The sequence below is a fragment of the Lytechinus pictus genome, chromosome 5 (assembly GCF_037042905.1).
Source record: "Lytechinus pictus isolate F3 Inbred chromosome 5, Lp3.0, whole genome shotgun sequence".
NCBI classification, from domain to species: Eukaryota; Metazoa; Echinodermata; class Echinoidea; order Temnopleuroida; family Toxopneustidae; genus Lytechinus; species Lytechinus pictus.
Window position 1 is genome coordinate 46,922,187 of NC_087249.1, and position 72,089 is coordinate 46,994,275.

Below are 72,089 nucleotides of genomic sequence, written 5' to 3' on the forward strand. Positions count from 1 at the left end.
GGTCTTAGAAATTGTTTAGACTTTACATGGTCTCTATCAGTCTAGTCTCTCAGGTAAAAAATGCCGGTATGGCTGAACATGGACCTATTACGAATAGGTCCATGGGCTGAAAGACCCCTGAAATATAATGGAAAGACCAATAAAAGTCCATAGAAAGCTTGCCGAAAGATTTTGCTTCTAAATCTCTGAACATGCTGAAAGACCAATAATAGCTGTGTCCTAGCGTAAACAGGGACCGCGGAAGCGGGTGGGGGGCTGGGGAACTTCAGCCCCCACTTTTTTCCAAAACCGTGTATATACAAAAACGTAAAAATTACCATAATGATTGTGATTTTTTGCATGGTCAGCCCCCACTTTGAAAGCTGTTCCGCCGCCCCTGGTAAAGATTTGGGGGGCTTGGGGCACTCCCCCCTCCCAAGATAAAAAAAATAACGACCAAGAAATATAAAAAAAAAATAAAAAGAGACAAGGAAAGAGAGGAGAATGAAATATGAGATTATTTTCTGAACATTATGTCAAAAATCTATCACAAAATTTGATTTTTATCCTTTAAAAAATGTCGAAATTTTGGCTCGCAACCTTTCGTAAATTTGGCCGATATATGCCATATCTGGCCCACTCAAAATGTTTGACTCATTACGCCTCTGGGCCAATGAAATACTATCGAAAGACCACTGTTGGACTAGTCGAAGTTCAGCAAGACAATTAGGTATCAAATTCTTTCAGGGATTTTCGGAGTATATTCCACAATTAAAAAAAAAAAAAAAAAAAAAAAAATCCGTGATCTTGAAGACTGCTGAAAGGCCTAGCCGGTTTTCAGTTTTTCAGTGATGGAGAGGGGTTGGGGCTGCATGTCGCTGTTGTTTTCTTAAACAGGCCACCCAAGGTATAAATCAAAGGCAAGGCTTTATCGGCAAAGGAGAATAATTATTTGGGAATCATACTTTACAAATCAGAGCTGCACCAGCAGTATTTAGACTGCCTTATACCAGCTCCTTAAAATTTCACTTAAAAACTATAATAAAAAGAAATATTCATATTGAAGGGCTACACATTTAAAAATAGTACTTTTTTTTTTTTTATCTTTGGGACAATGACATACACTTCGGGAGCTCTTCGCGCTTGCATTATTTTGTTTAGTTGATGCAAAAAAGTACTCAGAATGCCCCATTTTCAGGTCTGAATAAAAAAGTATCTTGCGTTTCGGGTTGCATTTCTTGTGATACATGCTCCTAAATTTGAACTTTATAAAAAGAAAATGTTTCATGCATTCAGGTCAGTATCCAAATAATGGGAAAGACAAGTGAGCCGATCGGGCAACATGAATACGGATTATCCCCCATAGGCGGCGGAAGCGGGAGGGACGGAGGTCCTGCCCCCCCTAAATTTGAGGTGGGGGGGGGACAGACCCCACTAAAATTTATATTGATAACCTTTTTTTTGCTTGTCAATTATGTTTCCTGCGCCCCCCCCTAAATTCAGGTGGGTCCCCCCTAAAATTTCTGTTGATAACTTTTTTTTTGTTTTGCTTCTCCAATTTTTTACCTGTGTTCATTCCAAAATTTCAAGTGGACCCCCTATTTTTTTGGCTTCCACGCCAATGCCCCCTGGCTCTGTCCAAGAAGAAGAAGAAGGATAAGAAGAAGAAGAAGAAGAAGTGAAGAAGAAGAAGAAGAGAGGAAGAAGAAGACGAGAGGAAGAAAAAGAAGAAGAAGAAGAAAGAGAAGAAGATGATGAAGAAGAAGAACAAGAAGTGAAGAAGAAGAAGACGAGAGGAAGAAGAAGAAGAGAAAGAAGAAGAATAAGAAGCAGAAGAAGAAGCAGAAGAAGAATAAGAAAGGAAGAAATAACGATAGAACATTTTATAGGATTACAGAATTACTGTTTTCAGATATGAAGAACCTTGTCGCAGTATGTCAATATAGATGTCAATATTGATGCTGATAAGAAGTTCGCAAATTTAAATGAAAACATTCTGAGAAATGGAGGGCTTGCAAGAAAACACAAAAGATAAAACCACTGACACAAATGCCTATATGTTCTGAGGAGTGTGGTAAATGGTTATTGGTCCAATTAACCCCATCCGGCTAATTATTGCGCTCATGATCATGATGGTCTAATAGTTTCATTTGGTTAAATCAATGATTCTTTCAGCCTTTTTTTTTTATTGACCATTTTACCCAATAATCAATTTGTCCAAACACCACAAGAGGGAGTTATTGCTATTTGACTATGGCTATTCTTGTGAAAAATTGTATTAAAGTGGTACTCCAGGATGAAATTAATTATTTAAAAATACACAAAGTAAAATTCTCCGAGCAAAATGCTGGATATTTCATTAAAAAAAAAAAAGTTTTTGTCTTTTAAACCGTAGCTTTATTTTGTGAAAACAGTTATAAAGCATGTCGTCATGATGATATGTCCCCACCTTTCCCTTTATTTTTAAATTATATTACAACCATGAAATCATGATTATTTCATATTTTCATACAATTTTCCCGTATAATAATAAAATATGTTGCAGCAATGAATATGTGCTTTAAATCAATTGTCAATGTAATCTTTTTATTTCTTGGAGGAAAAATTTCAATAAACATAATTTCATATAATAATAATAAAAAAACAAGTGAGGTCGGGATATGACATCTTCAATATTCTCATTTAATATTCATGAAGACAATCATGACTGTACAAAAAATTTGTGTTTCACCCGGAAAAGGTCACCGAAAATGCAAATCTTTAAACTGGCATAATTTTGTTATACTTGTCCGATTTTGATCAAATTTCAGTGTTTTGTCTGTCTATTTTTTCCATCTGTTTAAGTATTTTCAGTCTGGAGTAGAATAGGCATACCCCTTTAATGGGCTTAAAGATGAGATAAATTTTGACGAAGGTTTATTGGCCTTTAAACGGCGGAGATGGGGAGATGTAAAACAAAAAAAGGGGGCAGCATGACCAAGAAAATATATAAGGAACAGAAAAAGAAAGAAAAAGAAAGGGAAAAGGGTAAACTATACTCCATCTTAAGATTTTCATTTCAAACAGGTCTAGACTTTAGCTTGATCGCTCTCAATTTTTTTTCAGACATTTTTGTCCCAGTATAGGCATACATACAACTTTCATACAATTATTGATTATGCCTACTCTTAATTACAGCATTATACCCATTTTGATTTTACATTAGTGTAACATTCTACAGTGCCATATTTTTTTAGATGAAATATATGATTTTTCAAGAGTTGCAGTAATGATAAGAGCTCTTTTCCCTTGGCTTCATCGACACTTGTTTTTAATTATTCATATTTCAAAAATAATTCGCATCCGCCTGAATTCTGTAATTACCGTATAGATTTTGCACACGGACCAACCTTTTTTTTCCAGCAAAGGCAATGAGTTAATGTGGACCAATTTGATTTCCATTTTGTTTGTATTTTTGGGGTTTTGTTTTGTTTGTTTTTTGCTTTTCAAATTTACATCAGCACCCCCATTAAAAAAAAGTTCCCATGATCCTGATGTGGATAAACAGTGAGGTACCCAAAGAAGGAAAGATACAGTTTAGAGGAATGTGTCTTTATCTACCCCAAATAAACACTGGCGAACAATGGACCCCGCCCCTCAAAAAAAAAAAAAAAAACGGAAAGGGAATTTAGGAGTGAAATATTCTCTGAATACCTACTCTATATAAGCTAGCTATCACTTAATCAGATTTTTGTATTTAAAAGGTCAACGATTTTGATAGCTCGCGGCTTTTTAGAATTTTCAACTCATAATATGCCATGTCTGGCCAGTGGCGTAGCTAGGATTTTTTTCCAGGGGGGGGGGGGGCACCGGGGGGTCCTTGCTTTTTCAGGGGGCACCATTTTTTTTCTGTGTGTGTGTATGTGTCACAAGGGTGGATCCGACTTTCGTCAATAGGGGATGGGGCCCGAAATTATCTTCACCTATATTTTCCCCGATCAGTCACTTCTTAGCTTTATTCTTATAAAATAACATAAATATGAAATAATCTCATAAGCCCTATATAAGAAGTGCAAGCGCGAAGCGCAAGCGAATTTTTTTCTTTTTTTTTTTGAACTTTCATATATGTATATATTTAGTCCTGAAAATGTAACATTCTGGGCACTGTTTGTGATCCTGAACAAGATGCGTATGTAATTAGATAATTACTGAGAATGCCAAGCACAAGCAGAATTTTTTAATAAGTGTTCTAGCATATGATCGAAAAGGGACCTGTTAAGGACTGTTTACATTTACCCACGAAGACGGTACATATTTCAATAATGGGAACGCGAAGCGCGAGCTAAATTTTTTTGACATTCCGACCTAAAAAAATGGTCATTCCAAGCACTTTTTGTAATCATAAATGGGATAGGTATGTAACTAAACAATTGATGTAAGCGCAAAGCGCGAGCGGAAGAAAAATTAGATTTTAGACCCAAAAGCGGGACACTCTATTCATATTTTGTAAATCATGGATAGGATATGGTTAATTGGATATCATTAATAATGCGAGCGTGAAGCACGAGCAGACAATTTTATTATTGACATTCTGATATGAAACTGGATAATTTAAGCACATGCATTTTAAATAAAGGATATGCAGGCTGTTTTAGATTTAGACTTCGACCTATATAGAATCTGGGCATTCTGAATACATTTTGTTTAGAAGATCAATAATGCAAGCTCGAGCTGAAAACATTTAATATTCTGATCTGAAAAAGGTCAATTTAAACACTATTTCAAGCACTTAATGAATGATGCGAGGGCGAAGCGCGAGCTGATATTTTTAAAAATTATTTTAACAAAGGACCGGTATATTCTAAGGACATTTTGTCATCATGAAAATGATGATTATCTTCTTATTATTCCTAAGCTTGTCGACATTCCATTCGAAAAGACCCAATTTAGTTATTAGGCCGAATTCACGAAAATGTTATTTTATTATTTGTTAATCTAATATGCGTAATGACAGCGTGAAAGTTGTTGTTTTTAAGGCTTGAAAACTGGAAATTTCAAGCATTTTGTAATTATGAATATGCATCACAATGGCTAGTACATTTTTAACAATTAATGCGAGCGCAAATCGCGGGCTGATTTTTTTTAATGCCAAATGTAATGAAAAGGGGAGCTTGATTGGTTATAGAATTGATATGTAGAGTACTCACCAATCAAAATGCGAGCGCGCAGCGCTAACTTATCATGCTTATAGGCCTATATGTTTGACTATCACATCTAAAAATTGATATTTCGAGAACTTTATGGAATACACGAAGACAATAGGGACTTAGCAAATCAAATAATGCGACCACGCAGCGTGAGCTTAAAATACTAATATGTAGACCATAAAACGGACATTTTAGTAGAGCACTTAAATTTGTAAATGAAAAAAAAAAAAAAAAAAAGCTCGATGTCCGAGCTGAAAAATGTTTTGTATATTGACTTCAAAACAAGATATGAATCTCATCAAACAGGCAATTCGCGCGCGAAGTGCAAGCGAAAATGTTTATACTAACATAAAAGATTTAGGATTTTTTTGCAAGTCTTCCCCTTATATTATTTTATTCACTCGTCTTCCTCCTCTTATTTTCCTCTTCTTTTTCCCTTCTGTCTTTCTCCTTTTTTTATTTTCTTCTTTCTCCTTTTTTTGCTCCTCCAATTTTTTCAGGGGGGGGGCACCTGGGGGGGGGGGGCACACCAAATCTCAGGGGGCACGTGCCCCCCAGGCCCCCCGTAGCTACGCCACTGTGTCTGGCCCACCTCCAAACTCTTGGCTCACAAAAAAAAGTATACGCCACTGCCAAAATATCCAAATACAATTTGGAAGGGAAGTCAAATTTATTGAATTGTGTAATAATTTCAAAGATAGAAAGAAAAATATAGCCACGAATTGATAATGTGATAAGAAAACAGGTTGGGAAAAGGGGCAGCACTAAATTGTGCTATCTGCAAAATGGGGATATTTTTTGTTGTTGACAAAATAAAATAAAATAATCATTTTATAAGTAACACATCATCCATCATGATAACGGTATGGAGGGGGATTATCTGTTGTGAGCGGGGGCTGAGTGCGTCTGTCTTTTCTTCTTATTCTTTATTTTCTTACCATTTCTTTCTGAAAGAAAATAGAAAAGAGCCAATTTAATAATGTTTTAATTTTATCGACTTAAAAACCTGTGATAATTCAAGGCCGGCCCTTAATAGGGCCATGTGATAATTGATATAGCGCCATCATCAAATTAGGATAATTTTATATATCGGTGGCCGGTAGCCGAATCTGATTGGTCATCGCTGCCGACGACCTTTGACCTGTAATCAAACCGCTAGATTTGATGTGATCTGAGTCTGAGAGGATGAAGGTTTTCCCAGTTTGAGATGTACAAAGCCTAAGCTATTCGTAAGTTTTTCCTCTTGACATGGATGAGCAATGTGTATTTCATACCTTAGATAATTTTGCTAGTTTAATTTAGTTTGTAACGCATGCTTGTTGATTTTGTGGACGTTAGATCTTCCGGTAAGGCGGTACCGTATTCTAACTGCAGTGCAGTGCAGCCACAGGCCATGGCCAGTCGGTCGGCCGGCCCGGCGCCCGCGTGATCGCCATCGAAATCTCGCTCAGCTCAGTCGCTGCCTAGAGCAACTGGGACTGGGGGCACTCGGCTCACACTAGTACGAGAACAGAGGTTAACCCAGAGCTTAGAGTGTTTTTTTTTTGTGTGTGTGTGCTTAACTTATTAAGTTCTAAGTTAACCCAGGGTCAGGGAACTCCCGCCCGCTGTGCGGGCGGGAGCCCAACCCAAGACTGGAGCTTACCGAATACCGTGTATTTGACCATACTCACGGGACTAGCGTGATTTATGGTCTAAATATTTCTCCAAATAAATTGTGAAAACAGAAATTATGCACTTACCACGATTATATGGATGAAGGTCTAACGGGTGGCAGTTTCCTGACAACGAGGCACAGACTGGAACTTCAAAAAAAACGAAAAGTTCTCTCCTTAAGGCTTAAGTTCTAGTTCTACCCCGGCCCAGTCTTGATCGGCCATTTTGTTACGATTCATAACAAAAATGGCCGATCGAGACGGGGGTAGAAGGAGAGAACTTTTCGTTTTTTGAAGTTCCAGTCTGTGCCTTGATAGTTTATAGTTCTCTATTTTATTGTTGTCTCTGCTTCGTCATCTGTTGGTTATTTGATGAAAATTCAGTTTTATTTTACAAAAAATTATGATCTTCAGTCCTTGACTTGAAAACCAAAAATGTTCTTCTTTGGAGAACGTAAGTCTCACTATCTCAGAGTCATGGAATTCTTCCAAAGAAATTGATAATTTCATGTTAAGAGCTTTGAATTAGGAACACCAATTATGTACAGTGTAGCATTAGCTGTACCAAGACAGTTCATCAACAAGGCCAGGATTGAACCAGTCAGTAGGAGCTCTCTATGCAGACACATCAGAAATTGTCAGCATCTTCATGACGTTCATATTTTCTATAAATTCTATTTTGACTTGATTTATTTATAAAATATATAGGATGATTTTAGTAGTGAAATGTATGATATTGATTTAATGTCAGTGTAAAGGATTATATATTTGGTGTTTGCACTTCGTTAAAAAAAAAAGGGGGGGAAAATATAAACAAAAAAATGCAATAAAATCTGATTTAAATTAAGAAAATCAGATTTTTACCAATTAAGTGCAATTTTGTTATCTAAAAAAAAAAAAAAAAAAAATTGCCAACCTTGGTGGAGAAAGATCAACGACAACATTCTAAAACATCAAACAAGTTGTGTTGAATTTGCAGTGCACCAAGGATATAGTGATTGTACTGTATACCAACTGACTTTGTATATTACACAACAAAAATAATTCCATGGCATAGACCTAGATGCTTAGTGCAGAACTTTGCAATTGCAACATCCTTCTAAGAAAGGGATTCGGCTAAGAAAGTGACCAAAATATTTCACATGCGATGTGAGGTGTAATCAGAAGCTGGCAACGTAAAATGAAGATGAAAAATTACATAGATGATTTTTTTTTGTATTTGTTGATTTATGGTGGAAGTCCAATAAATTTCAAGGAAGTATTGTGTTAAATTTCTGAAAAGTGTTCAGTCTCCATTCTCCAATACCATACATGTATATTGCGCACCAAGAATACGACAAGAAGACACATCACAACCCTCTCCAGGACAGCATTTACGCCTTCTGGGAGAGTTCTTCAATGTTCAATTTCAATTAAAACTTTATTTCAATGAAATAAAATTCTTTGTTCCTATCATGCCTGTAGAATTGCTCATCTGTTTACAATTTAGGTTCAGCTGCAGTACATCGCCATCAACAAAGATAGATATTGAAAAAAATAAATGCAATTTGTTACTTTTTCTTTTCGGTTTTTTCAGAAGAGAAAAATGGATCCAGGCAAAGTGAAGAGCTTGCTGAATTTTGTGAGTATAAAGACTTCCTTGGATGAGTTTTAGTTTGCTTTAATAATTATAATAATAATATTAATAATAATGAAATAACAATAATTACAATAAACTATCTATCTAGTGAAAAATTCTTAGGCGCAAATTATGAAAATGATTCAAGATACCCAAGTCTAATCTCCTTGGACCATGGATATCTGTACGACTATTAAAGGAGGATTTTTGACTGGAGATAAACAAAAATATATTTGCATTATAAGGGCCCCATATTTAAAACAGAGATTAGTGATTAATCATTTCTATGATTGATTGCATTGATTATTGTGTACATGTATGATCAGTCTTGAAAATTAGCCAGACGATGAGTCGCTAAGCTTTGTGTTTCAGTGCCCTGGACTGAAAAATTTCAACTTACTTGTATTTGTAGGCAATCATTTGATTTTATGTAAGGTCAACAAATATATGCAGACATGATAAATGTTTTCAATTATCAGCCAGCTGTGCAATGAGTTTCTATGACTTTGTATCCTTAGATCACTAATGACTACATTGGTACCAGTAGACTAATTGCATGCAAACATCCCTTTAAACATGGAACACCACAAAATAGTGCTTACCATGATAAGCCTTATTGATTCTTCTATTGAAAAATCGCTCTGACACTCATATTGTATGTTATTGGATGTTACTGTAGAAAACAGAATGCGATTTGAAGAACATGGAATTCTAGAAAGCGGAGACATCGGGCCTGTTGCACTGTTTGCAAAAAGAGTTGCATCTATATTATTTGATTGTCAACCATTCAAAAGGCGTATTTGGGACTTATGCTTGATTTTGTGCAACAGGCCCCGTGGACTTTGCATGGAGTACATGGTGTGTACTTGGTATGTATTTCACAAAGAGTTAAGGGTGACTTAGAGTCATCCTTAAACGCCAACATTCACATGTTTATTACATAATCTGATTGAATGATACACGGTTGTGGGCATCCCATGCACATGGTCTGACATATGCGGTTGTATGTATTGCTTGCACGCAGCTGAAAATTACGTTTAAATTAATCTAACACCCACCAGGTATCAACATTTCCATTGGTAATTCCCCATTGATTTATTTTTATGTTTTTGTTTTTGTTTTTTAGGTGAACTCACTCGGAGTAGGAGAGGTCATTGAATCATTACATCAGTTGAAAGATGGGAGGCATTTCATCTCCATGATTAAAATCCTGTAAGGATAAGTATTCAGTTCAAATTCAGCCACAGAAGGAAAGAATTTCATGAGAATTTACAAAATAATGTTGATTAAGCCCTGTCTCGTGTTTTGGTAAATCCCCCCAAAATGAGGCTTAAAGTGGCTATCGCTATTCCAATTATTTAGTAGATTATGTGGATGTGTTTGCCTTCAAACAATTGTGTTGTTGAGATCTCTATAAAATAATGTGTTTTAGAGGATGAATTTTGCTATTTTACATGAAAATTTATTTTGATTGGGTGCCAGAACAATAAAGATTATCTGTATGGTTTTTCTATTTTGTATAAAACCTATTCCAAAGCATGAACTTGACAGAAAATGTCAGGATAAAATCTGTCTGAACTGAAACTTCTAGATGTCCAATCCCTAAATTTGTAGATGAATGCTCAAACAGCCCTTTTAAAGGAAAATAAAAACATCGTCAAGGGAGAAGAGAATGGGTGTTAAATATGTCCGATTTGAATATATGATAATAATAATTATAATAATAATAATAATTTGATAATATGATTGAGAATTAGCAATTCAAAAAAAGATCAAACAGCTACAGCTAAGTACTACAAGTTTTTAAGATTGGAATGTCATATCATGCTGGAGTAGGATTCAAAATTTTGACCCTTTACTAAAACTATAGACAGGCTTTAATATGTAAAGGCCTGGTCCCACTGGCCGACGGACACAAAACATACTCATAACGGATACAGGGGACAAGGCAAATTACGGGGTGGCTCCATCCGTTTTCATCCGCTCCAGACAATGGACAAAATGGGCGAACGATGAAATCACAGACGGATGCTCGATGGACATAGAGCGTATGAAACACGTATACAAAGAGACCACTACGGATACATAACGTTTTCCAATGGATGGCAAGATTCTTTTCCGTTTTATATCCTCTCTGTAAGTGCAGTGGGACCAAGCCTTTATTATTTGATACATGTATGACAGTAATGAGTTGTGAGTGGTTAAAAGTAAAAACATGATATTACATTAATTGATATTATCAATTCTACATTAAAGATGTATGATTTGAGATCAATCTGAATTTAAGTTTAACTTGAATCAATTGCAACTCTTTGTATAAATGGCACTAGAATGTGAATTCAAGTGTGATTTTGTGTTTTAACCTTTGCAGTTCGGAAAAAGAAATCCCAGACTGTGATAATCCTATGCAATGCTATCGCTTCATTCTGAAGTATTTAGAAGGTAAGTTAAAAAAAAAATTGTTATTATTTGCAGAAGACATCAGGGCAGGTCATTGTTATTTAGGGGGCTATTTTCTCATTTTTTTGTTTTTGGCATGCTATTCCTGTTCCGCACCTACCCTTTCCAGCCCTTTTCCATGTTGTTTTTCCTCGGACATGCTGTTCATGTTTCAATGGAAGCAGTGTTCTAGCTAGACCCATTTTAGTGGTGGTCGCAATTTCACAGAATTACAACATTTTTTTTCAGGCTGAGTTAGCGGTCTTAACTTAAAAGCCAAAAGTGAACGAACATCAATGTAATTACCATCTGACCTTAGCAAATCTTTGAAAATAAACAAATATTTATCAAATATAAGAATATTTGATGTAAATTATGCAAATAGAACAAGTCTAAAGATGGGAATGAACGCAAGAGCAATTCCTCTTTTAAAAGGAGTTAGTTTTGAAACACTTTTCATTTGAAATCTTCTGTGCCGGATGGGCCCGACCACTGCAGTCCACTAGCTATAACACTGAATGGAAGTGATCACCTCTTGGGTAGCTCATTATTCCTTTGATCTTTCGCACACTTTTCATTTATAATATATTCTAAACAAAGAAGTCCACTATCAATGAGAATATCTCTGAGGGTTCAGGTGAATTATTCCCTAGGAGTAGGGGTAGCGTGCACTCGTTATGAACAAAAAAGTCAAGAAATACTACAATTGTAATCTTGATATCTAACGAGATACATGTAATCCTTTCACTTTCTGGTCTGTAAAGTTAAAATTAATTAAATTTCTGTGTAAGCATCACTTTTAAGAGCAGATTTCAGTCATTCACATGTTTAAATCCTTGTGAAGTACCACCTGGCTTATAACATGCTATATCAATGTACCCCATAGGGTAGGAAATAATTGTTTGTTTCATTTTTTATTTTTAGGGGCCTTTTTGTTTGCAACATTGGGGGCTTTTTCATTTCAAGAACAACTTTTGCTGAACAAGCAAAACATTGACCCTTGAAAGGTCTTGAGGCCTATTGTTAATCCCACCACTTTCTGTTATTTACTCTATTTATAATGTACCCTTTTGTATTCATGTTTGAATGTATTTTTGAAAAAAAAAATTGAATGTGTTTTTTTATGCTATTGTACCTGTATTTTTATCAGATTGTGAAAAAAAAGAAAAAAAAGCAATTACATGTATGCTAGAGAAGATAATCCCATTCTGTTGCATGTAGAATATTGTTTGTGGCAGATCTTGGGCAAATTTAGGAAAGATGGTCGCCCCAAAGCATTCCATTTTGCAAATTTTAGGGGTGATTTTGGTTGTTTTGAAGGCGAAATTGCTCGTCACTCTCGTGTATTTTCTACATGGACGTTTTTTTCCCTTTACTAGGGTTCTATCAATCATCCCTCAAGTTCCTGGTGGACTTCTCCCAGATCGTCAATGGCCCCAGCATCTCGGAAGTGGCAAAGGTCACCGCCCTGCTGCTTTGTGCTGCCATTCAGAGTGAGAAGGTCAAGATCTTTGTGGATGCCATCACCGAGCTTGACCTCTTGACCCAGAATGACCTGAAGGAAATCATCCAGTATATTGTGGTCCAAGAGAGTAGCCACAAACTCCGTACAGACTTTGCAGATATTCTTCATCGACGAGGTGAGGAAAGGCCTTTGGACCTAGGCAGATTTTTGTTTAATTTTACCAAATTTCTATACCGGCCGCACAGAAACATTGTTAGCGCTGAAAAGAGCGCTTACAGTAAACCCAGTCATATCTGTCTGATTGTGATGTCAAACGTTGATCCAAGATGTAAATAATGCATTGGTGTGACTTCAGGCATCGCTAATGATAATAATAATATGCATTTATATAGTGCAAAAACTATTTCTATATATTCTATTGCGCTGCAAGAGCTTCCTAGGTGCTGTACATACTATTAGAATTGATAGGTTTTTAATTTTAACTTGAAATTATGTAAACTTGTTGGCTGACATCAGAAATGACCTATCTCCTAGTGTTGCTTTAGTCTTGTGTGGGGGTACTTGCAGTGTGAGTGTATCTTGTGAGCTACGTAGGTGATGGTCATGAGATCGGGATTTCAATTTCAAGAGATCTGAGATATAACTTGGGGCCTGACCATTAAGACCTTTGAAGACTATCATTAGGATCTTAAATGTGATTCTTTGCCGGACAGGTAACCAGTGTAATTCTCTCAATAATGGGGTGACTGGAGAGAATTTGGGAAGACGACATATTAAACGTGCACATGTGTTTGCACTCTCTGCAGTTTGCTTATTTGAGAATCAGGTAATCCATAGAGAACACTAATCTAGTTTACTTGTGATGCAAGCATGAACAATAGTTTTCATGCTGCCTGATTAAAGAATTTACGAATACGTCTCAAGTTATAGATCATGAAATAAGCGGATCTACAAACATTGTTGATTGACTGGATTGTGATTCCATGGTTAAAGGGATGGTCCGGGCTGAAAGTATTTATAGCTTAATAAATAGAGTAGAATTCACTAAGCAAAATGCCGAAAATTTCATCAAAATCGGATAACAAATAACAAAGTTATTGAATTTTAAAGTTTAGCAATATTTTGTGAAAACAGTCGTCATGAATATTCATTAGGTGGGCTGATGATGTCACATCACCACTTGTTCTTTTGTATTTTATTATATGAAATTAGGTTTATTCAAATTTTTACCTCCAAGATCTAGAAAAATTGGATTGACAACTGATTTAGTGCATTAGATATTTATTGCTGCAACTTATTTCATTATAAGGGAGACATATTATTCACACAAGTATGAAATAATGAAAAAATTGTGATTTTATGTAATAACATAAGAAAACGGAAAGGGGAGATGTGACATCATCAACCCACCTAATGAATATTCATGACGACTGTTTTCACAAAATATTGCTAAACTTTAAACTTCAATAACTTTATTATTTGTAATCCGATTTTGATGAAATTTTCGGCATTTTGCTCAGTGAATTCTACTCTATGTATTAAGATATAAATATTTTCAGCCCGGACCATCCCTTTAAGTGTGTATCAAAGACTATACCAAGGTTTCTGGCATTATCTGATGGAGTTATAACTGAATCGCCAACAATTAAACTATAGTATAGCCCCCAAATTTTGAAACCTGACGTGGGGTACCAATGACCAACATTTCAGTTTTTCGATCATTCAACATTAACTTATTTTTGAGCATCAAGATTCTGATATATGCCACACAATCTTCTAATGATTTATCATCTCATGATGCATTTGGGTAGAAAGATAAATATAGTTGTGTGTCGTCTGCATAGCAGTGGGAAGTGATACTGGGAAACTCTCTTTTGATATCGGTAAGAAGTCTACTTGTGTACATAGTAAACAATATGGGGCCGAGACGTGACCCCTGCGGTACACCGAAAGGCACCTTGAATACATCTGACACAGTATTATCCATTTCGATTGACTGCCTTCTCTCTGAAAGATAGGATTTATTCCATTCGAGTGCATTGCCATTGATTGCAAAATTATTTTGAAGTGTTTCAACTATTAAGCGTGAGTGGTCTATCGTGTCTATCAAGTAGAAGCAGCAATGAGACCTTTTGATTGTCCATGGACATTAAGAGATCACTTTTAATTCTAAGGAGGACTGTTTCAGTACTATGGAATTTTCGATATGCAGACTGATTAACTGGCAGAAGTGACTGTCAAGAGATTCAAGGTGCCAAAGAATTTGATGGGTAGCAGCGCCTTCAGCTAGTTTAGAGATGTACTGAAGATAACTAACAGGTCTCAAATTACTAAATTCTGTTTCAAAACCAAGTGGTTTAACTAAAGCTAGCTTCCACTGAGCAGGAAACTGTCCTGTTGACAGAGACAGGTTAACCATAGATGTAATAACAGGTGTCAATACATCAAGACATTGCAATAACAACTTTGTAGGCAGTGGGTCCATTGGACAAGACTTCTTACTATCGCTGTGACATTACCAATTGTAACAGCAGCCCCTAATTAGCGCAATGTTAGCACTAACAACATTTCTGTGCGGCCGGTACTTTTACAATTCATGTACATGTACGTATGTAGATTGTTTTCTGGATCTTCTTTATATTAAGCATGTATATTTCAGTGTTTGCAATAATATTTCCAGAATCTTTTTTTTAAAGAAGAAAGGACTAAAACTTTAAATTGTGATACATTGAAACTCCTTTTGATTTTCAACATTGAGCTGCACGAAGCGAAAGAAAGAATGAAGTTTCTGAAATGCTTGGATTCTGAAATCAAGAGTGCAATAAGTTTTTTTTTTTGGGGGGAGGGAAATTTAGATGTACTTCATTCCCATGTTAACTAAAAAATCGGTTGAATATTCAAGATATGAAGCAAAAGAAATGCATTTCCATAACTTCGGTTTTCATTAGATTGATGGGCTTTCTGTGATTTGTGAGGCTCTACATTCTCTTGCGAATTATCTGTAGGCTATGAACTAAAGAGCAGCTTTCATGATGTACAATGTGTTTGTTATATTCTTCCTATTAGGTTGCCCGCCACTTACAAATATTGTTGAGTTTATTCCGACTGCAAATATCCAGACAGGTAGTGAGGCATTTACATGTGTAGCATGGGCTTATATCCGCATTGTCCCATACTACATGTAGCACTTTGCTCTAATCCATGATTCATCTAACCTTAATAGCCGGAACACAACAGGTTGAAGATAAATGAACGTTGAGGGACAGTTGGAAATAATCATTGTGGACAATAAGATCAATTAAAATATATAAGAACGATTGGACAAATAATGAATAAGTCATGAGCATAATTTGAATGTTGAAATCAACATTACAATGCTATGGAGATCCTCCCATTGGCAATGCGACCAAGAATTGTAATGTCACACAGGTAAAACTCTCCCATTTATACACTGAAATATACCCCAAAACATCTATTTTGGCTCATTCTGAAGATATTACAAGTACTTTGTCCATCTTATATTTTATGAGACCCCTCCTCACATACCCCCCCCCCTGATCTACATAGTATGGATGTAGAAAAGTTCTAGGGGAGTTGTACAAGTGTGACATCACACATGTTTGCCGCATTGCCAAAGGGAGGATTTCCTCATTAAAATAGTAATCTGAACACTCAAATGTTAATTTTTTTGTCAAACTTTCATTGATTTGTTGCTTTTATTTTTCTGTTTTCATCCAAGCTAACTTGTTTTCTGGGTTTCATTCTCTTTTAATTGGTGTCTATATCCTTTCATATCATTTCTATGGATATCATTTCCCACTCTACTAATCAGTTCTCACTCAAAATTTCAGGGAAAAAACATAGGCCTACAATGTGTATACCATTAATCCATCTGCATCCCCACCCACATACACAATTGCTGGCATCTCGTTCATGAATACATGCACTTCCAGAATGAAAACATAAATGTATGATAGATATCATAAAGGTATATAATTCACTGTATTTTTAATCTGTACTTATATTGGTGATTGTATCGGTTATCACAACAGTTTGTTCAGGAACTACCAATATGAAGAATTATAATTAATGATTTACATGTATATGGGTATTGGTGAACTAGAAAACCTTAATAAACTTCTGTAATATAGTAATATTATGCAGCATATAATTTTGCTGAGGATAATAATGATGAACAAAAAGAAACGCATATTTGAAAGAGAAAGAGAAGAGAGTGCGCATGTAATTATGATTTGTACATGTCATTATCATGGGCAGGTAGCCTGGTAATTATTAAGGTTGACTGTATCCCAATACAATTTTTTTTTGTAGGGGATAGTTCAGGTGACTCTTCCCGTGGTGTCCTAACCCCGATGGAGCCGGGCACTCCTGTCCCAAGAACGGTGTCCTCTTCGTCGGCGTTCTCCAACTCTCCCATGTCTCCAGTCCATAACCTGATCAACTCTCCCTATATGGTCAGCAAGGTAGGTCCGTTGTTTATATACTCACTTGATCTACAGTTGGTCGTCTTCTCAGAAAGTCTACTACCACATGGGTGAAACCATTTGACTTCATTCTTAACTTTGGATTGATTGAGTTGCATGCAAATTTCAAGGATATGAGAGTTCAGCTTTTCAGCTGAGTTTCGGTTATTTTTGCTTTTAATTTTCAGCTTTATTTCAACTTATTTTAGCTTTCCTCTGTACAAAAAGTATGGGGTCTCTTTCAATTGAATCGGCTTTTTTAAACACTCTTCAGCCCTTTCTTTTCCAGCTCATTTTATTTGTGATCACTCACCCCTGAAATTTCATCGTACTGTTTAATTTCAGCTGAATAATCGCAGGCTCCACGATCGAGTGCGTAGCCTGGAATCGAAGATAGCTTCTGAGACAGCTCTGAGGCAGGATCTTGAAGCCGAGATTGTGGAAAAAAACTCTGTCATCGGCAACAAAGGTAACTTGCTCACTTTTATCTCTGTAGGCTTGATCTGATTTAATTTCATGGAATGACAGAGCTCAAAGGTTGCAGAGGTCATTGTACACCTGAAAATATTTCATATTCGCAATAATGAAATACCGCAAAATATTCTACTGTCGTGATAGCTGATGAACCATTTGAGCATTTAACTTCAATCTCGGTTTATGCTTTCTTAACCCTAACTAGGCCGGGCTTTTTTGGCTGTTCTGTGGCCGGGGGGGGGTTGATTCAACCCCCCCCTGAGATCTCGGCCGCCGATCGCGCGAGCGCTGCAAAAATTTGCACGCTGGTAGTGTGCGATGTAATCTACAAGGCTGTATGGTAAAATTTTCCAAAATAATGAGATTTTATTTTATATGAATTAATTATGCTAATTTATGCATAAATCATACTTTTTGCTCTAATTCACTAAATAAAGCTCCTAGAATGCTAATTTTTGGTAAAAAATATTCTTTGTAGCATTCTTAACAATGGCAATTGAAAAAAACTTCGGTTTGGAAATCAATTTCTTATGTATTTTATTGTTTTATGAATTTCTTATGTATTTCATTGTTTTTCAACCTTTTGTTTTTCTTTGTTTTTTTTCACCAGATTTATTGCAAAAGCTTTTTTAAGCATAATTATGCTAAAATCAATTGCTTTCAGCTGTTTAAAGTAAAAATAATCATATCTTTATGAATAAGATGAGAAAACTCAATCTGCATTGACTTTGTACACAAAATCATGTTTTGGAACAATTTTTGGTCTGACACGCACTTACATAATGTTGCGTAATTTCGGAACCGCGTACCCGGGCGTCGTAAATTTGGTCTCAAAAGATGCGGAAGACTTAAAAGTATAAACTCTGCGAGTGGCGCGGTCAAAAAAATTCGCGCGGCGGAATGATCGCAGAAAATGTTGAGGGGGGGGGTTGATTCAACCCCCCCCCCGGCCATTTTAGGGTTAAGGGAGTAATGATGATATGATTAGATTTGGGGGATATGAGGTCAGAGATCAAAGCTCACAGAGTTAGAAAATTGTAGAAGTTCAGTTTGTAGAATATTCTTGATGTGTCAATGGCAGAGACTGTGTAGTTGAGAATCCATCCAGTTTTAAAAGATCACACAAATATCCGCGGCCAGTGAGAGGTCAGTCCGTAGGGTTTATTTCCAATTCATCCAATTGCCAACTCGTCTACTGTCATTTGGTCTACCATCGGTTCCTCCATTATCCACATGGTCTAATTGCCAATTCGTCCTCTCACCATTTCATCTAATAACCAGTTGGTCGAATAGCCATTCAGTCCATATACCATTTGGTCTAATTGGACTTAGTGTGAGTTGTGCAAAATGAATGAAAATGAAATGGATATGAGACCTTGTTTATAATTGATATGTGGTGTTACAGACAGCCAGCTGCGTGAGCTGAATCAGAAGGTCAAAGAACTGAATAAGCTGAAGGATGAGGTCGACGAACTCCAAGCGGTTCAAGCGGAACTGCAGAAGAGTACGAGAGAAAACACCAGGTAACGCCATGGTATCCAGGGCCCTGTAACACAAAGCTAAGCGATTGATCGTGGGCTGATTTCTAGGATTAATTGCATTGGTTATTGTGTATGATCAATCGTACAAATCAGCTCTAAGATCAATTGCTAAGATTTCTTTTACGGGGCTGCACTGACCAAAGCGATTGTGTTATTTTCCGATGACAAACCATTGGTCGGTTTGGAGTAGGTTTCATTGGTGTCTGTGTGACTGTAAAGGCCACCGCTCACCCTACGACCCGACTGGTCTACAACTGGTCTGCGACAGTGAAGGGAAATGTGACGTCACAGCTCTTGCCAGCTTCGAGTCGCAGACCGGTCAGAGACAAATCGCAAGGAAAATCGTAAGGATCGCAAGGTCATTCCAACTTCCAGCCAATCAGACTGCGGTGTTGAGGATTATGACTACCTCGCGATTCATCTCCCTTCAGTCAGTCGCAGATCAGTCGTACATCGGTCGGGTTGTAAGGTTTGCGGTGGCCTTTACACATGAGATCCAACCCTGAAAAGACTTGGAGGCAGAGGAAGCTAGGGGTGATGGGGGCATTAGGCTTAATAAGATCTCCACATTGGGCCGCTGTCAGCTGCTGAAAGTAGGCTTGCACATGGGTTGTAACGTCATTCACCACTTTCCGTATCAGAATTTTGTGAAATTGATTCCTTCTGTATTTAATTGTGGGAACATAAGTGTCAATTCATGTTGAAATTAAATATTGAATTTTACATGCAACTTTTTTATTAAAATCAGTAATTTTGCGATAATTTGTAAATGTTGGAGTAGCCTTTGTAGTATCCCCTGCACACAAGGAGAAAGGAAGGTGTTGTTTTTATTATGGCCCCCATTCCACAGACCTTTGAAAGGCCAAAAATTGGCAAGGTCTTACAGCAGTCTCCAAGATCTCTGAAATTTGTCATCTCTTTGGAATGGCTCCGAAAGACCCCTCATAGAACTCCGAAAAAGTGATCCTATAGATATCTTTCAACAGTCTTTCAGAGATCTTTTATGCAACAAGTGATCTTTCAGAATTCTTTCCATGGACTTTGCCAGGTCTTTCAATGATCTTTCAACGATTTCTCACGAGTCTTACAGTGATCTCCACAAAAATCTTGAGAGACAGATCGAAAGTTCATGGAAAGACCAACTTTGAAAGCTCATTGAAAGACCACTGAAAGACAATCAAAATACCATTTTCATGTAAACCGCTGAAAGACTGTTTTGAACCATTTCAAAAGGTTTTGGATATCATGGAGACCACTGAAAGATCCATCAGGAATCGTGAAGTGCTCAGAGATCTTTGCAATCTTTGTTGAAAGACCTTTTAAAAAAAGATCAAGCAAGTTTCATGGTCTTACAGCAGTCTTTCAGAGGTCTTGCTCTCTGTGGAATGGGATTAATACGAATGTGCAACATTGTTCCCAAAGTTTAAAAAAAAATTATTTCATTTTTTTTTCTTTGTGATTGATATCTGTAGATTGAGGAAGCTGTTGGAGCAGAAAGCCGAGCTGAAGACCGACAACGCACACCTAGAGAAAGAGAATAAGGAGTTGCATTCAGAGAGACAAGAACTCAAGCACATGGTGAGATTTCTCTCGATAGATATACCAATTTACCTACATCTACTACCATTTGTTTTTTGTGCCATACTTTTTTTTCTCACTATTGTATCACTTCACACGTAATGAAGAGCCTAGTGTGTCTACATGTATTCCTACTTCTTGTAATATAAAATGGAGAGCCGTATGAACCATCAAAATTAGACCAAGGTCAATTTCAAATTCAATAAACAATCTTTCAATATCTGGTAAATTCCTCATTGATTGATGGATGGATGGGTGGGTGGGTGGGCGTGTGGTTGATGGATGGATGGACGGGTGGGTGGGTGGGTGGTTGGATGGATGGATAGCAAACATTTCCTTCCAAGTACCTGGATGTGTTGTGAGGGGTACTTCCGGTGCGAATGGCTGATCGTTGTTTGTGAGCACTAGGAACACCTCGACTGTTCAAAATCCCTCTCAGTGATGATTTCTCAATTTGCTTGAGCAAGAGAAACCATGAAATTTGCACTTTCACAATCGGCTGACCTAGCTATCTGTAAATGGTCATGCTGGTTAGCTGCAGTGCAAACTGCATCCAGAAGTGCATATCCCAGCAAAAGTACCCTAGATGTTGATATATGTGATAAGAGGATTGCAATAACTTTTCCTGGAACCCCCTTATGACACACAGATGAAAGACCACAGCGCTATCAAGAACCAGTTCGAGGAGACGCGGGTCCGGCTGCGTCGTTCGGAACTCAATCTCGGCGAGCTCCACAGGGAGAACTGCCGCCTGACGGACGAGTTGGAGTGCGCCATGAAAGAGAGACAGGAACTGACTTACATGATGGACACCAGTCAGCAGATGTACAAGGAAAAGATTGCCCTGCTCGAGGAGCAGCTCATGCAAGGTGATGACAAAGCTGCCAATTTAGGGATTTGCAGTGATTTTCCGTTTACCGCTCAATCAAAATGGAGAATCCGTTTTGGTTCTATACTTTTAAAGTGAAAACAATTCATTGAATTTGCCTTTGCAAAATGGAATTCATGTTTTAGCTGTGTACATAACTATGACTTACCTTGGCTTTTTTACAAGCTTAAAGTCCGGGGGGGGGGGGGGGGCTTTAGGTCCCCCCCCCCCCCCCCCCCCCCCCCCCCCGTTGGGCAAGTGTTGAAAAAAAAAAATTTGTAGAGGCCTGCATTTATAAATTTAAGATGAAACAGATTTTGTATTGACTTTGTAAATGATATGTACGTTTTTGAGCAATTTTAGTATGACATGCACTTACACAATGTTGCCTTATTTCGTAACCGCGTGCCTGGGTATCACAAATTTGGTCTCAAAAGTTGCGTGAGACTTGAAGGTAAAAAGGAAATATTGCGTGAGTTGAGGGGAGGGGCCCCCCCCCCCCCCGGCCTAGATAGGGTTAAATTATTGATCTATCGATTCCAAGTGGCTTGCAACATCCCCCATCATAATGTTGATATATTTTCCCTTTCAGCCTCAACGAGCCCTGTTGAGGGAGAGTCTTTGGGTATCATCGCTGAGCAGCGTGTCTCTGAGCTGGAGCTAGAGCTAGAGAAGATCCGTATGACCTGGATCCGTCCCGAAGTCCACCAGAAGATGAAAAGCCTGTACGAAGAAGCTTGCCAAACTGCTCAGACATATGAGGTAAATAGAGTATGACTTGCGGGTTCTAAGTTTTTCGCAATTAAAAAATTGCTTTCAGCGAACCGTTTCCATGCTTTACATTTTTCTTTCAGTAAAAAAAAAAAGATTATTCATGTTATGTACTTATGAAAGCAAAATGTCTCCAACAGTTTTCAGTGAAAAGGCAAAATATGACAACATACAAATACTTTAAAAAAAACAGATATTGAATTAAATGCATTAAAAAAGGAATGCTTTCTGGTTTTGTTTCCAAGTTCAAGAACAAGACCCTTTTTAGATATATTGTTTTCATATTGTTTGCATATTACTTTCATGTTGTTTCTATATTGTTTGGGTATTGTTTGTACATTGCTTGCATATTGTCTTTGTATTGTTGTATGTTGTTTGTATATACTTTTGTATATTATCTTGATGTTATTAAGTATTGTTTGTATATAGTTTTGATATTGTATTTTTTTTTGTACAGACTAAACTGAAAGAGATCCAGAAGGAATACTCACTTGCTACTCATCGCATGTCTGAACTGGAGCAGGAAGTGAAGGTGTTGAGCGGAGCCAACGATCAAGTACTGCAGCTGAAGCAGGAGGCAGAGGCACAACTCCAGCATGCATTGGCATTGTATTCAGGTCTCCAGGAGGACATGCAGAAATTGGAGATGAAAATGAAAGAAGAAGGGCAGGAGAGAGAGGCCCAATACCAAAAAGTCCATGAACTGTCTGAAAAGCAGAATAACGAACTCAAGACCAAAATTGATGCTTTATTGAATGAGTTGGAGGAAAAGGGCAGACAAACATTGAATTTGGAAACCAAAATGAAAGAAGATCGAGAGAAGAAAGATGCTCAATTCTCTGAAGCTCGTGATCTCCTTGAGAAGCTCCAGTCTCAAAATGACTCTCTAAACATTGAGCTTGTAAAGAAAGAACAATACTTGATGAAAATGAAACAAGAAGGGGAGGAGAAAGAGGCCCAATACCAAAAAGTCCACGAACTGTCTGAAAAGCAGAATAAAGAACTTAAGACCAAAATTGATGCTTTATTGAATGAGTTGGAGGAAAAGGGCAGACAGACATTAAATTTGGATACCAAAATGAAAGAAGATCAAGAGAAGAAAGATGCCCAATTGTCTGAAGCTCGTGATCTTCTTGAGAAGCTTCAGTCTCAGAAAGACTCTCTAAACCTTGAGCTTGTAAATAGAGAACAATACTTGATGAAAATGAAACAAGAAGGGGAGGAGAAAGAGGCCCAATACCAAAAAGTCCACAAATTGTCTGAAAAGCAGAATAACGAACTCAAGACCAAAATTGATGCTTTATTGAATGAGTTAGAGGAAAAGGGCAGACAAACATTGAATTTGGAAACCAAGATGAAAGAAGATCGAGAGAAGAAAGATGCTCAATTCTCTGAAGCTCGTGATCTCCTTGAGAAGCTCCAGTCTCAAAATGACTCTCTAAACCTTGAGCTTGTAAAGAAAGAACAATACTTGATGAAAATGAAACAAGAAGGGGAGGAGAAAGAGGCCCAATACCAAAAAGTCCACGAACTGTCTGAAAAGCAGAATAAAGAACTCAAGTCCAAAATTGATGCTTTATTGAAAAAGTTGGAGGAAAACGGCGGCCAAACATTGAATTTGGAAACCAAAATGAAAGAAGATCAAGAGAAGAAAGATGCCCAATTCTCTGAAGCTCGTGATCTTCTTGAGAAGCTCCAGTCTCAAAATGACTCTCTAAACCTTGAGCTTGTAAAGAAAGAGCAAAACTTGATGAAAATGAAACAAGAAGGGGAGGAGAAAGAGGCCCAATACAAAAAAGTCCACGAACTGTCTGAAAAGCAGAATAAAGAACTCGAGACCAAAATTGATGCTTTATTGAAAGAGTTGGAGGAAAAGGGCGGCCAAACATTGAATTTGGAAACCAAAATGAAAGAAGATCGAGAGAAGAAAGATGCCCAATTCTCTGAAGCTCGTGATCTTCTTGAGAAGCTCCAGTCTCAAAATGACTCTCTAAACCTTGAGCTTGTAAAGAAAGAGCAAAACTTGATGCAAATGAAACAAGAAGGGGAGGAGAAAGAGGCCCAATACAAAAAATTCCACGAACTGTCTGAAAAGCAGAATAAAGATCTCAAGACCAAAATTGATGCTTTATTGAATGACTTGGAGGGAAAGGGCAGACACACATTAAATTTGGAAACCAAAATGAAAGAAGATCGAGAGAAGAAAGATGCCCAATTCTCTGAAGCTCGTGATCTTCTTGAGAAGCTCCAGTCTCAGAATGACTCTCTAAACCTTGAGCTTATAAAGAAAGAACAATACTTGCAAGACACTCAAAATGAGTTGCAGGCAGTGATCAAAGAGAGCGATTCCCTACTCCAGAAGGCTGATGCTCGCATCACAGACCTGGAATGCAAGAGCAGGAGGATGGAGCAGGATTTGGAAAGTGGCAGCGAAGTCCTGCGGGTGGCTGAAAAGAAGATCAAAGAAGACAACACTGAGAACGAACTCAAACTCAAGACCATGGGCACCCGGGTGTTGGATCTGCAAAGGCAAAATCACCTCCTGAAGCAAGATCTGGATAAGAAGCTGGAAGATTGGCTGGTCACGGAGGAGAAGATGAAGCAGGAGAAGGAGGCGATTACAACAGAGCTCGGTCAGGCTTCGGTCAAGATAGAGATGCTGGAGCAAAAGTACAGCTCCCTCAAGGAAGACCTGGACAAGGAAGACTCAGATCTACTCCTCCGCCTCAGGGACTTGGAGGTGCAGAAGCGAGAGGTGGATTCCCGTCTGGAGAAAACCGGCTCCGAGCTTAAGGATCTCCAAAAGAGCAACTGGGTCCTGAAGCAGAATGTGGAGAACAAAGAGGAGCACCTACGCCTTGTCGAGGAGAAGCTGAAGCGCGAAGGAGAGAGTCAAGTCCGGAAGGCCATGAAGCAGGTTGAAGAACTGCAGCAGCAGAACGGCCGCTTGAAACAGGACGTGCAGAACATGCACGACATCTTGGAGACAACTAGCGAGAACAAGAAGTTGTGGGAAGAGAAGATCAAGGTGCTTGAGGAGAAAAGTGAACAAGGTAAACAAAACAGTTTCATGACATTTGCTCCGGCGACAATTGCTCCGATGGAAAATCTACACATTTAAGCCAAACCTAAGACCTTACCTTAAAAACTAAATAAACCTTAATCCTTATCTTGACATTATTCTGAGCTAAAAACTCTAGCTAACCCTTTGCTTTCTGAGATATTGAGACAGGAGCAAATGTCACCAAACAAAAAACAAATAAGATTTTTGCCATGATTGGCTATGCTTTGACAGATAACTGCATTGACCTTTATATCCCGTGGCAATCTACTTTTCCACCTCCTGTAATGAGATACTGAAAAGACTGTACGATTGAAGAAAATAACCCTTTATACATGTATGTGACTGTATTTGACCTGAAAACATGGATGGGATATGTATGGAGTGAAATGTCCATCTGTTTTTCCATATATCCTTGAATTCTTTTTATACTTTGAAAAATGAAGAATATGTCGTTTGTTCTTTACTCTGAAAGATTGTTTTCAGTTGATGTCACACTCTATGGACCTACATGAACGTCTACATGTAGGACTCTGATAATGTACATACTGTGGTCCCACATGTAGACTTTCATGTACTAGCCCTGTATTCTGTTTGTTATTGTTGTCGTTGATCTAGATGAAGCAGATGGGAAGAGTCGCCAGCATCGCGTGGCCGACCTTGAGAAGGAAGTTGAAGAGCTTAGAGCCAAATATAATGAAGCACGTGTATCCCAGCATGCCCAGGAGGTTAGTAATAAATGTGGTGTATGCAGCGGTTGTCTTTCTAAAGCCTCTCTATCGCTACCATACTTGATAATTTCTTTATCACCACATGAATCTATCAGTATTCCAATTCATCTGGGATGAACTTGTGCCTTTTCTTTATTTGTTTCGTTGTTTGTCCTCTCAACATGACTGCTTGTGATGTCATATTGGAACCCACTTTAGGTTAGGTTTAAGTTATACAGCTACTGTTTGGTCAATTCTCTCTCTCTCTCTCTCTCTCTCTCTCTTTTGAATGGCCCAGATTGCTTTCTCAGAGCAGATAGAACGTCTCAGGTCGGCCACTCCCAACCAAGACCTCCCCTCATCCACCCGGAACTCCATCACCGACATCACGCCCCCTGGCCACCCTGACCTCAACCTCACCCACGATGCGACGGTGGACCATAGCGTGGACAGTCTGGACGGTCTAGCGGTCAGTCGGATTAGTCACGATGACAGTGACCTCAGGATGGATGACCTTCAGACTGACCATGACTTGAGGGCGGGGTCAGTCGTCAGCCTCACATCTACAGGGTCTGTCCGAAGCACAAGATCAACAAGAAGTAAGTTGTCCAACAAAGGTACTGCCATTGTCATGCTATTAGAGCAATTATCAGGCCAATGATGAAGATATAAAGAGAGATTACTTAAAAACATTACCAATTTACATGAGAGAGACAGTTACTGCTTTGAGGTTTGATTTGATTTTATTCATATACATCATTGTCAACATTACATAACATTTATCATTTGTATAATCATTCAAATAACAGGTATACATGAGTGGATCATCATAAGCTTTATGAGCTTGAGAGCGATGTCCAAAAATGTAATATACATACATATACAATGGCTAATAGAATACAATCAATGATGCTAGCATCAAATTAAAGGACAGGAGAACTAGAGAGAAAGAGTGAGGGGTGGTGAAAACCAGAGGGGGGGAGAGAACTAAATAGAGAGAGAAACATGAAGTGAGGACTAACACTATACAAAATATAAGACGACTTATTATGTTCTGAAGACGAAGATTCGTTGATAAGAATATAGGTAGTTTGTTTGTATAATAATGATCACAAAAAATATCCAAATATGTGGTGGTACATTATGTTGGGCGGAAATTTTACCAGGATTATATTTACAAAGTACTCTGGTGTCATGTCTTTTTTCCCGTGATCTGTTATGCTGGCTAATTTCAGAATTTTTTAAAGTAAAAACAGGTAAATGAACTGAGATATCTGAATATATAATGCCCCAAAAAATCATATTGCAATCAATATTTGTAAAAATGTTATCAATGAGAGTAGCTTTTTGCTTTGTTATTCTAGTTGCCTTATGCAAGAGTGGTTCAAGTGAATTTGATTGTTTGACAATAAATCTATATTAGATTCCCCAAATATATGAACTGATGTATGTAAGTAATGATTCAAATTCTTTTAAAACGAGATCATTATTCGTGTTGGGAAGTTTATATAATACTCCTAAAATATGATCTTTGCCGCTTATAAGTAAAGATCTACGCTGGTATAGTGACAATTAATCTTGGTTTTACAGATTTTCACATAAACTCCATTGTCAAAAGTTTATTCAATTATTTGACTCTCAACGCAACAGAGAAAATCGTGCATTCATTGATCTCATCTCGTCTTGATTTCGGCAATGCACTCTTATTAAATCTTCCTCAGTCCCAAATTAACTCGTTTACAAAAGCTACAGAATTCTGCTGCTCGTATAGTGACCCTTCATAACAAATTTACCTATATCACACCTGGTCTTAAATCTCTACATCGATTGCCCATGAGTGAACGTGTCAAATTCAAAATCCTTTTGCTGGTATATCACTCAGTTCATGGCTCTGCTCCACAGTACAACACTGCTCTCATTAACACCTACCCACCATCTAGGCTTCTACGCTCCATTGACTCTGGTCTTCTTACAGTTCCAAAATGTAAAACATATTGGGGGAAAGGGCATTTATCTCTGCGGGTCCCTCGCTATGGAATTACCTCCCACAAGAGATCCAGTATAGCAAGTGTGTCGAAAGTCGAAAAATTCATGATTAAGCTAAAAACTTACCTGATTTTTTGTTACTTGTAATTTTATTTGCTCCCCCCTTCACTTGTGCGCCTTGAGCATCTCCTACGAGATGGATATGGCGCCTCATAAATTGCATTCATTATTACTGCAACTACAATCAACTTTCTCTGAATTTCAGGTCGCACGCGGATAGAGATCACTCTATCAGGCAAGCGCAGTGAATCCAGATCCACATCCAGATCCGAATCGCACTTCGATTCCAGGTTTGATGATTTTGGTGGTAGCCTGAATAGCCTCGGAGTGGACTTCCCTGATAACGTGGCCCGCACCCTGGACGAGCTGGAGGCGAGCAGCGCCCAACTCTCGGCTTCCAACCGAAGGGACACCCTTGACACCCATCGTACAACCGGTAAATATTTCCCAGTTGAGACTTCATGTAACATTGCAATCATACAGTTTGATGATATTTCAGTAATATAATTCAAATTTCACATATGAAAAGCCAGTCTACCCATGCTTCAATGATATCTGTACAGAACTGCCTGCAGAGAATGTGCGTATGGATCGCACACATATTTGCAGGAATGGAAATATCATTGGCTACACGTCAGAGTGACTTTGAAGAGATCCATGTTTGTTTCATATCAATTACATATTTAAACAATTTCTGAATTTTAACTTGTGTTTGCAGTTTAACCCTATTTTACTATTTTACCTGGGCTATTTCAGACCAGGATATACTTGGGGGGGGGGGGGGTCAAATTGACCCCCCAGATCTTGCCCACTGATTGAGCAATCACCGCGTACATTTGCATGTGCGTAGAGCCGGATGTGAGATACAAGACTGTATAGTAAAGTTTTTAAAAAATTAGTTGTTTGTATTTTTTAAAGTAATTAATTATGCAAATAAGCGTATGAAATTTGCCCTAGGTTTTTTTTGTGTATGTTTTTGCCTTTAACTCACTTTATAAAGCTAATAGAATGGTAATTTTTGGTGAGAGTATCAATTTTTACATTTCTAACAAATTTTGTCTGCAAAAAATTGCCAAAATATAATTAATTCCTTATGTATTTTATTGTTTTATAAATTCTAATGTATTTTTATGTTTTTTCAAACCTTTGTTTTTTATCATTTTTTCTGATGAACTTTGTCGGGGACCCTTTTGCGATCATAAATAGCATAAAATTAATCCATTTAAACTAATCAAAGTAAAAATATTCATGATTTTTAGTTGAAACACACAATTTTCATTTACTTTGTATACGGAATCATGTTTTTTAGCAATTTTTGCTCTGATATGCACGTGCAAAATGTTGCGTAATTTTGAAATCGCGTACCCGGGCATCACAAAGTTGTGATACACAAATAAAATCCTGTTTAGTGATTGGCTTAGATAGCATCACATGACCAAACATATTCTAGTTATGCTGTTGAAACAAAACGACCACTGAAGAAAATTTGCTATTCCGTGATGTCAATAATGGAATGGCTCACTAGTCCATCATCTAGTCTGCATCACAGACTCTTCTCCTTTTACAGGAGAAGTTTGTTTGTGCCAGTGTATTCAAGCGCGGCGATCGAATGTCATTTAAGGGAATAGGTAAGTATGGCTACTTCGGAGATATGGTGTTCACTACTGAACAACATAAACTGTACCAAAGAGTAAAACCATGGCCTAAGTTAAACCAGACTTCGAAATACAGGCCAATATCTTCAAAGGTCAAGTCCACCTCAGAAAAAAATTGTTTTGAATCAACAGAAAAATCAGGAAAAAAAATGCTGAAAATTTCATCGAAATCGGATGTAAAATAAGAAAATTATGACATTTTGAAATTTCGCTTATTTTTCACAAAATAGTTATATGCACAATTTAGTCACATGCATATGAGAGAATCGATGATGTCCCTCACTCACTATTTCTTTTGTTTTTTATTGTTTGAATTACACAATATTTCAATTTTTACAGATTTGACAATAAGGACCAACTTGAATGAACCATATAATGTTAAGCAATGTTAACCCTAATTCTCCCGGGGGGGGGGCCATAATGGCCCCCCCTCGACAATTTTCGCGATATATCTGCTTCGCGAATTTTTTTTACCTCGCCGCTCACTGACTTTTTACTTTCAAGTCTCGCGCAAATTTTGAGACCAAATTTGTGACGCCCGGGTACGCGGTTACGACATTACGCAACATTATATAAGTGCATGTCAGACCCAAAATTGCTCATAAACGTGATTTCATGTACAAATCCAATGCAAATAGTGTATTTAGCCAAAATTCATAAATGTATCATTATTTCTACTTTTACTGATTAAACTTAATTAATTTTGGCTTGTTTATGATCAGAATTAAGTCTGGAACGATTTCCATTGAAAAAACAATAAAAAACCAAAAGTAAAAAAACAAAGAAATACATAAGAAATTCATAAAACAATAAAATACATAAGAAATTGATTTCCAAACTGAAGTTTTTTTTAATTGCGATTGTTAAGAATGCTACAAAGAATATTTTTACCAACAATTAGCATTCTAGGAGCTTTATTTAGTGAATTAGAGCAAAAAGTATGATTTATGCATAAATTAGCATAATTAATTCATATAAAATAAAATCTCAATATTTTGGAAAATTTTACCATACAGCCTTGTAGATTACATCACACACTACCAGCGTGCAAATTTTTGCGTCGCTCGCGCGATCGGCGGCCGAGATCTTAAGGGGGGGCCATAATGGCCCCCCCCGGGAATGACAAGAATCAAAATACCCCGGGAGCTTGAGGGTTAACTACAAAAGTTCAGTGAGAAATGAAACTTTGTTTCATAGGACAATGAGGAGAAAATGAGAATATTTCATATTTCAAATAATAAAATACAAAAGAAAAAGTGAGTGAGTGATGTCATCAGTTCCCTCTTTTGCATACCGACCAGGATGTGCATATAACTGTTATGTGAAATTAAGCGAAACTTAAAAATGTCATAACTTTCTTGTTTTACATCCGATTTTGATGAAATTTTCAGTGTTATGCTCGTTGGATTTTTCTCTTTCTATTCAAATAATTTTTTTGTTGGGGTAGACTTGTCCTTTAATTGCAACTCCTCGTGCACCTGGCCTCCGGTCTCTCTATTACTCTTTGTTTTGAGATCAACATTTAATGATTTTATGAATGGTTGTTTTGGACAGGACCGAGCGGCTTCTTCCTGGTGGGTTGCGGTGAGGAGGAACCTGCTCATATCGACTGGGAAGATCGTCTGGCAGAGCTTCAGCGAAGGAACACCCTCTGCAGGCCCCACCTACGGACATCCTACCCTGTTGAGACACAGACAAGGGCACCAAAGGTACATGTACCACCGAAACCATGTCCTTACTGAAAAATAAATTTGAATATTTTTGTCACAATCAGGATTGCGCAATCAACAGCTGAAAATACAACCTCCAAAATACCCCAGTCTTATTAGGGTCAATGTATAATCTTTTGCTTCTCAAAGATTTTTATGCCTTTGCCCACTGAAAGTGGTCACTAGGAGCATTATTATGTTTTGGGATCATCTGACTGTCTGTCCCATTTATTTCTTGTTTATTCCCGCTTTGACCTTTCACCCTTTTGCTTTTAACCCAAACCAACAAAGAGTTCCTGCACATAATTTGTAATTTGTAGCATCTTACTTTGAGACATGCATTTTTTTTTCAAGTTTTGTTCATCTTTTGGTACCAAGTTTACGAGAATCATACGAGAGGTTGCAAAGTCACCGCACATTATGTTCTTGCATGTTGGCGAAATAAACCAGGCATTGGATTTGCATAATTTCATATATATCACCAAAGATTTTGTTGATGAAAAACTACAGTGACCCCCCTTAAACTTGGCTTGTGTATGTGCAAAATTTCATGTTGATTACACCTTTTGCATTTGAGAACTGGCAGGGGGTGGGGAGATTGACTCTCCTTCCCTGTAAAATACTTCATCTTAAAACACCTAGTGAAATAAGCTTGGTTGTTTTATTCCCTTGTTGTAATACATGTATATACATGTGTTTTGTCACTCATTCAATCTCACTGTAGAGATCGAAGAGGCAAATGTGTACCCCTAATTGCTACCCCACACTATCGTTTGACTCGATCCATGCCTTTTGACCTTTGACATCTGACCTTTTACTGTATTACAGGAGATCACCGAGACCGATCTGCAGGTCGGCTGTGATACTCGTCGGAGCAGTCTTATGTTGACGGGGGATGTGGAGTGTAGTACCAGGAGCTCAACTCGCAAGAGGAAGAGCGAGCAGTTCGATTTCAAAGCACCAGCTTCAAAGGTGAGCACGTCATCAATTTCTTTTGATTATACTAATAAAAAAAGAATAAAAAAGTTAGGGTTGTTGTGGTATCGTAATTTCTGCATAATTAGCTTGCAAAATCATACTCTTTACCCTAACTCCATGAATTAAACTCCAAATGTCCTAATTTTTGGTTTAGAAACTCTTTGTCATTTTCTTAGCAAATTTACATGAAAAAATTTCTTACGTATTTCTTTGCTTTTCAACATTTAGTTTTTCTCTGTTTTTTGATGAACTTTGTAGGGGACTCTTTTGTGATCATAAACAGCATAAAATAAAATCCATCATGCATTTATGATATTTGGTTGAGAACACGATTTGCATTGACTTTGTACATAAAATCACATTTTTTAGCGATTTTTGGTCTGACATGCGCTTACAAAATGTTGCGCTATTTCGGAACTGTATCCGGGACTCGCAAAATACATGTAAGTCTTAAAAGATGCCGAGAGGAAAAAAGTCATGAAACATCGCGGCGCGAGCTGTGTTCCAAACATATGGCGCAAAATGTTGAGAAGGTTCCCCCCCCCCCTACGGCCTAGATAGGGATAAGAATCTGTTTGCTAACTTTTAGTATTATCTGTTGAAGTGTTATACTTGAAAGACCTGGGGGTGTTTCACAAAGATTTGAATATGACTTGGAGTCGCACTTAAATGCCGACGCACATATGATATGCAAAGTGCAATCTTATTGATTAAAATGCATATTCAGGCAGCATATGTCATTTACTTTGACAAATTGGCTAAGTCTGATTTTTCACTTTTATGTGATTGGTGACATCACAAAGAACAACTTTCAACTTGGTGACAAATTTCTAATGGTCATCTTGACCATGTTAGTGGTCAAAATAGGGTCAATAGGGATCAATTTTTCAAATTTCCTCGATTCTGTCGAGTGACATATCAAATTGTTTGTCTTGTTATACTGAACAAAAAATTGGACACAATCATATACTCTTGACCTCCCGTTAAAAAGTTATGACCAGAAATGTTAAAAGGTCAACAAACTTTCGTTAAATGGAAAATTACACTGAAGGTGTGAAGAAAGCTCATTTTTCTGTGTTTTTATGCATGTTTGTACTTTTTTATTTTCTTCAGAAGTCCTTATCCAGAAGATATAAAGGGTCAAGACAAGGTCAGGGAAAGGTCAAAAGGTCAACAAACTTTCATTGGAAGCCAAAATACACATCTAAAAGCGGTTAGAAGTTTAGAAGTGTTATTTTTTGTGGGTTCTTTATTCTGAAAAGTCTCTATCTAAGAAGACATATATAAAGGGGTCAAATGTGCTTATTTAGGAACAAAATAGATAAACAGAGATAGACGTTGAATACATTCAGTGTGGTATCATGGTATTGCAGGAATACCTTGAAACGGCTTGACAAACCCTTATGCCCTTAAAATCTTATCATCTTCATGATGTTATAAGTGCAACCAGCTCTTTCCGAGTTTCTTGATGTAGGAATTCAATTCAAGTTCAATTCATTTTCAATTTACTAGTCTTTGATATGTAAAGATACATTTCATCCATTTGCTTTGTGCATAATATTTTAATCAACAGAAAGTATTGTAATGTATTGGGGTATATATGTGCACTATGTCAACAGACACATCGATTGATCAGTGCTCCCAGCTCCTAAGAAAGTATGCCTAACATCTTAACTTATGAATAAGATAATCAGGTTAGGATTGAGGATGATATGATAAGTTGGACTCCAATTGCTCCTTAATTAATTTTAATGTGTGGCGGTTGTATTATTTCTGACAAAGAGGCAACATCGTGCAAGCATGCTCATAGTAGTCAGTCATGGGTCTCCATCCTGCTGATGTGATATATTCTGACCAAGGAGCAATTGGATCCCAACTTATCATCCTCAATCCTAACCTCATTATCTTATTCACAAGATAATCCAAATGAAATGTTAGGCATCTTTCTTAGGGGCACTGATCAATCGATGTGTTTATTCTGTTAACATAGTATTATACTTATACCCCAATACATTGCAATAATTTCTGTTCATTAAAATATTCTGTATAAAGCAAAAGAAGGAAATACTTCTTTACATATCAAAGTATATTGAAAATGAATTGAACTTGAATTGAATTTCTAAATTAAAATAATAAAAAACTCCCTGGTTGCACTTATCACATCATGAAGATGATACGACTTTAAGGGCATAAGGGTTTGTCAAGCCGTTTCAAGGTATTTCTGCAATACCATGATACCACACTGAATGTATTCGACGTCTATCTCTGTTTATCTATTTGTTCCTAAATAAGCACATTTGACCCCTTTAAATATAATGTCTTCTGAGATATAGACTTTTCGAAATAAAGAACCCACGAAAAATAAGACTTCTAAACTTCTAACCGCTTTTAGATGTGTATTTTGGCTTCCAATGAAAGTTTGTTGACCTTTTGACCTTCCCAGACCTTGTCTTTACCCTTTAATAATAATATAGGATATTTATATTGCGCACATATCCACCTTGTTAGGTGCTCAAGGCGCTCCTATATTACCCGGCTAAGCTATCTTCTGGATAAGGACTTCTGACGATGGACTTATCAAAATCGAAAATAAAAAAATACACACCTGCATAAAAACACTGAAAAAATGAGCTTTTTTAGCACCTTCAGTGTAATTTGCCCTTTAACGAAAGTTTGTTGACCTTTGACATTTCCGGTCATAACTTTTTAACGGGAGGTCAAGAGTATATGTTGTGTACACTTTCTTGTTCAGTATAACAAGACAAACAATTTGATGTGTCATTCGACAGAATTGGGGCAATTTAAAAAATTGACCCCTATTGACCTTATTTTGACCCCTAACCTGGTCAAGATGACCATTAGAAATTTGTCACCAAATTGAAAGTTGTTCCTTGTGATGTCACCAATCACATAAAAGTGAAAAATCAGACATAGCCAATTTGTCTAAGTAGCCGGTAAATCATGACATATGCTGCCTGACTAGCAGGAGTGCGCATCCTTTTTGCATGATGTGACCAATGCGGTCATGTCTTTTATTAGGCGCGCAACTAGACATTTAAATGCGATTCCAAGTCATACATCTTTGTGAAACACCCTCTGATTGAACTCATGATTTTTCTTGAAAAAGCAACAAAAAAAAATCTTAAGAATATTTTTGTTTGCAAACTGTTAGTATTATGTCTTTTAGTGTGATAGTGCAAAGACTGCACTCATTGTTTATTATTTCTTATGGAAAATGGAATTCTTTTCTTGTTTGCAAACTCTCAAGATTCCTAATTTGTTGTTAAATAATTATTTTGAAAACTGTTGGTATTATACATGAGTGACTCTTTACAAGCTGTCATTTCCAAATTGGATGGTTTCATTTTTTTCATTTTGCAGCAAATGCGTAACACATCTTCCTGCCAAGAAATGCCTCCACCCCCTCCCCCAACCACAAAGACCACAGTTATGACCAGGAAATCCACATCACAATCCAGCATGCCACAGACCCACCTCACATCAAGCAGAAAACATGGAAGCAGCAGCCTTCATGTCCACAACACTCTCCACAAGAGCGACAGTAAGACCAGCCTGGGTAAGGCCGTGCGGAACAGTCCAAGGCTTGCCGAAAGTAGGGCTACCAGCAGGACCGGTCTGCTATCCAACTACCCGGCCGGTAAGTCAAGCCGGACCAACCTCGCCAAACAGACCAGCAGAAGTAGCCTTGCCAGCACGACCGGTCGAACGGCCTCCCAGAATCCAGCGACGCAGAGTTCTAGACCGAGTTCCAGGACTTCATCCAGAGCTAGTAGGTCCAGCCTAACTGGTAGCATTGCTAGTATGGCTACTTCTACGTCCACTTTGAAGAAATCCAAGGAACCAGAACTGCCAGAAATTGATGTAGGTACCTTGGGTTTAGATATCTATTTAAATATCAATATACTTTTTGTATCTATGTATAATTAATTAAAGGGATGGTCCAGGCTGGAGATATATCTAAATGAAAAAAGTAAGATTCACAGGAAAATGCTGAAAATTTGATCAAAATCGGACAACAAATAAAGTTATTGAATTTCAAAGATTTGCATTTTTACGGTGAAACAATGCTAGACATGTATTCATGAATATTCATTTGGTGGGCTGATGATGTCATATCCCCACTTGTTCTTTTGTATTTTATTATATCAAATTAGGTTTATTCAAAAATTTTCCACCAAGAACTAAAAAAATTGTATTGACAAATAATTAAGTGCATTAGTTATTTATTGCCGCAACTTATTTCATCATAATGGAGACACATCATTTACACATGTATAAAAAAATGAAACATTTATGATTTCATGTAATAACATAAGAAAAAGGAAAGTGGGGATGTGACATCATCAGCCCACCTAATGAATATTCATGATGATGTGCATATAACCGTTTTTTTTACAAAATATATATAAACTTTAATATTCAATAACTTCATTATTTATTATCCGATTTTGATAAAATTTTCAGCATTTTGCTCTGAATTTTTCTCTCTTTATTTAGATATAAATATTTTCAGCCTGGACCATCCCTTTGAAAAAATACAAATTTACTTTCAACCAACTGATATTAGACCAAATTGATAGTATCGTAGACCACCTGATATTAGAGCGAATAGGTTTAGAGCAAGTGGCTGCAAATCATGAATCCTTTTGTTGATATTCTGAACAGGAGGTTCTGGACCCCAGGCGTGAGAGCATTGCTTACAGCGTTGGATTCTCCCCACGTAAGACCAGCAGACGGAGACGATCCATGCGCTTTTCTAAGAAGGGCAGTGTGAAGGGTAGCCCTGGTCTCAGTCAGATGAAGAAGAAGGTCCCCACACCCCAGGGAAAGACAACCCAGAAGAAAACGCCCCAAAAGAAAACCCCATCTAAAATGGTATGTACTTTTGTGCCATGTTCATATGGCACAATGAAGATTAGCAACATTCAAAGTCCATGGGATAAAAGGCAACAAGAAATAAGAGGCTTTCAAATTGACATGGGAAAGATGTATCATTCAAATGGTTTAGGAAATGCAAAATTTACATAGATTTGTGAAATTTATGAAAAATCATTATTTTCCTTTTGTTTGTAAGCGTTTGTGGGGGCATCGTGGTCTAGTGGTTATGTCTCTCGTCTTTCAATCTGTTGGACATGGGTTCAATCCCAGCCAAGAAATTTACACATATTGTGTGGCACTCAACCCAGGGGAAGTGAATGGGTACCCAGTAGGAAGAAATTCCTCGAATAGCAGAGCGCCTATAGGCAGCACGCCCGGGATAGTAACATTTTTTTTTTTTTTTTTAAGCTGTCGTGCGATTGCAAGAAGGGCCACGACCCCTTATATCTTGGATGGATATTATTTAACATGCCACTCTCGCCATCGAAACCAAATAATACACATTAATCTTAAGTAATCTTCGTCACAGAGAAATCACCGCCCTCTTTCGGCCAGTGATGATCATGCTTTAGCTCTGATCATTCTACGCTCGAGGGAAAGCCCCTGCTTTATGTTACCAACAATGCAATGCACTTTTAATATCCGGTTTTCAGTGCATGATATTATGCTATTGTCATCTGATCATAAAAAAAATCCTGTTAAATTTCTTCAATCTTGTGGAATTTAACGCCCGTATGTATATCACCTTTCGAGCGAAGGTTCGTGCAACTTTCGATGTAATTATTCTTCTAAAAATGAAGGATTTTAAATATCTTTCCGCACATTTTTACAACAAATTTTCACTGCAATTTCTTTGAAGATATTCTGATCTGCACAGTGATAGTAATGAATTTTGTGAACGTTTGTTAACAATTTACGTTAAAAATATGGAAAAGCGGGGCTGTTTTCTTGTTTTGTTTCTGCGATCATTGATAATGCTAGCGTTCGATGCTGTGTTTACTGCTTTTGGAAGTGAACGACCAACGTCGCAGTGTGTTTTATGATCGGCTTGATGAGCGTCAGCTGTTCGCGCTTTATTGTCTCGCCCAACCAGAGGTGAAGGCGAGACTTAGGGATCCAAATGTCGTCCGTCACAAACCTAATGACACATAACTCCACATCCGTAAGTCGCTTTTCAACCAAACTTGGATGGTAGATGGACTTGGGGGACCTGCATGTTATGCTTCACTCTGAGGTCACATGGTAAGGTCAAAGGTCATTTTCAGGTCAACGTTAAAGTTTACATGCAAGACTCTCTTATGACACCTAACTCCGCAGCCGTAAGACACTTTTCAACCAAACTTGGATGGTAGATGGACTTGGGGGACGTGCATATTATGCTGCAGTCAAAGGTCACATGGGAAGGTCAAAGGTCATTGTCAGGTCAACGTTAAAGTTTACATGCAAGACTCTCTTATGACACCTAACTCCGCAACCGTAAGTCACTTTTCAACCAAACTTGGATGGTAGATGGACTTGGGGGACCTGCATGTTTATGCTGCAGACGGAGGTCACATGATAAGGTCAAAGGTCATGTTCAGGTCAACATTAAAGTTTACGTGCAAGGCTTTTATGACAAGTGATATCCATCCCAGTCATTTCACAATGAAGTTTCGATACAATTCTGTTGCGTGCCCTCGCAAATCACGATATTTCTGGTTATTTTCATAAGTGGGCGAGATACAAAATCGCTTTTGCCTTGTTGATAAAAGGATTAGCAGCGACCCTCTTTAGTTAGTCCAAAGGAGGGGATTCATTGAGTGTCCAGTTGTAGAAGGTCCATGGCTCCATGCTCTTACTGACAATTTTGGACAGCTTTGTTGTCAAAGTGGACATTATCTTTACTTTGCACCATGGGAGGTATGCGGTTGCAAAGCCAAACATCGCCATTCGTTGAAGTTTTTGCATTCATAATTGACTTCATCACGATATTGCGCTTGGACATGTGTGACATACATCAGTCAATACATGTACAGGAGGCAATGTGCGGATATGATTACGGATAAGTTTTTCGCTTTAACTCAAACTCCTTTACCTTTTCCTTCCGTTTGAATTACAGAAATCCATGGCAAGATTCTTTGGAAAATAAGAAGCAAGAATCATCAATCATTAACATAGAGAACAGGGAGAGAGAAGTTTTCATCGCTCTGATTTTCTTTTAATTGATCATGTTTTTCTACTAAATTCATTTGTCCTCAATGATCAGTTAAAAAAAAAAGGTCTGATTTCCGATCAACTACATGGAATTGAAAAATATTTTTCTGTTTTTGTAACTACCTTATAACTTGGAGGTAGAAGTCGTGTCTAATTCATGACCAGTTGTCAGAGAATTGTTTCTCATTATATTGTCTACAAATCAGCTCCCACTCTACAAAGTAGTATTAAGTTAATTCATTATTGACATGATTTATTAATGCAACCATTATTACCAAATAGCTGAATATTAGTGAAAATGATGGGTTGTTTTTTTGCATCCTCTGATTAAATAAAATCTTTTATTAACAGTGTCATTCTTCACATTTATAATGATTTTCAAATCTGTATACTCTGTGTGGTAAGTAGTTCGTTCTGATTGAACTTATTATGATGAAAGTAATCACTAGATCAGAGCGTTCTTCTGTACATAGTTCATGAATAATGACATTCCTCCTTTGAATTGGAGTAAAAATGTCAGAATCCTGTGTTTTATATACCGGTAATATAAAAATAGTAAATACTTTGTGGGATATAATAACAAAGGCATATTATTTGTAGATTGTGAACAGTAAGTGTAAAGATATTTTGCTTGTAAATTGTAATATCCTCCCTCCCCTTACAATCATGTATAAATAGTGCCAGAATGAATTATATGGTGTACAGTTGTAATTATGTAAGATACAGAAAAATTCTATTTGTGTTTGATTCTATGTATATCAACTCTTTATGTACAGTATCATTTCAGAGATAATCTTTCAATATGTAAATTCTTTTTGTGTGTTTTTTTTTTAAATGTGCTTGATCATTTTTTCATCCATGTATATTGATGAGTTTATTTAAGTTATGTTAGGACGCTTGGTGTATTGTTTGCATATGTACATGTACAGTATGTAAACAGATGGATAGCTTTGGTGATCAGGACTTGGAGATGTTTTTGTTTATCCAGTCTATTATATATACATTGGGTTTGAAGGAATTGGTAAAGTTTTCACATAATTTACTGGAACTAAATATAGTTGAATATTAAAAGCAATAAAAGGTAATGCAATAGAAATATTGAACAGGTTTAAAAAAATAGGGGAAAATAGTTGGAAAATATAGGTTATATACATGTAGCTTAGCATAAGTGCCTTAATTTGTAAGAAATCTTATACAGTAAATACATGTATTTCAAGAGCTGGAAAAGAATTGTAACATGTACATTAATTTGCTATGCCAATGATACGAGCGCACGGAAAATCAGGCCCTGTTATGTACTGTGATGACAAATTATATGCAGCTCTACTTGTACTACTAGTAAGTGTAAACAGTGTTGTAATGGACCAAAACTGAGGGACTGGTCAAAGTGTATGAGGCAAAATCCCGGGGGGGGGGGGGGGCAGTCAAATGTATTCTGCATAAAACAAGAAGCCAGCTCTCATTTTATCCATCAAAGAATGATGGGGATGGGAATAAGTTTGAAATGTATGTATTGTTTATATGTTTAAAATGTGTGGATAATCATGTTCATATCTATATAGCATATGTATTTAAATATTCATGCAGGTTTTTGTTGACTTTGCATGAAGTTTCATAATATAATTGTAAATAAAGCGTCTATACTGCCTAGCTTAACAGCATACTTTTATGTGTTTTCTTGTGTGATTATGTTGATAGTTCACCTATTGAATAGCGTGAAGAAGATTTTTTAAAGACTTTCTGTGAAAGAATCTGTAGTTGAGAGGATAATATTTGTTTGCGATAACACTATATACAGTATGTTCAAAAGGACTATTTGATATTCTTGCTTAATAGTAGAAGTACATTGTAGTTATGCAGGTTTTTAAATCTAGTTTCGTCCCCAACTAATCCTGCACCCAGGGCTAGCCGGATTTACCTCACACTCACAGTGATCTCCCTCACCATTCGGTGCATCCTCCTCCCAACCCTTCTACCTCCACCACTAGCTTCTATGTTCCCTTTGACCCACCCTGCTCTTTCCCTCTGACCAGCCACCTCAAAATAATCTCTTTTCCTTAGGCATCTGATCTGACGTCTCTTCTAAACCCAACAGCCCGTTTTCTGAAGTCAATGTCTAGCTTAGACCATGTGCTGAAATTATGGAAAGCCAAAAATGTCAAAATTTTCTGTAAATTGTATGTTTCTTATGTTTATTGTGCTCTTTCCTGACTCGTGAATGGTGAAGAAAGCTATCTTATGCATCCTTCCGAAACAGTGAAGAATGGTTTGAGAGAAAATTGAGCTGATACATTGAAATAACACTGTAAGAGGTTTGTGCTACTGTTGGCTTTCCATAGTTAAACCACAACTATAAACCAGAGTTTAAATTAAACCCGGCTTCAGAATATGGGCCAACGTCTGCATCAAAGGGGAAGTTCACCCTGAAGAAAAATTTGTTGTAAAAATAGCAGAAAACATAATAAAAACATAGGTGATGGTTTGAGAAAAATCAATGAAATATTAAGAATATTAGAATTTTAAGTTATGGATTTGTGACGTCAAAAACGAGCAGCTGCCCCAGATGTTATGTAATATAAAATGCATAAATTTCCTTTTTTAATGGTTTGTGATGACTTATTTTTGCTTTCTTTTTAGGGACAGGTGAGTGTTTTATAAAGCTGTTCGTAACGACTTTAAGAACGACTGGTGATCCTCTCTAATGGTAAATTGTATATTCATTGGTGATGGTTAAAGCGCGTAAGAAAGGTTCACCAGTTGCTCCTAAAGTCACTCTTAACTTACGAACAGCTTTATGAAACACCTACATGTACCAGGTGCGACATGATTGGTCTATTGTTATACTACGTCTACAGGTACAATAAAAGCCATTTTCAATTTTCTGAGAAAATGACATTTCATTGAATTTTTTACCATATGAGCTGCTCGCATATGACATCACAAATTTAATCATTTACATTCTAATAACTTTTTTATTCTTTGATGGATTTTTCTCAAACATTCTGCAATATTTATTACTATTTTTTTTCTGCTATTTTTCCAATAAACTTATTGTCAGGGTGAACATCCCTTTCAAGTCCTCAGTCTTCTTCCTGTCCATTAGCTTCACACCACACATCACTCTCACCTGCTTTCTTAGTATCCCCATCCTGTTTTCACCAATCTCATGCAACCTCTAAAAACAAATCCTTTCATCTACAGAGCAAACATTTTCCAATACAACAATTCTCTGTAGTTTTAACCTGTTCAACATGATTTAATTTCAGTATAATGCACATTTTATCATAAACATCAGCCAGAGTCATCTCGGGCATAAGGCATAATTCATTTTTTAGAATTATTTCTATGGTCTTATGAGCGTAATGCTATAATGCCAAAAGTGAGCAATACATCTGATGCAGTAGACTCCGGTCTTGTGTAACATGCAGTTGTTTTCTTTTTATTGACAAATGTCCCCATGCCAGTTTTTCATATGAAAAATCCGACCGGAATCCAATTTGATAAAAAGAAAACTTCTGCATTAGACGTATTGCTGACATTTCATCTGACTTGTAAACGCAAAGATGAAAGCTGCAACCCCCAGCTTTTTTAACGACAAATGTCTGGTGCAGTTTTTCATACGAAAAATCCAATCGGAATCCGGGTCGATAAAAAGAAAGACAGGAGTGTATAGGCGGTGGCTGATTCTTCTTCTCAACCACTGTCCTTAGTCTTCTGCATCAGACGTATTTCTGGCGTTTCATGACTCGTTAAGGCAAGGACAAAAGCTGAAGCCCCCAGCTAGATTATAGGTTACCTTGAGCCTAATATTCTGTCAATAATCATAATTCCATCTGATAGAAGAGGCCGAAGCCTATTTGTGAAAAAAAATATCCCCATATTGTAAACTTTTCAAGTGCAATTTTTTTTTATTGATACGCACTTATAGGGTCAAATCCAGCACAGAAAAATGATGATTCGATTACAGAGAGAAAAATCATACATGCACAACGCTGACAATTTCATTAGATTCGGATGTAAAATAAGAAAAGTGGTGACACTTTAAAGTGTCACTTATTTTTTTACAAAACAGTTATATGCAAAACTCAGTGACATGCAAATGAGAGACGATGATGTCCCTCATACACAATTTCTTTTTTTTAATGTTTGAATTATACATTTCAATTTTTACAGATAGGACAATAAGGACCAACCTATTTGAACCATAAAAATGGTAATTGCAAATTTTCAGGGAGGAATAAAATTTTATTTCACTTGACAATGAGGGAAAAATCATAATATTTCACATTTATAAAATACAAAGGAAATGGTCAGTGGGTGACATCATCAGTCCCCTTATTTGCATACCGACAAGGGGGCATGCAACTAATTGCTAAATTGAGCAAAACTTTAAATGTCATTACTTTCTTATTTTACATCCGATTTTGATGCTATTTTCAGTGTTATGCTTGTAGGATATTTCTCCTTTTATTCAAATAAACTTCATTGGGCTCGACTTGTCCTTTCATAGGTTATTATCTTTGTCACTGCATTCTGGCTTACCTACACACACCCTAGGAAGCATTCTGGTAAGTTTTCATTCTCAGTTGCTAGGCATATATACTGACTTTTCAATCCTACCAGGATAACAACTGGGTGGGGAGTGGCAAATTATAGATTAAGGCCTTGCCAAAGAATGCTATAAGAACATCTGATAATAATAAGTTTAAGAACACAATAGTGCTTTCAAATATGTCTCTGGTGTTTATATTTGCAGACTTGAATCTACTGTATTCTCAATTTGCAGACTCTGATATTAACAATACCACGATTCTTTCACAAATGTCTCTAGTCTGAATGTGCAGACCAGAATCTAGTCTCTATTTATAGGCCTTGATATAAGTCTCTTCGTGCAGACCTTGGTATTAACATCATGCTTCTTTCAAATATGTCTCTAGTCTCTAAATTTCCAGACCTTGATAATAACAATACTATGATACTTCCAAATATGTCTCAAGTCTCTGTTTGCAGTCCTTGATACTAACAAAAGCTTCTTAATATTTCTCTAGTCTCTGAATTTGCACACCTGAATCGAGTCTTTATTTGCGGACATTGATACTACGTAGCTGATGGCAGGAGAGCATTTAATCAGTATCTTCTGTCTGACATTTTGTCAGATCTGACAACTTTTCTTGATTTTGATTGGCTACGTATCAGTTTCTATAGCAACACCTCAGACAAAAGGTCCAGCAACTCTAGGTCTTCTGTAGCTTTAGTGTCTTTGAAAAGTAACCTTTTTATTCTATTCCACTTTTTTCTCTCTGACAAACGGAAGCTGTGAATGGATCATCTGTTGCCGACGATTGACTGTAGGGTTTCAACCTGTAGGAGAAAATTTTTTTTTTTTTTTTTATCAGATGCACAAATGATTGCATGAACATCAAGTAGATACAATTGAAATTTAACTAGGGACTTCATGAATAGAGCCATGAGGCCACATGCAAGTGTAATTCCCTGAATAAAACTAATATGCTATGGAAGTACAATTAAAGTAAACAAGGTGGTTTGCGAAAGAACCACCAGTCTCTCCTGATTACATGATGAAAAAAATATGCAATATGATCTTTTGACCTCTAGATGACCTTTGATTTTATCATCCTCATGAACACGCATTGTGGTATTACCAAAGGATAATTTGAACTGTGTGATCAAAATTGATGTAGAAATAAAGAAACAAGAGCAATTTGGACCAAAACTTTTAAAGAAGGATGGACATGACCTTATACTATTTGACCTTTGACCTCATCACGCTCATTGCCACACATCCGGTATTACCCAAGAATCATATGTACAAAGTGTCAGAATAATTGATGCAAAAATAACGAAATGAGAGGAAGTTGAACAAAACTAGCATTTTTTAACAGACCAATGGATTAACAGACTAAACAGACCAAAAGGAAAAGTGATTCTCTGCCTATTTGTTCAGGTGAGACAAAAAGAGAGAAAAAAACCCAGATTCACTAAAGAATGAATGAAATAATTCGATGGCAACCCTTTCTATTGCTTAAAAGGGTAAAATGTCAAGAGGGGGGAAGCTCCTCCCTAGGCCTTTTAGGGTTAAAAGTTCAGACAGAATATAAGGAATCACATATTGATCACTTGCTTTGGGGGGGGGATTAAATCACAACCCCCCCCTGTCTTGGCTGGCGTTCGCACACCACAAGAATTTATAATATGGTCATGAATTAAATATGATAGAATTAAAAGCTAAATTTGCTCTCAGCCAATGGGGGGGGGGGGGCTATTTAGTAGAAATGTATGATACCTATGTGCCGTGGTTGTGACCCCCATTTTCAACCGAAATTTCCATTCCAGAGCATCGCCAATTTAGAAAGCCAAAGAAATTCCTATTTTTTCCAGTTCCAAAGACCCTTAATCTCATTTTTCCCCCTCATTCCAGTGCCAGCTTATACTTGGCGCAGCGCTCGACGGACAGGATTCAGAGACCGCTGATTGGTCCATCCAGCCAAAACATCATGACCAATTTCATGCATATTCATACAACGCTCTGAAACACGGAATTTGTGCCGTTCGAGAGCATTGCATTTTTAGCATTCGTCCATCCTAGAGAGTAGCTCCGGAGACCCCCATTTTATAAGACCACCAAGGTTTAGTTCCAGAGCCCCCTATTTTCGTTTTTTTTTGTGTGGCACATAGGTATCAGTTTTTATAATTTGAGTAACCCCAACGCCCCTGGCTTGTAACAACAGATTTCATCTGATTGCTATTGTAACTGATCTTACCTCCTCTTGTTTCTTTTTCATGTCTGCTAGCAGTTCATCAAGCTGAGATTGAAATCGTTGCTGGGATTACAGATAAACAAAAGTTGTGGGAAAAGTAAAAAAATTATCATTGTGAATATTGGTAATATAACACTGAGCTAAGTATTCTTGGCTGTAAAACAAACCCTTACCCTCATTAATCTATTTCTCTATTCTTGAATGACTGATTGAAGTACGACTATAAGCATTATGGTACTTTTTTTGTTTTTAGCACTCCTAAAATACATAATTTTTATTATTATTGAATTCTTTTGATATTTAGGATGAATATCATAAACACATATTGTCCACGTCAAATGATTGCTCTTCAATTGCTCCTAACATCAAAAGTATATATAGTGATGGGCTGATTTAGGTGTAGTCCCATACATGATTATCTGTGTAAGGTGCATGTAAACTTCAAAATTTCAAAAAAAATGTGTACTTCACATCCGATTTTGATGACATTTTTAGCAATATACTTGTTTGATTTCTATTTTATTCAGATCAAATTCTTCTTTGCTGGATTTCCCCTGTAATTTCCACATTAAAAAGCTGTAAATATACAAATGTAAAAAGTGATAAAAGTACCTTGAGCATAGGGTTGTCTAAACTGGCAACAGATTCTTCTAAAGGCTTCTTTCTGCTTTCTTGTTCCAAGAGTTCGCCTTCCAATTCTACTAGTCTCTTTGCAAGCTCATCTAGGGTGTAAGTAAAAATATGAAAAAAACACAATTTATCCACCCTTCTATCCATATGTTCATCCATTTAGATATCCATTTATAAACCCTTTCATTCATTCGTTCATTCGTTCATTCATTCATTCATTCATTCATTCATCCATCCATCCATTCATTCATTTATCCATCCATCCATCCACCCAACCACTCATACATACATTCCATTATCCATTCATACGTTTGCCTATTTGATGTCAGACAAAGATATATCATAAACCATATAAATAGGTAATAACTTATATTAATTTCCTGCCCCTGGGGAACCACGTGGCGTTACGGTCTACTGATCTGGACGTAGATTCACTTGGAAAGATGTGCTGGTGTATCTTTCGCCTGATGAAGCCAACAGTAATTGGTGAAACGTCGCGACTAAAGAGAATTGTGAGTGTCAACTTCACAATTATCAAAAATTTCCAGTAAAGGATTTATAATTGATTAATATTTCAAGTCTACTGAATGAATCATAATATTCATGGATTTATACTAGTTTCTATTAAAAAGAATCTCCTACACAAGTCATTATTTACAAACGTATACAAACATACATGAAACATCAAAAGTGAAAAGAGGGATATAACTTAGACAAAAAGAGGAAGCAACATTATCTAGCTTCCTGAACCCACAGACAATCTTCTTGACCCAGTAACACAAGCTTAATGATTAATTGATTGTGGGGCAGGTTTCAATGATTGATTGCATTGACTATTGTTTATAATCAATACCCATGATCAATCGCAAAGCTTAATGCTGCAGATCCCTGATCAACTTACCTTCCTCTTGTCCTCCATCAGAATCCTCATCGTCCTCCCCATCATTGTCTTCCTCGTCGTCGCCGGCCATACCAGCATCAGAGAATGCCGTCCTGGAATCCTCCCCTTCCATCAAAACACGAGGGCTCACTCCGATCCCATCCTCCAGGTCCTCGATGTTGACGTCCATGTCTTCCTCGTCGTCCTCCATCTCATCGTCTGTGTCGGAGACGTCGCCGCCAAACATGTCGTGGATAATGTCACCTATATGAAGCAAATCGACTAACACTTTATAATCAACTCTTAAGGCTATCGCACACCCTATGATTGGTGTATGACCCAAAATTGGAATAAAACGCTATAAAAATGAGAAGCTTGAATCCTGGAAAAAAGCACCCAAGATTCTGACTCGTCATTTTAATTCCTAAATGAAAATTGATGGCTTTTTCATTCCTCTTCATATGTATTTTAAAAAATTCAATCGTAATAGCTAATTTGGCCATTATTGTGAACTTAACACTTGCAACTTTCTCTATCAAATACAGCTGTCCAAATATGACCAGCAGACATTTAATGCCACTGGACATTACCTTATGGTAAAGTGAAAAGCCATATCTCACTTTCCCTGGCATAACAGCTGCCCACTATGTCAAGCCTAGGCAAGCTTGGCCATAGAATTTTCTTGTTGGTACATTGGCCTTTACAGAGGTGGTTTTTTAAACCATCGGTTGAACCCATGGTTTATGCACATTTCCTGTATAAATTAGCTTATTTACCACGTACATTAAAGAATGTCCAATGATGATGCACGTTTTGACGCTTGTTGCCATGGTTAAGTACGCTATTTTATTCATGAGTCCACTGTCTGAAGAGTGGACTCATTAATTAAAAATTCTCCAACCCGCAGACTGTACGGTTTAAGGGAGAATTTACAACACGTACAAAAAAACATTCAAAACACACAACTCAGGGTCATGTTTCGTACTTGGCAGATTCTTTTAGAGATGCTGCTATTTCCTAAAAAAATTGCCTGTGTATTTTTGTCTTTGTGAACATTGTGTGGGACCCAAGTCTAGTTCGGCAAATATCGCCTCATTTGCCTCAAAAGTGAATTAGCGCTAGCGCCTCAACATACATTAGCCTAAAAAGTCCATTTGCCTCAATGTACATTACCCTCAAAAGTGCCTAGCTGAAGTTATCGGTTGATTTTTATTGTCAATTTGAGGAGCTTGTGTTTGCAGCACATTGTGTACCAGCATATAGCATGTAAATAGTAATGATTGCTGATTCTTAAAATGGCTCCGAGAGTTATTGCGCAATGCTTTCGAGATCGCACACCCATTTCGTAATACAATGCCATCCCCAGATCTCCGGAGTAAAAGTGGATTCAATTGGCAAATTTCAAAGTGAATTCACTCAAGTTTAGTTGGAATATATTTCCTGATGTGGGAACAGCATGAGTGCCCATGGTAAACTTAGATTACGTGATTCAAACCCTGATGCCCCATGCTATAACTAAACTTCACTAACTTATAAATAATACATGAATTTTAATCTAACTAACCATGAGGAGGAGATCCCATGCTATCATCATTCTTATCATCTTTAATGTCTTCCTCAGCCAGGACTTCCCATTTGATCTTAATGGCAGTACTGTCCATCCGCAGCAATCGCTTCACCTCTTCCTCGACATCAGGAGCCTCAATATACTACAAGAACAAAGATAAACAGAATTTAAGGTTGTTTTTTTTTCTTGAAGGGCCCCATGTCATCCAAATTCAAAGTTGATTCCTACCAAAGCAGTGCTAAAAACAACCTGCTACTTAAGTAGTCAAATACATATAGATTTATGAATATTTTTCAGGTTTTAACGCTTCACCTCTTAAAAAAGAGAGCCAATGAAATGTCTTCATTTTATAAATTTGTTGGAATTTAACTTATTCAAGCATCATTTTAAATAAACAGAATTTTGTTATTTTTTATCATTTTAAAGTGATTGAGGTACCAACTTTATAAAGAGCATATATTGAACTCTGTAAACATGTGATTTTATTTTCGAAATTCAGATACTGTCCTTCTCTTTTTGGTATCCTTCATTCAAATTTTTTACTCACTTTTTCATGAATGAGGAATCGTCTAAATTACAGCAGTCAAAACTTGAAAGAGAAAATTCTCAGCTCTACACTGACAGGTCATTAGTTTATCTTATTTGTGATTTACTATTGGTTCTGATAACTCATCAATAATACTTGGTTTGGTTTCATTTTATTTTCTGAGACACACTGTAAAATATAATACAATGGATCGATGTGTTGATCGTTTCATTCAAAAGTGATAACTTAATTTATAAGCTACACACAAACTAAAGATGATAATGCGAGATAAATTCTTTACCTTCTTTTTAGCTGTCTTCCTAAACCTTCTTTTCCTCACGTTTTTCAGGGGTGGAGTAACTGTAAAGATAAAGCAAAACATATGAAATAAACAAATATGAATAAAGAAATATATAAGAGCAGCCAAGAAATTTTTCAGGAAAAAAATATATATTTTACATATAATGCACATCAATGACGCCATGTTGTGTATTATATATTTTATAAAATAGGGACATGGTTCCTGGTTATCATATCAACCATCTTCATCTCAAAACCATGACCGGTCAATATTACTACTAATTAGAACCAGTCATTAGCAAATTATCCTTTTAGCTTTAAACAAATTACTGGTCATGTGACAGATTCCAGCCAATTATTTGATTAGGATCCATATCACCATTTTATTTTCTCTTGAGAAAAGGTAATATATAAATGTTATTATCATTATAATCATAATTACTGTATTTTCATGCCTGAGAAAAATGATGTGTATCATATAAGATAGTAACGTAATATTCTAATGCCCGAGCAAATGATGTGTATTATATATTTTATAAGATAAGGACATGGATCCTTGTTATTTTTTAATCAACCATCATCATCACAAAACCATAACCGGTCAATATTACTCGTCACCAGTCATTAGTAAATTGTGACCAGATACCCCAAAGCCAACAATAAGTCGCCAGGGAAGGTTCTTGGTAAATAGCCCTAAAAGTAATGTGGTCTTCAAAAAAAAAAAAAAATTGAAACTTAGCTTATTTGAAGGAGCATTTATTTCTCTTCATACTGTCAAAATTTTAAGTTGTTAAATTGAATAGAAAACAAGATACAAGAGTTTCTTTGAGGCAATTTTTGCGGTCGGCTCAAAAGTTTCATCGATATTGCCCAGTGTCCGCAAGAGGCCATTATCATAACCAGTGCATGCAATTCTTAACCATACATATCCAATGGGGTTATCACAATATTGTGATGCAGTCATTCAAATTTCACGGGAGCCAAATCCCTTTAGTGTGAGTAGTACTCACCTCCATGCTTCCAGATGAACTTCTTGTCGACCTTTTCTGGTTTCTTGGTGGGTCCCTGTTTAGCCTCTTCATCTGGTAGAATAGGGGCATCTTCAACATTACACACTAGCATCTGAATAAGGAATAATAATGTATTTTTTGCATAAGAGGGTGGACTTGGATTTAAATGATTTTTCATTAAGAATAATGAAAGGTGCTTAAGATGCTGTAAGAGGGACACACACGCACCACCTGCACACTGCACCTTGCACACTGTATATAGTGCACCAAGAATACCACCACAGGATCACCACATCACCTGAAGCACTGGCAGCACCTGACACAGCACAACCCTCTCCAGGACAGCGTGTACGCTTTTTGGGAGAGTACTTCTTCAACGGTAAAAATAATACATTGTATGGTTTGAACAGAAAATAGAAAAATCAGACAAACCAAACACTGAAAACTTAATAAAAATTCAAACAAGGAATAATAAAGTTGTGACATTTTAAAGATTTGCATTATTTCGTTGAAACTGATCTATGCATGACTTAAGGAATACTCAATGAGCAAACCGAGGATGTCATATCCCCACTTGTGCTTTCCAACCAATAAAATCTTAGCGATCAGAGTTAAAAATAGTGATAGGACTACTAAAATCAAAATTCAGTCTATTTCGAGCCTCCCTGTAGGAATAAAAGCAAAATTCTATTCAAACAGTAATGACGTCATCATCCACTGCGACTTGAAACGGATTTCAACTTTACCTTGAGCACTCGGCTTGACGGAAAGCAAAATTCTGATGTTATTACTCCTAACATTATGCAGAACTTCAAAGAAAATAATTTTACTTTTTGAAACTTTTGTATTTTAATGCAAAATGCGATTTATTAAAAAAGATTGTGTCGCATTGCATCGCATCGTTTGCACTGGGCTGTAATATAAATTTTCAGCATGGAGTACCCATGTACTAAACACCTCATTTAAATTCCAATTCCTGATGCTAACATTTAGGAGTACCCTGTAGTGGCTACAGAATAATTCAAATTATGAAACAAAGACACGGCCCAAAGCCTGATAAATTAATTTACCATTGTACAAAATTATTATAAAGATCATATTTATAAGAAAAAATAAATCGCACATTGAAATAATCTATTGAAACTAACATTCACATAGAAAAAGAATCAGGCCAAGGGAAAGGAATCAAGTTTTCTGCCCTAGGAAGAAGAAAAAAAATTACCTGAGAAATATCTGCTGTTTTCCAAAAAGTCTTCTTGTCAAGTGTCTTGTGAGATTCTATCATACATGGTAAATCTACAACCTGAGTGAGTAACAGATACAAAAGGGAGGAAACGATGATAAATGTACCAATAGGATGGGCAAAATTTTTATAGATTCAATGACCCCACCCTCCCCTTCAGGAAGTGATAAGATTTTCTCTGTTATTTTTTGCATCATTATGTGGCATGATGTGTAATATTACTGAATTTTACCCCCCCCCCACCTACCTCACCTACTTTTTTCCAATTTGATGATGCCTAGTAATCTACCACACTTTTAAAATGCTTTGCATCACTCATTCACTGCTTTGTTGTTCTATGTTTTTATTCATGATAAGCTTGAAAACCCATCAATATTTTGCAGCAGGTAAACCAACCTTAAATTTAAAGAATTTATCAGCAAAAAACAAACAAACATAAAAGTGAAGTTCAAAAGAAATCAGACTAAGAATGGGAAAGCTGTGGCTGTTCTTAAATGAGATCCCTTTAGACTATGTAAATCTCATATTGGCTATTTGGTGAGAAGATAATGACAAGTGGTAAAGACTTCCCTCCATTAGTTATCAGAACTTTAAGTTTCGGATAGCACCATTCCTTCAAGGTGACAATGAAACATAACAATGATAAAATATTGATAGATATAAAGTATGAAAGGAAATATCAATCTGAACAAAACGTTTGATGAAGAAATGTTTTTAGTAATGTTGTGCATTCACCCGGTAAGCTTATGAAGGTCTTCCTACCTCACAATAGATCAAAAAATCATTTATACCTATGGGGCCAATTTAGATATTACCTTTTCTGAAATTTACAACTCTCATATTATTTGTTCAAAACATTCCCTCATCTGCTTTACATTTTGATATATATATATATGTTTTTTTTTAGAAAGAGCAACTTGCCATCTTGGTTGAATTCACCTTTAAGCAATTAAATTACAAAATATTGTAATATTGCTCTTCTTTTCTATATATGAAATTATTGTAAATACATATTTTACAAAAGTATTTGAAAAAATGGTTACCTTCGCAGCAAAGGAGTCATCATCGATATGAACAAGAGCATGCCTCATATCAGCTAAAAGGAAGGAATAAAAGTCAAACAATTTTGTTTTTGTACGGATGGAATAAAAGCATTATGAATAGGTTTAAAGTCCATGATGTAAGAACAGAGTATTCATTTGAAATTTTTGGAAAAAAAACACAACTCATAACCGCTATTAAAAAAATTAATGGGTTAAGGTATCTAATACATTAACAAAAGGATTAGGTTGATGTAGCCTATGCATGAGACTTTCCCCCTTCATGAATCATGGTATGCCACTAACAAGCTTAGAGCAAAATATTTTTATCCCAAATTCTTTATTATCTAAAACAAAATATACAAATATGCAAACATATTTTCGAAAAGGATTATTTAAAAAATAAGCATACATTGGACTGCAAATCTACTTACAGTGAGTTTCAATTTTCACATAATCCTTTAACATCTGACTGCCAGATTGGACCAGTCTTTTCAAATCTTCAGCACAGTGCTACAGAGAAGGAAGGTACAAAGGGGGATAAAAATAGATATTATTATGCCCTCAATATCATTTTCAATAATAGTCGGCGCTAGTACACTTTCGCACAGGTCTGCAATGTTATCAAACTATTTTCCGCTCAATTTTTGTCAAAATTTAGGAATCTATTCCCAAATCCTTAACCTAAGCCACATTGAGCATTGGGAATGGCTGCATGTTTTGGCTTCAATCTTGATGTTGTTCAAATTCAGACTTTGCCTTTGCCATAGATTTAATATGGATTGAAATAAGTGACCAAACTTCAGCAAATGCCTGGCAAAAGCATTGGGCAGGCAAGACTTTGCCTTTGGTTGAGAACTTCAGTCCATACAATAACCAGTACAGAGTAGCCTTTTTGAAGGCGCCAGACTAAGGAGTTGAACGATAAAATTGAAGCTGAGATCGAAGCTGAAATGAAGCCATTCCCAATGGCGATGTTTGATATGGCTGAAATTCAGGTTAAGGCCCGGGGGATGGAGGAGGTTTACTGCCACCGAAGAGTGGACAGCATCCACAAAAATCATCCTTTAAAAAAATACTCTAAAAAAGGATTCAAGGGCAGGCCGCTAGGAAAATTTAAACATGGATTTTGTGCAGATGTCCAAGATTTGCACACTGTAAACGGATTTCATTTAATGATTTTTGGCGTTTTTGACGCTCTATTTGCGTTCTGCGCCTACCATGACAAAAGGGAACAACAAAGTCTATGCAGGAATCAACATGCGATCGTGTGCTCAATGAAGTTAATATTTTCTCTTGATTAAATTTGTTCTGTCAGGACAGGGGTCTCACTCTCATTCAATGACTGGACTTGTCTTGGAGCGACGACTAGTAGCAACTGCTGCCAGCACTATACATACGCTGTCATTTTATATTTTCCTGTGTATTGTACAGTTCATATTGGGGGATTGAGCCCGGATGGGCTTAACTTCGCAGTCCCTGCAAATTCTACCTGCATACTCTATTCGCATGTAAGGCCATTGGCTGTTTTGGGGCGTTTTTTACCAGTAGAGGCGCTGGTCCAAAAATTGGGATTGTCTCACAAAACAAGGATATCCTCATAAACCAAGACAAATCATGTCTTGATAAATTGAAATTGTCCTTGTTTATGGGGACATTTTTTTTTCACTTACCCCTGAGGGACACAGACAGCAATTACGGGGAATGAGAGTGCTGAAAATGGATTCAGTGACCTCAATTCCCCCCCCCAGTTCAGTCTACTACTTTCCGTCTTCCAATAATCCTGTTATGAAACCTGATATGTCTACATTGACTAGCACACTCAATTGATGTCGGCAGTTTGTCTTGACAAGTGAATGAACTTTCCTAGATTTCTTGTGTGGAGAAATCTTTGAAAACTGAGAGTCCCTGTAAACTGGCACAATCCCAATTTTTTGACCAGCGCCTCTAATGTTGACACTCTATCCTCGAAAAATACCCCTTTTTCCATGTTTTCTTTGTCGTGGATGCTGTCCACTGGGGAAGAGGTTAACTGTCCAATGGCAGAGAACCCCTGGCCCTGGATCGATTTTGAGAATAAATTCAGACAGAAAAATTGAGTTGAAAATAGTATGCTAGCATTACAACCAGCAGAACAAGTGCAAATTGCACTATAAATTCCCACTAAGTTAGAAATCTAAACAAGTATGTCTAAAGTAAAAAGTCTGATCATCTAACAGATCTAGGTGATACATGTGTTAACAAAGAATTGAAGGTATTTATAACCAAGCAGGGGCATAACAGGGGTCGGTGGCCAAGGAAAGGGGGGGGGGGGCAAGAGCCCAAAATTTCCTGTCATATCACGGTATGAACAGGATTTTTTATGATTGTGACCGAGCACTACAAAGATAGGGGCACAGCTTGCCCTTTTTCTTCATATTCTGAATTTCCAATTTAGCTTTAAGCTCTATACCTACATTTCCCATTTTCTTTTTGCCTCTTTCTCCCATTTTCCCGCTATTCTTGCCCGTGCCATTGAGTCATATCTTTGAATGATTTTAATATATCCCTCTCTTCATGCTCTTTGTTATCATTCATGCTAATCACCTAATGTAATGATTCAGATCTCTAATGTGACTTAGAATTTTAATGTTAGGATATTTTGTACTTTTGCACAATCATGCTCTCCTTTCCTCCCACTTTCCCTATGCTCTTTCTTTCTTTCCCTTTCCCCTTTTCTTTCTTTCCCTTTCTCTCTCTTTTTTCTCATTTTTTTATTTTCCTGGCAGCTGCTTGCCCCCCCCCCCCCTGCTCAACCTGTTACACCAATATAACCAAGCACGTTTTATAAGTCAGCAACAAGAATACATATAGGCCTAGGCCCTAGATCAAGAATCTAATCACTCCTAGTACCAATGAGGTCCAAACATTAACATGTATGGACCTCATAGGCGACAATGAGTTAAAAACAGGTTAGAACTTCTAAACGTACTGTTTCCTGCACCCAAGTATGATATTACTCCCAAAATATGAGTTTTGTCCTCGTTTGTTTATCATTTATTAAAAGATTGCCCATTAAATATATTCCTATTCCTAATTTGAATTTAATAAAATAAAGGGAAACTTACATTTGAGTCATTTTTTGATCTTTTTTTGGCAGTCAGTCCGGTCACCGTCGAGTGCGATCAAAGCGGTATGAAGCTGATTTTCAGATCACGTGATACGTGTGGTCATCACCTGATCAATCGACTATCCTTTTTTAAAGACCGCAACAATTATAAATTTTATTATAAAATATATATAGAATGAATAATTGCATGATATTATATATATTTCTACAATTAAAAATATTTTGTGATATGAATTTAATATTTGACGTAAAAATCGCTATTTAACAAAATATTTATTAAAAATAAAAAATCAAACAAAATAAAAACGCCTTGGACACAGTGCAAAAAACCTAACAATTTGGCCGCGTTCTTAACAACTATCGTAAGGGGCGCTCTATTTATAAATAAAGTTGCATATGTAGCTGTCTACCGCGACAGGAACAGCCGCAGAATTGAAGCCAGAAGCGTGGGAAATTGCCAGAAAATTCAAGAAAAGAACCGGTGAGTACCGATTTAACACTCTAGGCGACACCCCAATACTTACCCGTGCTAATAAACTGGGACTCCACTCACGCGCATTTGGGCCGCCCTAGCTTAGAACTAAGCTTTGTTTTACTAAAAAATAAATCTTGTAATGATTCAATAAATGTTACTTAATAAATTAGTACTGTTAAATCGGTACTCACCGGTTCTTTTCTTGAATTTTCTGGCAATTTCCCACGCTTCTGGCTTCAATTCTGCGGCTGTTCCTGTCGCGGTAGACAGCTACATATGCAACTTTATTTATAAATAGAGCGCCCCTTACGATAGTTGTTAAGAACGCGGCCAAATTGTTAGGTTTTTTGCACTGTGTCCAAGGCGTTTTTATTTTGTTTGATTTTTATTTTTAATAAATATTTTGTTAAATAGCGATTTTTACGTCAAATATTAAATTCATATCACAAAATATTTTTAATTGTAGAAATATATATAATATCATGTAATTATTTATTCTATATATATTTTATAATAAAATTTATAATTGTTGCGGTCTTTAAAAAAGGATAGTCGATCGATCAGGTGATGACTACTCGTATCACGTGATCTGAAAATCAGCTTCGTACCGCTTTGATCGCACTCGACGGGACCGGACTGACTGCCAAGAAAAGATCGAAAAAGGACTCAAATGTAAGTTTCCCTTTATTTTATAACATTTAAAATATGAGTAGGATTATAGTTAATGAGTAATTTTTTAATAAATGCTAAACAAATGAGGACAAAGCTTGCATTTTTCGAGTAATAATCACTAATATCATAAAAATACTTGGGTGCAGGACTTCTAACCTGTTTTTAACGCATTGTCGCCTATGAGGTCCATACATGTTAATGTTTGGACCTCATTGGTACTAGGAGTGCCGATTTAACAATAACAGTACTAATTTATTAAGTAACATTTATTGAATCATTACAAGATTTATTTTTTAGTAAAACAAAGCTTAGTTCTAAGCTAGGGCGGCCCAAATGCGCGTGAGTGGAGTCCCAGTTTATTAGCACGGGTAAGTATTGGGGTGTCGCCTAGAGTGAATCTAATTCAAGTCAAGAGTCGCTAGTCGAGTCAAGACTCAACTCAATCTTCCTTCCTTCCTGGTTTTCTCCCTCCGCTGCTTTCGGAGATCAGCCCTATGAAGGCAATAGTATCCATAATAAATAATCATCCAGGGTTAAGAGTAGACAGGACAAGTCGTAAAGATATAGTTCATGCAGTTTAATTATGGTTATATGCAGGTTCTGAGCATGTATCAATATATTTCAATCGACACATATGAAGTTTATAGATAAAAAATAATGTCTTAAGAAGCAGGCAGTCTTTGATAGAGACTGGTGGATCAGATACAGGAGGAAGAAGTACAACACAAGTGAACAGAGTAGGGTTTGCTGAGTTATAAGAAGAGATCACATCTGGGTAGTCTTTCAGAGATTCATTGAGTAAAGAAATAAACTCAAAGCGAATTGAGTTGGAATGGGGACATGTGGCGATAAAGTGTTCTACTGTTTCGTCTGCACTATGACAGTGCTGGCAGGTTGAGTCAGCGGTCTTAGCAATTTTTTTCAGTCTGGTTTGAAGAAGGTAGGTGGAAGAAAGAAGCTGTGCTCTCACTGTCAAGGCCTTTCTAATCAAGGAGGATGGAGGGTTTCTTGGGTAGAGGTCCTTGACGTCCATAGGCAGATTACCTGCCCAGACTGAAAGACTGGCTTTCAAAAGGATGGTTTGCTCTAGATCCTCATTGACATTTCTCCTCATTGCTATGTTGATGGTGCGCTTCCAAGTGTTGTATTGAGGTGGATCTGTAATTAGATCTACAAGTGGTGGGAGATGATATTTAGACAGAGTATCAGCAAACATCCGGATGGTTGGAGTTGTTTTCTCTGAGGCATGAAGAAAGATTCTAAACTCGAACCGACAGCGATCAATAGAAAGAATTGACCCAAGGAGGAGGAGTCTGTCCAGTTCTATCTGAGCAGACACTGGAATCAAGTCTGTGAGAAGATACACAATTTCATCGGCTGAAGTGATTGGTACTCCTAGGATCCTTTTGAATAGCTGAAGTTGTGTTTTGTTCAGTTTCTTTAGCATTGCCTGGGTGAACTTCAGAGTAGCACAGCCATAGAGCATACGTGGGATGCAGTAAGACGTCCATAGGCGGGCAGTCACTAAAGGCACAAGACCCTCCGAGTATGCACCAGTTCCTACCATTGCATAGAAGGTGTTCAGACCTCTTGTAGCGATCATATCAGATTGGTCTGATTTCGTACTGGTCTTGAGAATTCCTAGATGGGTGTGTGAATCTGTCCGCAAGATTGCATCATTCCCTACTGTCCAACTATCCTGGTTACTGGTAGGGATCCCAAAACGAAAATCTAATTTTTTTAATCTATGTTTAAAAGCATTGAAAAGTACCTCACCTGAATCAGCATATTAAAAAACCCCAAGTGAATGACTTTTAGTGTTCCAAAGAGATCTAAATATCTGTTAATCTGAGGCTAAAGTGGGTCCGAATTGTGACAGATTTGTGTACAAATTTCATTTTGAAATTTCGTCGACACGTATGCACAGAGCTCGGCACTGAACGAGGGATTGTGGGCGTGTCCTTTCTCGCCTCGGCCTATTGTTACCCAAATACACAACTCGAACGAAAGTGCGTTCACCGTCCCAGTTAGTCTCGGATCCGAGCTTATCCAAATAAACAATGATTAAATAACAACAAAAAATAGAAAGAAGAGAAAAGAGAAAAAAAATGGCTCAAATGCAGTCGTTTGGTGACGGATAGTATGCTCTGACCTCTTGCTGATATAAGGATTAGATATGACATAAGTTTTATGCCATGATAACTAAAGCATGGGGGGCGGGGGCACTGACTTTCAAAATAATAAATTCTTTAAACATCTATATCTAGGCAAGGGAGGGTCCAGGATTTTCCAAAGGGGGGAGGGCACTATTAGCGGCGGCAATCAAAAAAATTTAGGGGAGGGCACCAAAATTTTTGACAAAAAAGGTTATCAAAGGGGGACCGAAAAAAAAAATTTAGCCCCCAAAAAAGGTCCCCCCATAGGCAGCGGGGGGGGGGGGTCGTGTCTCCCCTAAATTTGAGGTGGGGGACAATCGCCCCCCCCCCCCTCCTAATTTTTTTGTCGATAACCTTTTTTTTTTGCTTGTCAATTTTTTTTCCTGCGTGCCCCCTAAATTTCAGTGGACCCCCCTAAAAATTTCATGGGGTCTCCCCTAAAATTTGGTTGATAAACCTTTTTTTTTGGGGGGGGGGCTTGTCACAAAATTTTGGTGGTCCCCCTCCCCTAAATTTTTGCTTTCCGTTGCCAATGGTCCCAACCTCAGATTTAGGGGGGACAGGGCCTATGGAGGGAACATTTTCCCGATGCAAATTTGATAAGCATTACAAAATGTTTTTACCAAAAATTCAAAGTCATTTCGTCCCTAAAAATTGACAAGCAAAAAAAATAGGGCCTATATAATATATATATAAATATATATATATATATATATATCCTCACTTTCAAGGGGCATGCTTGGGTAAAAAGGGCATGTTTATGTTACAAATTACAAATTTGGCTCTCGATAATTATGCCCCTTGGATCCACCAGTAATCTAAGTGGAATTTTTTGTTTTTAGTTTTGATATGGCTACCTTCTCGGAGGGCGTCCTCGCCGCGGTAGCTGGATAGTGCTGCAAAAGAGTAGGCCTTATACATCTTTTGCAGCATTAACTGACACTCCGAGACTTATAATTTTACCTTATACTTAAAAAATGAATAATACAAAATAAAACATAACACTTGTTTTTGGAGTAAGTTGATGTCAAAATATATTCAGTCTGGGGCATGAAGACTTGGAACTCTGCCCCATATCATTGTACTTGCCTCGCTCGATTTGTATCATAAAAAAAATTTAAAAATGTTTCCACATTAAAATATAGATCTAAGTACAATGGCCAAAAATAATAGTACGAATAAGCTAGCAGAATTTGTATCATACCACCCATATTATTGAACGCCAACGAAGGCAGTTTCTAAATCCTGTTTGCTTTATCCCACTTTTCCACTAAGATTTATCCCTTTTGCGTGTCATATGAAAGCAGTTTTGTGCGCAGATCTAGCGTACCGGTAGGACCACATGCAGTCATTAATAGCTCTCTTTAATTTTTTTTCAACAAATGATGTCTCATGCTTTCGTTAAAATTAATAAATTAGAATCCTTGTATATGGCCCTGGGAAGTGGGGTGCTCGGGTTGTGACCCCCAAGTTTTTTTTTTTTTTTTTTAGCTGGTGGTGCGTTTTTTGTACACGTATATAGTTTAAAACAGGAAGAAGAATGACATTGATTTTTGTACCGCATTATTTTCATTAATTTATTGGTAGAAATACAAAAAAAAAAGTTTTGAAAAAACATTTTTCAAAACTATTCCGCGGCTCCTGGAAGAATGGAGAGATGGACGGAAGGAGAGAAATGAATAGGATGAAGGGGTGGATCCAACTTTCGCCAAAGGGGGGGGGGGCAATTTTTTTTTCACCATTATTTTTCCCCAATCGGCCTTCTTTGAAGAAATGTCACTTCTTAGCTTTTGTCTTATAAATCAACATAAATATATAATATCATAACCCTTTTTATATAGTGCGAGCTAATTTATTTAAAAAAATATGTTTTTTCCCCAAAGTTTGAAATTTCTGGGCAATGTTTATCATGAAAAAGATGTGTATGCAACTAAATAATTACTAAGAACGCGAAGTGCGAACAGAATTGAAATCATAGGCACTTTGCAATTAGCAATTGATGCGAAGCGCGAGCACAAAATTGGAAGATTTAGACCTAAAAACGAGACATGTCTAGTCATGTCTTTTAAATCATCATGGAAAGGATGTCAAATTGCCGATCTTTGTTACTTTAATAATGCTCGCGCAAATTAGCGCGAGCATAAGATTTTTGTATACGTTTTGAACTGATCAAAAAGGTACCTGTTAAGGAGTGCTTATTTCACTTAGCCATGGAGACGTTACATATTTCAACAATAAAATAATGCAAGCGCGAGCCGATTTTTTTTTACACTTCTACATAAAGAATGGACAATTTTAATCAATTATTGTGACCATGAACAGGATCGTCGTTATAAAACAATTAATGCGAGCGCGAAGCGCGAGCGGAAAAAAATTGACATTTAGACCTAAAAAATGGGACACTCTATTCCTGTTTTGTATAATAAGGATGAGTAATAGGGGTTCTTCCTACATAAAAAATGCGAGCACAAAGCGCTAGCAGAATTTTGTTTTTCAGAAACTGGATAATGGTTGAAATACTAACAAGTTGAGTATCTAGATAGACATGCGCTCGCGTGTTTCCGATTTAGGCCTACAATCTAGGCATTCTGAATATATATTTTAACATGAAATTGAAAATCAAAGCGAGCGCGAAGCGCGACCTTAAAATATTTGACATTCTGATCTGAAAAAGGGGTCAATTTCAGCTCAAGTACTTTGTGAGGTGGATTTGGATCGCACTTAATAAAGAGCTGATAGATTTGACAAAGGACCGGGACATGAAAGTGATGAATATCTTCCTATTCCTCTTGCTAAGAGCGAGATGAAACAGAAAGGACAATTTAGCCATTAAAATTAATATCTGATCTATAAATGCCTAATGAGGCGCGAAATCTGATGATAACATGGTATGAAAACTGGAAATTTCAAGCACTTTTGTAATTATGAATATGATGTATCAGGTAATATTTTTAACCGTTTATGCGAGCGCAAGTCGCGAGCCAAAATTTTTATAAGGCCAAGTCACAAGGATTACCCTCCTTTTAACTGCCATTATCAATATGTTACTACATTATAACCATGTATTTACTCTACATATGCATTAAATTCTGTGAATCCCATAATCTTGAACCATTAATGCTTCTTTCTTTGACCCATGCTATTTCTGCCCATATCTCTTGAGGGTTTTTTTTTTCTCTCTCAAGGTGTGTATGGCACATTGAGGAGTATAGAAGCATGTTGGAGATATTGAAAGGGGTAGAATAATTGAATGAAATTCACGAATGGGAGAGATGCCGAGGGGGGGGGGGGGCAAAGATGTTGAGACAGAAAGGGGGTTTGAGAGAAAAGAGGGGAATTAACTATAAAGGAACAGCAGTCAGGAGAGGGAAAGAGAGAGGGGGGAGGAAATCGAAGGAAGATATGCATACGATAAAAGAGTCCTCGTAGAAAAAGTGAGAGAGAGGGGGGATATGGAACTGAGAGATCATAATGAGATAAGAAAGAAGTAGTAGTGCATGGGCGGATCTATCGCCAATAGGGGGGGGGGGTGCCAATTCGTCTGCGGCCAACTTGTCCACTCATTACATGGTCTACTTTCATTTAGTCTAATGCCAATCTGTCCATCAACATTTCGTCTAACAGCCATTGGTCCATTAACCATTTAGTCCAATCATCACTTCGTCTAATAACCATCTCGTCTATGACCATTTAGTCTCATAACCGGTTGGTCTAATACCCATTTTATTTTCATTCATTTTGCACAATAATACACTTATAGTCCAATTAGATGAAATGGTATATGGACCAAATGGCTTTTGGGTCCACTGGTCATTAGACGGAATGGCATTAGACTAAATGAAAAAAAAAAGACTATGTGGTGAGTTGACGAACTGATGGACCAAACGATAGTAGACGAGTTGGCAATTAGACAAATTGGAAATAAACCGGGGAAGGGGCCGAAAAATATTTGCACCCGTATTTTCCACAATCAGCCGCTCAAAGTTAATAGGGGTAGTCCAAACAGTCACTTCTTTATTCTCATTAAACAGCATACACAAAACACAATATACAATAATCTCATAGCCCCTATAGTGCAAGTGCGAAGCGCGAGCTAAAATATTTTTGAAATTTCATGTTTTTTATCCTCAAAATTGAACATTCTGGGCAATGTTTGTGAAATGGAACAAGATGCGTATTTTACTAAAATTGCTGCGAGCGCGAAGGAGCAAAAAAAAAAAGTAAGTAAGAAAAGAGAGAAATATACGTTCTGGCCTGATCGAAAAGGGACTTGCTAATGGCGGTTTACAGTTAGCCAAGAAGACGATGCATATTTCAATCAAAATAATGCGAGCGCAAAGCTCGAGCTAAAATGTTTGAAATTCTGACCATAAAAATAGACATTCCAAGCACTTTGTGTATGAACAGAACACAGTGGGAGCACGAAGCGTGAGCGGATAACAATTGAGATATATAGACCTAAAAAGGAACACTATTTTATATTTATGTTTTCTAAATCGTGAAAAGGGTGGGTAATTGGTTACCGTCTTACATTATTTTATAATGCAAGAGCGAGAAGAAATTTTTTTATATTCTAATCTGAAGCGAGATAATTTAAGCATGCTGTTTTCAATAAAGGATAAGCAGCCCGTCTCAATAAACATGCGTGTTCAAGAATTTGTGCATTCTTAATACACTTTTTATCACGGAAAATCAATAATGCGAGCGCGAAGCGCGAACTGATAATATTGGATATTCCGATGTGAAAAGGTCAAATTAAGCACTGCACTGTGCAGGAAAATAATCGTAAAGTGGACATGGATTGCTCTTAAAAAATGAGGCGAATGCAAAGCATGAGCTGAAGTTATTCTGGCCTAGGACCGGGACATTCTAAGGACATTTTTTCATCATAATTATGAATGTCTTCCGATTCCTCTTCCCAAGCGCAAAAAGAAACATGTCGATCTTCCATTTTGAAAAAGTGACAACTTAATTACGGTATTAGGAATTAATGAAATGTTATTAATATCTTATTTACTAATCTAATAAGCCTAATGAGAGCTCTAAATTTGTTGATATTAAAGTGTTAACCCTGGACATTATAAGCACTTTTGTAATTATGAATATGATGCATTAATTACCGGTAACGTACTTTTAGAAATTAATGCGAACGGCAATTGTGAGCAAATCTTTAATTTAATAAACTTATTATTAACTCAAAAAACTGTCATGAAAAGGCGATTTTAAGTACTTTGATTTATATATATTTTAGGTATACATAACTCACCAATTTAAGCACGTGCGTGCAATGCTAGCTGATAAGATTTGACAATCAGACCTTAAAAAGTTATATTTTGATAAATTTATGGAATAGGGCCTACATGAAGAGGATAGGTACTCCACAAATGAAATAATGCTAGGGCACAGCGTGAGCTAAAAATGTTGATACTCAGATCATAAAACGAATATTTTACAAAGCACTTTTTTATTGATTCGTTATACCTCGGTCACACTTTTTCTACGGCGAGTAGAAAACAGTCGTTTAAACATTTTTTGTGCCAGCTAAATATAGGTGGTTTGAATAAAAATGAATAAAACGGCTGTTTCGACTCTCCGTACGGCCGCCGCAGAGCAAATGTGACCGAGGTATAAATAAAAAAGAATAATGAAAGTTCAATGTCCTAGCTGACCGTACAGTATATGTTTTGTATTTTGACTGCAAAGCTTAAATGTCAAGCTCATATATATCAGCCTATTGAGCAATAATTATGTACTCATCGAAAATGAGCAATGCGAGTGCGAAGCGCGAGCGAAAATTTCAATTTTGCATGTTCTTTTAAATTATCAAAGTCTCCCCTCCCTAATTTTATTCACTTTTCTCCCTCCCTTTTCCCCTCTTCCTTTTCCACTCTCTTTTCCTTCTGTTTCTTCTTCCTTTCTCCATTTTTTGGTCTTTAATCCGCCAACAGGGGGGGGGGGGTGACCGCCCCCTGGATCCTTCTATGGTAGCGATGGTGAAAGCATTTGAATTATTCACCTCACAGTGTTAAACGGGGAAAATAGGAAATGGCTAAATTTTGAAAATCATTAATGTGGAGCCCTATTCAAGTTTAGTTTCATCTATATACACTTTGACAGGGGCTGATCCAGGATTTTCCAAAGTGGGGGCATTCAAGACCTAGTATGCTAGGAAAAAATCATTCCATACACAAAATTCCTTGGAAAAGTTGAAAAATAAGTCCTCACTTGAGAATGAACGACAAAATCCACTAACAAATATTTGATATATTACGGGAGGGGGGACCTTTATTTGTCTCCCCTTTCCTTATTCCTCATCCATTCCATAGGCAGATCCAGGTGCCGGACCCAATTATGGGCGGCGGCAACCCCTCCTACTGGCTGGCGGTGCGAATTTTTTTTTTTTTTTTTTTACGGCGCAGATCGGGGAGAAAAATTGTAGTCCCCCCCCCCCCCATTAGCAAAATTTTGATCTACACCGGGTATTTGTCTGTCGTACCTTCCAGTAAATGAAACAACAAAATAAAAAAAAATCACCGTTGCACTAGTATTAAAATTTTTGCGAGTCTTTATTTTTCAAATATTTTTGTTTATAATGGTATTCATTAATTATAATTATAGTGGAGGTTCGCATCCCGAGAATGTGAAATGAAAAAAAGAAAACAAAAATTGCACTGAACAGGAAACACTAAACGTCCTTTTCAATTCCAATTTACTTAAAGTCATTCAAATAAAAAAAATTAGCATAATTTTTTGATACCTTAACTTGTTCATCACGAATACAATGAAGCCGACAATTATTTAGGTTTGTTTTGGATTAATCTTTATAATAATTCACTTCAAATAAAATTCATACATTAACAGGAAAATATCACAGAAAATTATTTTAAAAAATTAATTGCAGTTGTATAAAACATCATAGAAAATAACACGACAGATAAATTTTATCTCGACAGGCACACTGTTCATTCGATCATAAAACAATCGCGCTGTTTCACTCCTTGCACACGCACAACTCTATCAGTGTTGTTTCATCTTCATCTGTCCTCAATGGCAAGGACACCAGCATGATTCATTCACTTCAAATAAAATTCATACATACATATACAGGAAAATATCACAGAAAATAATTTTAAAAAATTAATTGCAGTTGCATAAAACACGATAGAAAATAACATGACATATGAATTTTATCTCGACAGGCACACTGTTACATTCGATCATGAAACGATCGCGCTGTTTCACTCATTGTACACGCGCAACTCTATCTGAATTGTTTCATCTGTCCTCAATGCGGCAAACACCAGCAGTGCAGTGACGATAATAAGTTGCAGTTGCACGTGCGCGGAGAATGAATTAAATTCGGCGGCTGAGTAAAGTCTAGCGAGAAAGGTACGTCACCAGCGAACTTCACGATAGACCACGCCTACTTGCCGAGGTAACCAACGTTGATTGACGGCCCATTTAGTTTTTTGAGTAGTATGAAAAAGTACAGGCATGTATAAACTTCATTTTAGTTTGAATTCATTAAAAAAAAACATTTTTCTTCTAATATAGATGTTTCAAACATATTCCATGTGGAAAACATCATTTTTAAAACATTTATTGCTATATTTTTATCATGAAAAAAGGATTTCTTACGCAACAACAAGTATGATATGTGTGGGCAAGAGAACTACCGTTTTAGCCATAAAGCATATTTTTTATGATTTTATTGTGAGCCTACTCAAGGATTTTTGTTTATTTTTTATGAATTTCCAGACCAAGTTCAACAGCGCCGTCTCGAGCTTGCAATAACGCATGCGATCGCACGCATTTTTCTCCATAGCGAATACACGCGACGAAACTCTGTGGATTTCTCGTGGATTTAACCTCCAAACGTCACTTTCGATACCACATGAAGGTAAGACACTTCATCCCACATAAGTAAATTTAAATATAAAAAACACAGGGCCTAATTTTTTTCACTAAGATGAACTAATTTGCTGAGGAAAAGCATTTCAATGCTCATTTTTGCCGTCGAGAACAGACGATGGTGGCAATGCACACTGTTTACGCACTTGCAATTGACTTTTCATTTGCCCATAGCAATTTTGCTCAGTGGATCGGCCGACCTTTTGGTAACTCTATTACTGGCTTTGCGAGGATTGGTGACCACGATAGCACTCTTAGATGGGTTGATACGATAATGCCAACAAGAAGCATATTGGAACGTCACTTCAAGCATTTGTTGTAATTCTGAAGGGGAGTTGCTTAGGAGAGTGATGTCATCAGCCAGTGCAATCACACCTGCGTATTCCGATCGTATGAAGGTGCCGAGCCCAAGTGACTTTAGATGTTTTATGAGGCCATCAACGAATACGGTATATAAGGTGGGAGAGAGGATACCACCCTGCCTGACCCCTTGAGTGATAGGAATGGGATCTGACACATCTCCATCCCAAAGAACATGGCTTTTCATCCTTGAGTGTAGATTTTGTATGAGACGAACAAGGGAGATGCTTATCCCAATGGACTGCAACTTATCAATTAAGCCTTCATGCCACACACAATCGAATGCTTTCTCCGCGTCAAGATAAGCGGTGTATGTCGGAAGTCTCGAAGCAGTATTGAGTTCCAGAATAAGTTCAAGGCACAGAGATGTTAGCTTAGCATGCATGAGAAACCTTTCCGAAACCCAAACTGGAGCTCATCGGGTGTGTTGGCAATCTGGAGTTGACGATCCAAGGCAGGTTTTACGCAGAGTTCAAGCAGTTTGCCAAGGGTGGAGGTCAGGGTTATACCACGATAATTTTTTGGATCCTCTGCATCCTTACCTTTCCCTTTGTGAAAAGGTAGTATCAGACCTTGTTTGAGATTTTCAGGCCAGACACAAATCACAGCACATGGGACCAGTTTAAAAAAAAATTAGAATTCGTGAAGCAAATTATATTCACCTGAGGAACTCTGAGAATCAAGTGACTCTCTACTTCGGGGAGAGGTTCTTGGGTTCGTTTGGGAGCTGTAGTAGTCATTATGGCTTCGAGAAGATTATGATTATGAGTTTTATGACTCTTTAATGGGACATCGACAGGCCAGACTTCATTCGTCGTCTCAATCGAGCGAACAACGACAATAGAGGGCGACAACACATCGCGCGGATATTTTTGTTGGGTTTTTAATTAACATTTACAAACAGCAATCAAAAACTCTTACAAAAAAAAACAGTCATAAACTGCCAAATAACTTGATATACACCAAGGTATTAATAAAACCGCAGAAAAAAAGAATTTATAAACATGTACGATTTCTAAATCACTTCAAGTGGTGCGTTCCTACTTTCTATTAACTAAAAAAATATTAACATATTTAAGAAATATAATATATGAACAGAAAAAAGAAGAAGAAAGAAATAACATACACTCATCACACATCCCACTGAACAAGAAACTGAAATTAATCCTCCTTCCGACGACACGGGTCTACTACCTGGAGCATACATCGCTGAAAACCTGGCTAAAGCGTCATCGAAACTTCGAAAGCGATAACAATTAACATAGTCATCAATTCAAAGTACATTTCCTTGGACTGAGAAAGACATTTTAAATGTCCCTGATCAGATAAACCAAAATAATTTCTTAAAAAGAAAAGAAAAAACGAGACCACACATTGGTATTCATAATGCATATAGCATTTTCATTTATTTGATATACAATAAAACAGCAATGTGGATAAAATGCCTTGCTCAAGGGCATAAGTGCCAAGCCGGGAATCGAACCCCCGATCCTCAGATCTCCAGTCCAAACGCCTTAGGCTACTCGACCACTTTTAATCGATTGACTACAGTGGGGATTCATTGCAAGTGACAATAGTTCTTTACATCTTTCTGAAATGAGTTCACTTACATTTACAATTTTGTCCAAATTTCTTCCATAATTATTATCTATTTCCCCTTTTCCCTTCTTCCGTTAAATGCATTTGCCTTTTCCAACTGAGCATACGTTTTATCTGTACCTTTACTTCTTAAATATGCATCTGCTTTCAATTCATCATCTATACAATCACCAAAATATACCTTTGATATTAGATTTGCATGATAGAATGGAAAGCCTCAAAAACTTATATATATATATATATATATATATATAGGCCTATATAGATATATATTTATATATGTATTATCAAACTTACTTTATTGCCTTTAAGACTGCTACGACTTGCCTCAAGTCTTCTGCTTTCAATCATGTTTCCAATAGCTCTAAATGAATTGACGACAGACCATTTTAAATGCATGTCCAAAGTCGCAGTTACAAATTTTTTTTTAAAGTACAATCAATCAAAATACAATTACTATTTCATTTGTTGATCTCCACTTAACTTTGTAAACAAATCAAATTAAAGACCCCATACACTGCCATAATAATAAGAATATTGTTTGCTTAATCTTGTTTTTCCCTCTCCATTGAAAAAAAAAATCAAAAGTAACTTTTTCACAGGAGAGGAGAGATCGACCTACGGTTCATAGTGATTCAGTTCGCCTCCCGCAGGCACAGGTGACGCCACACAAATAATATTAATAATAGTTGTGAAATATCAAATTAATGCAGAATTTGGATTGAGTAACGCTATAAATATATAAACTTAGAGTATATAAAACCTTTTGCGAACGGATTTTACCAGTAAGGTTAAGTCTCTTAATATTCTACCATGAAAGGGAGTTTTGTTCAAAAAATTCCGTTTAGTTCATATTTTCTTTTACCTGAATATGTAGGCTGAATTTATATTTGTTATTAATGAAACTATCTGCTTTTCCGAAAGGGAGTGTCTCTGGGCTCTCTTCATTATAAATTACATATCATATCTTTTCTTTTTTCATGTTCAATCTGAATACACTTGCTTAAAGGGGAATGAGCCTTTGGAACAAGTATAGGCATGTGTCAATACAGAAAATTCAAAGAATAAGAACAAAGAAAGTTCGAAAAAAATCTGACAAATAAATGAGAAAGTTATGAGCATTTAATTATTGCTATCACTAATGCCATGGAGATCCTCCGATTGGAAATGCGACAAGGATGTGTGATGTCCACTGAACTGGAAATTTGAACAACTTTCCCTTTGATGGACTATAAATTACCCCCAAAATATCTCTTTTTGCTCTTTCTTATGGTGATACAAACTCTTTATCCATGATGTATTCTTTAAAAATCTGCCCTCCAATAGAAAGAACACATGATCTACTGATAGATTTGATAAAAGAGGTAGTTTAACTGAAATATATACTAAAGTAATGGGGAGAGTTGTTCACAAGACAGTGACATCACATATCTTTGTTGCATTGCCAATGTGAGGATCTCCATAGCATTGATCGCAATATTGATCGCAACATTGATCGCAAATAGGGAAACTATAAATTACAAGCTCTGCTTTTTAAATAGTTTGCCCTTCATATTCTCATCTTATTGATATATCTGTCTCCAATCCAAACGTTCAATTGTATAACATTTGTCTGATTTATTATGAATTATGGTGATGTATTGTATTTTTTTATTATCAATGATTTACTGTCTTTCGATGGACGTTACATTGTATTTGATATTTTATGAGATATGAAAATAAACCAAAGAAACTGAACTGAATATTCAAATGCTCATAACTTTCTTATTATTTATTCAATTTTTCTCAAACTTTTGTTGATCTGTTTCTTTGATTTTTATGTTTTAACACATGCAGGCTATTTAGTTTCAAAGGTTTCATTTTCCTTTAACTTTAAAATGAATTGTCGAAACTCATTAATTGAGCTAAGATTTTTAAACAAAAAATAAATAATATCGGCAAAGAGTACTTTTTTCGCTCAGTTCTTTGTTTCCAAATTGGAATCCTAAAACCCAAATTTTAATCATCATTTCGAATCACATGCATGTGCAAGTATTTCAGTAGAGAGAGACCTTGTCTCACTCCCCTATCGACACCGGGGGGGGGGGGGGGCGGTCAAATATGTATTGCTGTACACACGCGTGGCCAAATTATTTCCAAACACCCCCTAAAAGAGTTTTTCTCCGTGTGCAAAACAACCCCCTAAACAAGTTTTTTGCGGGCTTTATTTACATATTTTGGCCCCTAAACAAGTTGTCGCCAGAATATGACCCCGGGGAAAAAGCTTGGGGGAAAACATACCCTAATAACGTTTGGCTAGTCTTAAAAAAAGCTTTGGAAAAAAAACATACCCTAAATACGTTTGACCCTGCGATTAACCATTGACCAGTCTTTCAAAACCACCTTTTTGTTGTTGTTGAAAATCGGTGTTTTTGATACCCTTAACGAGTGCACGCGCGGCCCGCGTCCAAAACTGAAAAAACACCCCTTATTATTTGACTCCCCCCCCCCCCCCCCCGGTATCGACATTTTGGTTTGGCTTTA

At 37.0% G+C, this 72,089-nt stretch overlaps 2 protein-coding genes across 4 annotated transcripts; one reads left to right on the top strand and one right to left on the bottom strand.

Annotated features, from left to right (window-relative positions):
• The first annotated feature begins 6,270 nt into the window (after positions 1 to 6,270).
• LOC129261175 (restin homolog) lies at positions 6,271 to 40,970 on the top strand. Of its 3 annotated transcripts, none has more exons than XM_064099103.1 (21): positions 6,271 to 6,394; positions 8,397 to 8,441; positions 9,565 to 9,650; positions 10,810 to 10,880; positions 12,257 to 12,517; positions 15,409 to 15,465; positions 16,675 to 16,826; positions 17,172 to 17,295; positions 18,706 to 18,823; positions 20,314 to 20,419; positions 21,069 to 21,288; positions 21,880 to 22,049; positions 22,516 to 25,111; positions 25,738 to 25,847; positions 26,128 to 26,428; positions 28,081 to 28,311; positions 31,085 to 31,239; positions 32,068 to 32,211; positions 35,599 to 36,099; positions 36,904 to 37,113; positions 39,215 to 40,970. In XM_064099103.1, the coding sequence occupies exons 2-21, from the start codon at positions 8,406 to 8,408 to the stop codon at positions 39,242 to 39,244; spliced, it is 5,679 nt and encodes a 1,892-aa protein (XP_063955173.1). In that variant the 5' UTR covers positions 6,271 to 6,394; positions 8,397 to 8,405; the 3' UTR covers positions 39,245 to 40,970. The 3 variants fall into 3 exon arrangements, with proteins under 3 accessions (XP_063955173.1, XP_063955174.1, XP_054755211.2); XM_054899236.2 differs by having other exon boundaries at positions 6,314 to 6,394; positions 8,387 to 8,441; XM_064099104.1 differs by lacking the exon at positions 15,409 to 15,465 and having other exon boundaries at positions 6,304 to 6,394.
• A 1,574-nt stretch (positions 40,971 to 42,544) lies between these two features.
• LOC129261174 (transcription initiation factor TFIID subunit 7-like) lies at positions 42,545 to 59,143 on the bottom strand. Its single transcript, XM_064099528.1, has 11 exons — positions 58,511 to 59,143; positions 53,719 to 53,797; positions 53,288 to 53,340; positions 52,224 to 52,304; positions 51,002 to 51,113; positions 49,993 to 50,051; positions 49,163 to 49,307; positions 47,620 to 47,862; positions 46,701 to 46,810; positions 46,092 to 46,151; positions 42,545 to 44,670 (listed from the first exon to the last, which is right to left on the bottom strand). Exons 1-11 carry the CDS (start codon positions 59,141 to 59,143, stop codon positions 44,635 to 44,637), a joined length of 1,611 nt encoding a protein of 536 aa, XP_063955598.1. The 3' UTR covers positions 42,545 to 44,634.
• Between the last annotated feature and the right edge of the window lie 12,946 nt (positions 59,144 to 72,089).

What these genes read in the sequence shown, in the direction of transcription:
- LOC129261175 (XM_064099103.1), top strand. Translation starts at nt 8,406, where the DNA reads ATGGATCCAGGCAAAGTGAAGAGCTTGCTGAATTTT. An exon ending in TGAAGAGCTTGCTGAATTTT is followed by an intron (nt 8,442 to 9,564) that starts GTGAGTATAAAG and finishes TTTGTTTTTTAG; the next exon opens with GTGAACTCACTCGGAGTAGG. An exon ending in CACAGACAAGGGCACCAAAG is followed by an intron (nt 31,240 to 32,067) that starts GTACATGTACCA and finishes ACTGTATTACAG; the next exon opens with GAGATCACCGAGACCGATCT.
- LOC129261174 (XM_064099528.1), bottom strand. Translation starts at nt 59,143, where the DNA reads ATGATCGCTACAAGAGGTCTGAACACCTTCTATGCAATGGTAGGAACT. An exon ending in TGTGAAAATTGAAACTCACT is followed by an intron (nt 53,341 to 53,718) that starts GTAAGTAGATTT and finishes CCTTCCTTTTAG; the next exon opens with CTGATATGAGGCATGCTCTT. An exon ending in TGAAAAAGAAACAAGAGGAG is followed by an intron (nt 44,671 to 46,091) that starts GTAAGATCAGTT and finishes TTTCTCCTACAG; the next exon opens with GTTGAAACCCTACAGTCAAT.